This window comes from Crotalus tigris, unplaced genomic scaffold (assembly GCF_016545835.1).
Source record: "Crotalus tigris isolate CLP2741 ecotype Arizona unplaced genomic scaffold, ASM1654583v1 scf7180000024367.1024689, whole genome shotgun sequence".
In the NCBI taxonomy this organism is placed as follows: Eukaryota; Metazoa; Chordata; class Lepidosauria; order Squamata; family Viperidae; genus Crotalus; species Crotalus tigris.
The window spans coordinates 207,401-278,948 of record NW_024100536.1 but is presented as its reverse complement, the minus strand read 5'-3'; the positions used below and the strand labels follow the sequence as shown (position 1 = coordinate 278,948).

At 46.2% G+C, this 71,548-nt stretch overlaps 1 protein-coding gene across 1 annotated transcript; it reads left to right on the top strand.

Moving 5' to 3' along the window:
• The first annotated feature begins 27,241 nt into the window (after positions 1 to 27,241).
• On the top strand, positions 27,242 to 71,239 carry ARHGEF15 (Rho guanine nucleotide exchange factor 15). Its single transcript, XM_039327793.1, has 15 exons — positions 27,242 to 27,470; positions 28,980 to 29,825; positions 32,146 to 32,206; positions 37,151 to 37,206; positions 39,350 to 39,582; positions 48,038 to 48,198; positions 48,563 to 48,715; positions 50,437 to 50,566; positions 54,097 to 54,171; positions 59,590 to 59,682; positions 61,228 to 61,382; positions 63,517 to 63,681; positions 64,872 to 64,957; positions 66,879 to 66,980; positions 69,551 to 71,239. Exons 1-15 carry the CDS (start codon positions 27,383 to 27,385, stop codon positions 69,736 to 69,738), a joined length of 2,592 nt encoding a protein of 863 aa, XP_039183727.1. The 5' UTR covers positions 27,242 to 27,382; the 3' UTR covers positions 69,739 to 71,239.
• The last annotated feature ends 309 nt before the right edge of the window (positions 71,240 to 71,548 follow it).

The following is a 71,548-nucleotide window of genomic DNA, read 5'->3' as shown; positions in this document are numbered from 1 at the left end:
TCCTCCATTTTATGGCCCTGGCGTGTGTTTGAAGCAGGAGAACTGTGCAGTCATAAATCAGTCTCTCTCCAATCATCGGACAAAGAGCGAAGAAGGGAAATATAATATTGAAAAATATAAAAAGCTCTACAAAGCAAACATTTTGTTAAGGAAAAATAATAAAACGAGCCCTGTTTCTCACAGTTGGAAACTGTTGCATGGATGAGCTTCTAAACTAAAGAGATAGATACTGATTATTTTTTAAATTTAATTTTTAATTCCCCCCGCCCCCAAATATCTGGCATTAGGGAGAAGGGAACCTTCTCCTTTGAACATCCAGCATACCGCATTTTTCACGACACTTAGTTCTCGACTTACAACAGTTTGGTTAGTGACCATATGGAGTTACAACGTCACCAAATAAAATGACTTAGGAGTGTTTTTCACCATTAACGACCGTTGAGGCATCCCCAAAGTCACGTGATCCAAATTCAGACGCTTTGCAACTGACTCATATTTACGACGGTTGCAGTGCCCCGGGGTCATGTGATCCCCTTTTGGGGGCTTCTGACAAGCAAAGTCAATGGGGAAGTCAGATTCACTTAACGTCCATGCTACTAACTTACGAACTGCAGTGATTCACTTAAAAAACATGGCAAGAAAAATGGGGCAAAATTCGGTTAACAAACATTGCACTTAACCACAGAAATTTTGGGTTCAGTTATCATCGTTACGTTGAGGACTATCTGTAATATTCTGCATTTCTGGCAGAGTTCTTGAACTGGAAAGGAATTCAGGGAGAATTCAGTGTATTAATTCACTGATGCATTAATTTTTGAAGCCCTGTGTGGGTTTCCAGCCAGACTCGGGATACGTCACTGATAGGGCTCTGCACAATTCAGCTGTGAAACCTTTGGCACTGTAGATATACCTAGGTGTAATGTAACCTATAACCACAAAATACTAGGAGTCCTCAACTTACGACTGCAATTGGGATCAGATTTCTGGTTGTAAATTGTTAACGGTTGTAAGCCGAGGCCCCCACAAGACCAAACCTGATTTTACAACATTTTTCGTGGCAGCATTAAGTGAATCACCATACTTGTTAAGTGAGTCTGCTGTTGTTAAGTGAGCACCACGGTCGTAAGTGCAAACCCATTCTTCTGAATTGGTGGGGTTTTTTTTTGCCAGAAACCAGTTAAAATCGTCACCAATCCTGGTCATGTGACTTTAGGACAGTGGTTCTCAACCTGTGGGTCGGGACCCCATTTGGGGTCGAACGACCATTTCACGGGGGTCGCCAAACAAGGCTGTCCGCCATTTTTCCTTCCTTTTCTTTGGCCACGCCCCTGGCACCCGGTGATGTATAAGTGGTTGGGGGTCACCACAACATGGGGAACTATATTATGGGGTCGCGGCATTAGAAAGGTTGAGAACCACTGCTTTAGGATGCTGCAACAGGTTGCTGGACTGCAAGGCAATCAAACTGGTCAGTCCTAGAGGAGATCAACCCTGACTGCTCTTTAGAAGGCCAGATCCTGAAGTTGAAACTCAAGTACTTTGGCCACCTAATGAGAAGGAAGGACTCACTGGAGAAGAGCCTAATGCTGGGAAAGATGGAGGGCAATAGAAGAAGGGGACGACAGAGAATGAGGTGGCTGGATGGAGTCACTGAAGCAGCAGGCATGAGCTTAAATGGACTCCAGAGGATGGTAGAGGACAGGAAGACCTGGAGGAACGTTGTCCATGGGGTCACGATGGGTCGGACATGGCTTCACAATTAACAACACCTGTATGGATAACTAAAATAATTACATACTCTCTCCTTGTTTATCCCTGCCTCCATTCCCCACTCTTCAGTTTCACCTGTGCAGAGTTTTAGATTGTAAATTCTGTGTATGGCGACCTCTTTTCCAGTAGTCTGTAAATGGTATGTCTACTACTAATACAACACCAGGAGTAGTTAAAATAGAACACCAAAGAACAACAAATTGTAAAATCACCCTCGGTCTTCATTCAGCTCTATGGCTGCAGGGACGCATCTATTCCAGTTTCTTTCATGATATCCTCTGCCTCCTTCCAAGTTGAGTTTGGAATTTCTTCATTTAAACTAAGCCTTGGAACATCCTAATTACCTAGTGGTCTCTTTTCCTTAGGGCTCCCTTCCTGATTCCGCTCATTTATTTTTACTTCAGCCAAAGTTGGCTTGGTGCGTACAACGAACCAATAACGCAAGTAAGCCACACAAAGCCCACTCCCCTATAATGTGTGCTGTCTCCCCTTCCCAGGTTTGTGCGCAGGAAAATATTAAGCAACAGGAAATAAGGAAAATATTAAACATCTCTGAGTAAAGGGCAAAGTAATTATATTAGAGGAATGCAATTAAATTTAGCCACGTCACTGCTTCATTAGAATTATGGCTGTGGTGCCTTCAAAGGCACCACAGCCATAAGGAAGTGGTTTATCACAGGCACCTTTTGATATCCAAATAAAATCATTTATTATTTTGTATTTGTTGCTTTTTCCACCTTCCTGGTGTAGCCTGCAATTTGGGATTTTCTAAGGGGACCCTATCCAATAAGTCCTTGGCGTATGGCCACAAATGAGTCCAAAAGTTTTGTTGCTAAGTGAGACATTTGTTAAGTGAGTTTTTCCCCTGTTTTTTGACCTTTCTTGCCAAGGTTCTTAAGTGAATCACTGCAGTTGTTAAGTGAGTAACACGGTTGTTAAGTGAATCTGGCTTCCTCGTGCTCGTCAGAAGATCGGAAAAGGTGACTCCGGGACACTGCAACCGTCATAAATATGAGTCAGTTGCCAAGCGTCTGAATTTTGATCCTGTGACCTTGGGGATGCTGCAACGGTCGTAAGTCACTTTTTCAGTGCTGTTAGAGCTTTGAACGGTCACTAAACGGACAGTATTAACTTTGCCTTACCCTGCTTAGTTTCTAAATCCAACCCATCTACAGCAACGGTTCCCAACCTTTTCTATACTCCGCACCCCTAGAACGCTTCTGATATATTCTTGCACCCCTTACAAAAATAACAGCAATGAATTATGCATATGCACTATAATTTTAAAACTTCTAAACCAGTGGTACTCGACCTTTTTAATGCCGCGACCCCCAACTGGTCGTAAGTCAAGGACTACTCAACCGGTCGTAAGTCGAGGACTATTCAACTGGTGCAGCTCCGTTTGCAGAATGGGACTTTTGGCGGGCTCAGCAGGGCAGAGACAGCCTGGACAATTCCTATTGGCTTTTGAAAGCCAATAGAATTAGATTCTATTCAAGAGAGTCTATTCTATTGGCTTTCAAAAGCCAATAGAATAAAAGGGAGTAGCACAGCTAAGGAAAAGGGGGGGAAAATGGCGGACTGCGTTGTTTGGTGAACCCCATGAAATGGTCGTTCGACCCCAAATGGGGTCCCGACCCACAGGTTGAGAACCACTGTTCTAAACCCAAGTTTTCACACCCCCTGGAATATCATCTCGCACTCCTGGCTGGGAACCCCTGATCTACAGTTTTTAGACTGATGTAAAAAAAAACCCCAGAAGTCTCAGACAGAGACTGCTGACAATTAAATAATTATGAGTGCCTTACAACCCAATTTACAAGGATTAAGCAGATCACTCCTAGGCTAAGGAGAGAGTGCTTGAAATCCTAGACGGATTTGTTTCTGAGGAAAGAGACATTAACTATATTGATCTGAACATCTGTTGAGATGGTGATTCGTGTTCCGATTGCACAAATAGTGATGTCTTGATTTTTTTTTTTTAGAATTTTATTTTCTTTTTCACCATACACCATACACCAAAACAAATTTAAAATACATAAACATAAATCTTTTCTTTTAACAGAACAGTGCTACACATTTTAACCATTCTTTACATCTTATTTACATCAATAATTATATCTTTTTCTTTCTCTGTTCTAGCCAATTATAACATTTATTCCAAATTTCATAAAATTCTGTCGCCTCCTTGTCTTTTAATTCTAACGTAAGTTTGTTCATTTCTGCGCATTCCAAGATTTTGTACATAATCATGTCATTTGTGGGTATATTTTCATTCTTCCAACATTGAGCATTTTGCTATACGAGCTGCAGTCAATATGTGTATAATGATGTGTTGGAGTTGTTTTTCAGTCTTTAAATTTATTATGCCCAAAGAAATAATTCCAGTTTGAAGTCCATTTGTATCTCAGTTATCTCCTGTATTCAATCCAATGTCTTGATTTTTATAGCAAGACAAAACGGGTAAATTTTTGGTGCCCAAGGATTGCAATAGAGCAGTGTTTCTCAACCTTGACAATTTTAAGGCATGTGGACTTCAACTCCCAGAATTCCACAGCCAGCATTGCTGGCTGTGGAATTCTGGGAGTTGAAGTCCACATGCCTTAAAATTGTCAAGGTTGAGAAACACTGCAATAGAGAGATGAGGACATCAAATGAAGCCAGGACTTTTAAGTGGCTTTCCAGCTGGGTGGCTTTGAGTCAGTCACCAGAAGATAGTGAGTTCTAGTTCTGCCTTATGCATGAAAGCCAGCTGGGTGGCTTTGGGCCAATCATCAGGAGGTGGTGAGTTCTAGTTCTGCCTTATGCATGAAAGCCAGCTGGGTGGCTTTGGGCCAATCACCAGGAGACAGTGAGTTCTAGTTCTGCCTTATGCATGAAAGCCAGCTGGGTGACTTTGGGCCAATCATCAGGAGGTGGTGAGTTCTAGTTCCGCCTTATGCATGAAAGCCAGCTGGGTGACTTTGGGCCAGTCACTTTTTCTCAGCCCAACCCACCTCACAAGATTGTTGTGAGGAAAATGGTGGGAAGAAGTATTAGGTAGGTTCACCACTTTGAGTTACTTACAAAGTAATAAAGGCAAGATTAAAATACATACATACATATATAAATATGGTAAAAATGTTGGGTGGAAATGATTCATAGAAGAACACAAAGAGGGTGGGGGGTTTTAAACACCTAAAGCTGAAGTAAGTCTGTCTCTTTGTTTTTTTCTGACCACATCCTTGGGTAAACTGAATTTTTGGGTGAAAATTAAAAACGGAAGTTATCGAGACAAAAAAAATGGCTTAATGGGATGTTCGAAAGCAGCATTTCCCAGCAATTTCCAAAAATATAGATTGGGCTTCCCAGAATTCTCAGCAGTGGCCCGTGCTGGGTGGGGGATTCTGGGAGTTGATTCTAGGCACCCAGGTTGTTAATCATGGAGATGCTTGCAGGTGTGGGTCAAAATATTATTCAAGGAATGCTTTCCTTCAAACACCCTTTGTCTATTAGAGTCTGTCACATGCTGGGGAATTCTGGGAGTTGAAGTCCGCATAACTTTGTGAATTCCACAAAGTTCCTGAGAGAAACTCTGTATTAGAACATAATTTTTATCACTTCTGATTACTGGCCATGGTGGTTCGGGTTGACTTGAGATGTGTCTGATGAGATCTGCAAGTGATGAGTTGTGATTGTGAACCCCGCCCCCCCCTTTTCAATCTATTCAGTTGGATCAGCCATTACTCCTCAGCATAACCCACCTCACAGGGTTGTCGTGAAACCAAAGAGTCAGAAAAGTAGGAAAGTTTAGGCAGCGCTCTTTAGAGTTTTGGAAGAGAAAACTGCCATCAGTAACAAACCAACAGTCCCTTGGCAGGCAGGAAACCAATTAGACTTTGAGGAATTTTTTAGCCTTTTTCAGAGAGAGGATTTTTTTAAATTATTATTATTATTTTGCATAAGTGAGGTTCTGCCAGTCCCCTGACAATGATTCCTTTCTACAGACATGATTTGGCAGACTGCCTTTTGAATTTGGAAAAGAGCAGGACTTGACTGCGGGCAGCAGACTCTTTTAAAAAATGACGTGCGTGCTTGTTAACTTTAGCTCCGTCAATTCAAGTGCATGGGGTTTTTTATTTCTTGGGAAGGGGATGGGTTTTGGCATTCTTGCATTCCAACTCCTGGCCAGCTAGTAGATGACTCTTTCTGCTCACGCAGGGCATCCTCCTCTACACCCTGTGTGGTTCACTCACCTTCCCCAAAGTCAATCTTGTCTCTTACTGCATTCAGTTTTGGTCGCCAAGATGTAAAAACAGATGTTGAGACTCTAGAAAGAGTACAGAGAAGAGCAACAAAGATGAACAGGGCTAAAACATATCAAGAACGGTTGCTGGAATTGGGTATGTCTAGTGTAATGAAGAGAAGGCTAGGGGAGTGTTCCAATATTTAAGGGGCTGCCACAAAGAAGAGGGGCTCAACTATTTTCCCATTTTTTTAAAAAAAAATCAATTCTGTAGGTGGTGGATTAATCAAATCAACTATTGCGTATTGTTTTGAGAGCTACCTGAATAATATCATTATATCTGAGGATCCTTTCTCAGGTTTTTCTTCACCTGCCTGTGTTTGAAAAAAGGCGACAGAACAGTAGTATGAAAAAAGAAGCAGACGCGTTGCTGTTTTGTATTAAGCCAGTGGAATTGTATTTGTTGTGCATGTGTAGGTGTGTTTAAGTGTGTTTTGGTCCCCTCTGGAGTGTCTCATTCTCAGTTTTATTGTGGGAATGTGACAGATATTAATAGCAATTTTAACAAACCAGAATTCTAAGATGATGATGATGATGATGATGATAGACAAATTTGCCACTAGTCAATTGCAAAAGGTAGCCTTACTTCCATCCTGCAACGATATCTGTAATAACATCAAACATCCACATCTGCCCATCCCAGGTCATGGGAAAGGACTCGATAGGTAGACAAAAATGCCAAATCCAGTCTGAACATCTAGCTGACTGTGCAATGATCAATAGTAATAATTAACAATTGTTGATAAGATAGACAAAAAAGTCTGGATAGTGGACGTGGCAGTGCCTGGAGACAGCAGAATAGAAGAGAAAGAACGGGAGAAGATAACAAAATACAAAAACCTACATATAGAAATAGAAAGTCTGTAGCAAGCAAGGCTGTTACCAATAGTAATAGGTGCTTTGGGTACAATCCCAAAACAATTGGAGCACCACTTGGACACCCTTGGCATTGACAAATTCACCATCAGTCAATTGCAAAAGGCAGCCTTACTAGGAACTGCTTCCATCCTGCGACAATATCTGTAATACCATCAAACATCCACATCTGCCTATCCCAGGTCCTTGGTAAGGACTCGATAGATAGACAAAAATGCCAAATCCAGTCTGAACATCTAGCTGATTGTGTGATTATTAAATAATAATAATAATAATAATAATAATAGTAATAACAACAACAACAACAACAACAACTCCAGGCACTGCCACATCCACTATCCAGACTTTTTTGTCTTTCTTATCGACAATTGTTAAGTCTGGGGTGTTATGTTGCAGGTGCTTGTCTGTTTGAATTCTGAAGTCCCAGAGCAGTTTAATTTTATCATTTTCTATGACTTTCTCTATTTTATGATCCCACCAGTTTTTGCTTACAGGCAAATGATATTTTTTGCAGATCTTCCAATGCAATAATAATAATAATAATAATAATAATAATAATAATAATAATAATAATAATAATAATGTTGGAAGGTGTTGTGTCCTGGGATGTTGCAATGGTCCTGGGCTTTGCAGAAGCTGCCCGGGACCAGACTGAGTGGCGCCGGCTTTGCGTGCATGCGCAAGGCGCGAAAAGTGCCTCACTATGTTGCCATTATGTCCGGGGATCTGGGCGTATAAAAGGAGGCCTGCGTGCCTTTGCTCGTTGTTGGAGTTTTGACTAATAGCACAATAAAGAGTTGTTCTGAAGAAATGTGTCTTCATTCTTCGCCATCGCTTCGAGGACATAACAGAAGGGACGTTAGAGGTCTTCTAGTCCAACCCCTGCTCAGGCAGGAAACACTATATCATTTCAGACAAATGGTTGTCCAGTCTCTTCTTAAAAACTTCCAGTGTTACTTTAGGTTAGTCTAGTCTCCAATTGCCCGTCTCCGCAACCAGCCTGCGGATAATGAGAGTTGTAGTCCTGCACCTATCGCGCGTTTGGAGAAAGGTTTTTAGTCAGAGTGGAAAAGAGCGAAGCTGAGAAGACACAGAAATGTCCTCCCCCCCCTTCCCCACGCTTGTAGAATAGCCACGAAGCATCGGGGAAATCAAATCGGTCCAGAATAAAAATAAGCTTTGCCGTCTCAGCCTTCCCTCCTGTTTTTGATTTCAGTTCTTCTTGTGGTTTGTTCGTGCCTGCTTCATGTGGGATGACTCATCCGAGCCGCTGATTTTTCAAATTAGAGGGAGAAACCGTGTGGAAAAGGCACTGGGAAAGGGTGGAGCATCCTATACAAGCTGGGAACTGGGAAGAATTGTTCTGGCGATGAAGGATGGGGAAGTGTGGCGCGTGTGGCTGAAAGCATGTACAGCTGCATGATTTCCAGTGACATGAGAAGTGATCCTACTGCTTTATAATGCCTCGGTAAGACCACACTTGGAATACAGCATCCAGTTTTGGTCACCACAACATAAAAAAAGATGTTGAGACTCTGGAAAGAGTGCAGAAAAGAGCGACAAAGATAATCGGGGGCGGGGAGGTTTGAAGATTAAAACATGAAAAACGGTTGCAGGAATTGAGTGTGTCTGGTTTAATGACAAGAAGGACTAGGGGTGACATGATAGCAGTCTTCCAACATTTACGGGGCTGCCACAAAGAAGAGGGAGATCAACCTATTTTCCAAAGCACAAGGACACAGGACAAGAAGTAACGGATGGAAGCTAATCAAGGAGAGAAGCAACCTAGAACTAAGGAGAAATTTCCTAACAGTTAGAACAATTAACCAGTGGAACAACTTGCCTCCAGAAGTTGTGAATGCTCCAACACTGGAAGTTTTTAAGAAGAGACTGGACAGCCATTTGTCTGAAATGGTATAGGGCAGTGATGGCGAACCTTTTAGAGACTGAGTGCCCAAACTGCAACCCAAAACCCACTAATGCATTGTCGAGTGCCGGGTGGGTGTGGCCAATTGGGTGGGCGTGGCCCACTAGGTGGGTGTGGCTGCGGTGGTAACAGGAGACTGGGTGAGACTAAAAAGTTCAATTAATCAATTCCAACTTTGCAAGATCTTTTTTTTTCCCACGAGAAGTTGAAATTGACTGATTGAACTTTTTTTTTTTGCACACGGTGGCGGAAAGGTTTTATAAAACCCAGCTGAAGGCCTAGGACTGGGGTGACGGTGCGCGTGCCCACAGAGAGAGCTCTGAGTGCCGCCTCTGGCACCTGTGCCATAGGTTTGCCACCACTGGTATAGGGGTTTCGTGCCTGAGCAGGGGGTTGGACTAGAAGACCTCCAATGTCCCTTCCAACTTTGCTATGCTGTTATTTTGTTATATTTTGCAGAGCGTAAATCCAGGAACATTTTCTCTTTTAAGTTATAGGGCTGCTCTTTCAATTGTCTCTCAAGTTCAGCTGCACAAAACAAGTATAAATGAACTTCTCTGTTGAAGTCCCCCCCCCACTTTGGGTGAAGCAAGGGTCACCCTATTCCTCTGGTATGTTTCTTCTTCCTTCCTGTGGGGAAAACCTTGGGCATTTCCTCTGTAGATCAGCGCAAGCAAAAGGGGCCTTTTTCACTCAAATGTATAGGTCGTCCCCAACTTACAACCGTTCATTTAGAGACTATTCAAAATTACGACCGCACTGACCGTTTTTCACACTTATGACCGTTGTAGCCTCCTTGTGAGTCACGTGATCCAAATTCAGACGCTTGCCCACTGACTCATCTTTATGACGTTTGTTGTGTCACGTGATCCCTTTTTTGCGACCTTCTGACAAGCAAATTCAATGGGGGAAGCTAGATTTACTTCACAGCCTTAACAATTGCAGTGATTCCCTTAACAACTGTGGCAAGAAAGGTGGTTCAAAAAAATGGGGCAAAACTCACTTCGTAAATTGTCTTTCTCTGCAATGGAAACTTTGGGCTCAACTGAGGTCATAAGCCAAGGACTACCTGTTTTCATTTATTATTAATTATTTATTAATAATAATAATTTATTGTTTCTGCCACATGGTTACTTGTTGTAGGTAAATGTTTTGAGACCCCTTAGCGCAGTGGTTCTCAACCTTTTTAATGCCGCGACCCCCAACCGGTCGTAAGTCAAGGACTACCCAACCGGTCGTAAGTCGAGGACTACCCAATCAGTCGTAAGTCGAGGACTACCCAACCGGTCGTAAGTCGAGGACTACCCAACCGGTCGTAAGTCGAGGACTTTCTCTGCCCGGGAGCGCTGCGCATGCATGGTGCCGCCTCCTGCGCCAGCCGAGGCGTAGCTGGCAAGCGGCAGAGACGGAGCAGGCCGACCACCGGCTGGGCCACCCGCTGGCCCAGCCCAAGGGAGGTAAGGCACTCGCTTGGCCCCACGCGCGCCAGCAACCCTCCCTGTGCCCGCCAGCCTCCCACCTCCCACCCCTGGCCCTCTTTTACTTACATTTTTAGTAGTTGCTCAGCAGGGAGGGGTAGAAACTTCCAGACAGCTCGCCTTCGCTGCAGACAACTTGCAGCACCGTTTGCAGAATGGGACTTTTGGCGGGCTGAGCAGGGCAGAGACAGCCTGGACAATTCCTATTGGCTTTTGAAAGCCAATAGAATTAGACTCTATTCAAGAGAGTCTATTCTATTGGCTTTCAAAAGCCAATAGAATAAAAGGGAGTAGCACAGCTAAGGAAAAGGGGGGGAAAATGGCGAACTGCGTTGTTTGGCAACCCCCGTGAAATGGTCGTTCGACCCCAAATGGGGTCGCGACCCACAGGTTGAGAACCGCTGCCTTAGCATCATTAAAGCAAAAGAGAAATTGTAAACTGTGGAAATAAACCCAGTGTCAACATCCAGCTCGAGAATCCAAATAAGATTTGTTTAGTGACCGTTCAAAGTTACAAAAGCACTGAAAAAAAGTGACTTAGGACCATTTCTCACACTTACGACCATCCCCATGTTGTGAGCAAAATTCGGGCACTTGGTGACTCATATTTATGACGGTTGCAGTGTCCCAGGATCATGTAATCCCCTTTTGCGACCTTCAGAGAACCAAAGTCAATGGGGAAGCCAGATTCACTTAGCAAGCAAGTTATTAACTTAAGAACTGCAGTGTTTAACAACTGCGGCAAGAAAAGTTGTAAAACTCACTTAGCAACATGTCTCACTTAGCAATTTTTGGTTCAGTTGTGGTCGTGAGTCGAGGACTACGGGTACATAATGGTGAAGCCACTTCTGTTTTTTATCAATTTTTTATGGAAAGTTTTACAAAGAATACAGACGCTAACATTAACAAAGAGAGAAAAGGAAAAGGAAAAAAAATGCAGAAAGAAAAATTAAAAAGAAATAGAAAGACAGTTTGGATTTCCCTTGCAGCAAATGGCAGCACAACTACAAAATTATCTCTTAGCTCTGTGATTACAAAAGAAAGCTTACTCTTTTCTATTCTCCGGGGATTTTTTTTCTTCCCTAATCAAAACCACGAATCATTTTGAGATCAACCAAACTCACTCAGTTAAGCTATTCCCTTTCGAACCGTCTCCCCTGCAGCCATCATAGCCTCTCCTGGCTGCAAATCTAATTTAATACTTCATGACGCTGGATCCTTGTTTTTATCTGTTCTGAATTTCCCTGCTTCGTATAGCCCAGGGGGTAGGCAACTTTGGCCCTTTTGTGACTGGTAGACTTCAACTCCCAGAATTCCTGAGCCAGCATGGCTCTGCTTGGAAACTCTCCCTTTCCCCACAGCATGGCTGGCTCAGGAATTCTGGGAGTTGAAGTCCACGAGTCATAAGAGAGCCAAGGTTGCCTACCCCTGTTCTAAGCTCAGGGGTCTTCAAACTTGGCCCTTTTATGACTCGCGGACTTCAACTCCCAGAATTCCTGAGCCAGCATGGCTCTGCTTGGAAACTCTCCCTTTCCCCTCAGCATGGCTGGCTCAGGAATTCTGGGAGTTGAAGTCCACGAGTCATAAGAGAGCCAAGATTGCCTACCCCTGGATAGCCGATTCTAACCTCTAACACCATGATAAAGAGAGAAAAGCTACTTTCTGTGACACTTTGGTCCCTAGGTTGCATTAACAGAGGAATAACATCAAGATCACTTGAAGGGAAATAGCATCCCTTCACACTGCTTGGAATTATGAGGCCATGCTTGGAATATGGTGTCCAGTTCTAGTCACCATAATCCCCCCCCCCAAAAAATATTGAGACCCTAGAAAGAGAGCAGGGAACAGCAACAAAGATGATTAGGGGTCTAGAGCAGACATGTCAAACACAAGGCCTGGGGGCCAAATGCGGCCCGTGAAGTGGCCCATAAAGCCATCCTGGAAACAGTGAGGGAATGGCCCCCGCTGCCTTGGCCCTGGCCCAGGCCGGTCAGGAGCCAATGTACAATTTTGTGGTGGCCATCTATGCTGAAATGCATTCAGTCTTAGCTCCACAAGGCTGTCTGGAAACAGCGAGGAACCAGCCCCTGGGTGCATGCTGGAGAGGTGTCACCCTTTGTGAGGAATGAAGAAATGCACCATCGCCTGGAAGTGGCCAGCAAATGGCCCTCGCCTATTTCACATAACTGGCTTGATGGGCTCTGCCCTGGTCCCACCCCCTTCTGCCAGAGACCCTCAGATCTGACCCACTCCAGGCCCCCACAGGCACCGTTGACGCAAATGATGTAGACCTGGCCACGCCCACCCAGTAGGCTGCACCCACCCTGGCTGCACCCCTCCCGAGGGCAACCGCAATGCTGATGCGGCCCTTAGTGAAATTGAGTTTGACACCCCTGGTCTAGAGGCTAAACCATACACTGAACAATTTGGGGAGCTAGGTATGTTTAATCTAACAAAGAGGAGGACTAGGGATGATTTGATAGCATTCTTCCAATATTTGAGTGGCTTTTGCAGAGATGGGTAGGGGGAGGTCAACCTATTCTCCAAAGCACCTGAGGGTAGGACAAGAAATAATGGATAGAAACTTATCAAGGAGAGATCCAGCCTAGAACGAAGGAGAAATTTCCTGACAATGAAAACAATCAATCAGTGGAATGACTTCCTTCCAGAAGTTGAGGGGGCTCCATCATTGAAGGTTTTCAAGAAGAGACTGAACAGCCATTTGTCCTGAATGGTATAGGACAGTGGTGGTGAACCTATGGCACGCGTGCCAGAGGCGGCACTCAGAGCCTTCTCTGTGGGCACGCATGCCATGCTCCGGAGATGGCAACCGTCCCTCTTCAACCAGCCGCCCGTTAACTTGTCGAGGTCCCACATGGCTGGATGCATCTCAGCACAGCTGGTTTCCCTCCCCCTGTCCCATCCTTCCTGGCCTCGCATGCTCTCCGTTTCTTGGACACGACCCACTGCATCACCTCCTCAGCTGTCCGCCGGCAGTCCAGCTGAGAGGCAGCTTCTGTGAACTGCTGGTGGCGGGCTGCAGAGCCCCAGAGTGCGCCAGTTGAGGGGCTGCAGAGCCCCAGAGTGCGCCAGTCGAGGGGCCGGCAGGCTGTGGCTGCTGACGGACACGGTCGGCCCCCATGCACTCGCTGGCCTCTGTGTGCAGGGGCCGATGGTGTCAGGAAGCAGCTGTCCCAGCCCCTGCCTCACCTTGCCCTGCGACAATGGCGCCCCCGCCCTGCCTCACCTCATCCTGCAGGACGAGCCTCCTGCCCACTGTCCCACTTGCCAGAGACCCCCTGGATCTCCCCCAACCCTGCCCGGCCCCCACGAGTGTTCCTCCCCACGAGCAACATTGAGGTAACCACACCTACCTTGGACACACCACCCAGTCTGCTGTGACCAACGCAGCCACACCCATCCATGGGCCATGCCCACCTGGCACCCAGCGATACATAAGTGAGTTTTGGGTTGCAGTTTGGGCATTCGGTCTCTGAAAGGTTCACCGTCACTGGTATAGGATCTCCTGCTCAAGTAGGGGGTTGAACTAAAAGACCTCCAAGCTCTCTTCCAACCTTGTTATTCTGTGTTCTACTTTCCATACAGTGCCCAATTCTCTGGTCTTCTCTAGCCCTTTGCTCAAAGCTAAAATCTCCCCACACCCCATCATCCTCCCTTGTAGGAGAGGCACATAGTGTGTGCTCTGGAATTATAGTAATTGCAGCTTCTTCGTTCAGATTTTCCAATAAAATGGGTTATCAGAAACGAGTCTCACAGACATGTGTCCTTATAAACGCCGTTCAACACACCTATTTAAGAAACAGAAACAGAATAACCGTGTTGGAAGGAACCTTAGAGGTCTTCTAACCCAACCCTCTGCTCAAGCAGAAGACCCTATTACCATTCCAGACAAGTGACTGTCCACTCTGTTCTTGGAAGCCTCCAGTGATGGAGCACCCACAACTTCTGAAGTCGAGCTGTTCCACGGTTTAGTTGTTCTCACTGTTAGGACGTTTCTGCTTAGTTTCACATTGCTTTTCTCCTTAATTAATTTCCATCTGCAGTTTGTTATCTTGCCTTCTGGTCCTTTGGATAATAGGTTGACCTCCCTCTTCTTTGTGGCAGCCCCTCAAATATTGGAAGAATTCTATATTTCCCATATTATACTGCTATATAATCTGTCTGTCTGTCTGACAATCAATCTACGGTATCTATCTATCCTCTCCTCTCTGTCTTTCTCTGTCTGTCTGTCTATCTATCTGTCTGTCTGTCTGTCTGTCTATCTATCTATCTATCTATCTATCTATCTATCTATCTATCTATCTATCTATCTATCTATCTATCTCTATCATCATCATTTTAGCCATTGTCTATCCACTGCAGGATAAAGGCCTCTTCTGCATGTTTCCAACCTATATGGTCCTGAGCAGAGAGAGAGAGAGAGAGAGAGATGATAGATAGATAGATAGATAGATAGATAGATAGATAGATAGATAGATAGATATGATGGATATATATTTACTTATATATAAATATTTTATATATAAATATACTGGTATATTTGCTATTTCCTACCCCCTCCATTGCGTTATGGGTAAAGTCTTTATTTTATCCGTTTTTCATCCTGGTCCAGAATCATGCCTGTGGGCGTGCAGGCACCCATGCACAGACAGGAGCTAGGAAAAATTTCTTTGGACATACTGAGTTATGATTCCTGATGGTTTTTTTTTCTTTCCAGTCTCTTGATTTTTTTGATTTTTGATTTTTCCTTTTCTCTGGCTGTGAGAGAATTCTAAATTAAACATTGCTATTTCCTGGTTCAGGAAAGACGCATTTCCCGTCTTTATCAAAATAAAAAAGATTGAAGGCTGAGAATTCCTGAAGGGGCTGAAGCTTGCATGGAATTAGTCTCCCACTCCTGTTTGTTAGGGAGACAGAATCAGAATCAGAATCAACTCCATTATTGATGGAGTATTTGATTGAGAGGGAAAGAAATAAAAATCTCAAGAAAGAACCCCGATGACTTGCTTCAGGTAATTGCTACCTTTGTTTACCTTTGTTTTCGTCTCTGCAGCTTTGCTTGGATTACATGTAATCCTTGATTTACAACAGTTCGTTTAGTGACTGTTCGAAGTTACAGCGGCATTGAAAAAAATTAACATGATCATTTTTCATGCTTGTGACCATTGCAACAGCCCTATGGTCATGGGATCAAAATTCAGATGCTTGGCAACTGACTCATGACGGTTGCAGTGTCCTGACATCATGTGATCCCCTTTTGCGACCTGCTGACAAGCAAAGTCAATGGGGAATCCTGGTTCACTTTACAGCTTAACAATTGTGGTGCTTCACTTAACAACTATGGCAAGAAAGGTGGTAAAATGGGGCAAAACTCACTCAACAACTGCCTTGCTTAGCAGTGGAAATTTTGGACACAATTGTGGTTGTAAGGTGAGGACTGCCTTTAAAAAGAAAATAGTAATATCAATAATGCAATATAGTAAAAACTCAAGCCATTGAGCTAGGCTTGAAAAAGAGAAGAAAATAAGAGAAAACCAGTCAATTATGAGGAAGTAAACACACACACACACACACATACACAAAAACACACATACACTAAGTAAAGAAAAAAAAGGAAAAATAACTGCAACAATGAACACTAGACTTTTAGGCACACCAAACTAAATAAAAGGAAGAACATAAAATAATGCCCAGCCCAGGTCATACACTTTTGCCTCAGCTAAAGAATTTGGCAACAAATTATATCATATTTTTATGAACTTCATTTATTGAAAGTGAAATATCAGTCAGAGAAATTTCCAGAAAAGGAGCTTTAAAGGGGGGGGGGGAGAGAACATAATAAACCTTTATGGCTTTCCTCTATAGAAATTGTATAAGACTTTTATCTAGCTTTGCAATTTGATTGCTTCATTCCTTACAAAGTTATTAGAATATTCTTTAATTTGCTGGTATCTATTTTGGATTTTCCACCTGCTTAATGAAAAGGTCATTACAAATTGCATTTAATAAAACCTTAGCTGCTTTGCTGGGATGGTGTGGGTATAGGTTTAAAATAATAAATTAATTAAAAGTTCTTTCAGCCACTTATTATGGGATACTTCCAGGTTGCAGAATCTAGGACACTGTTTTTCAAGCTCAGCAACTTTCAACTCCCAGAATTCCCTCAGCCAGTATGCTATAAACCATATATTTGGAGGGGCTGTTAGTCTTTATTATTAGTAGTAGCTGATTGATTGGTTAGTCCAGGGGTAGGCAACCTTGGCTCTTTTATGACTTGTGGACTTCAACTCCCAGAATTCCTGAGCCAGCCATGCTGAGGGGAAAGGGAGAGGTTTTCAAGCTGAACCATGCTGGCTCAGGGATTCTGGGAGCTGAAGTCCACGAGTCACAAAAAAGGCCAAGGATGCCTACCCCTGGGTTAGTCTGACGATTATATCAAAGAATAAAATAAAAATAAAATACAGAATCTAATTCCAGGGTAAAATAGATAAATGAAAATGAAGAAATTGTTTTCATCCTGCATTTGGTAAAATACAAGAATCAGCTTTCAGATAAAGACATTACCTTTGAAGGATAATCTGATCTATTCAATATACATATATATTTAATGGATTCTTGGTTCTACTGCTTATAAACCTAGCAGTTTATAATGTGTACATTAAAGCCCAGGAAGAAATAGGACAACCTTTGATTCACATCCCAATGGAATGTTAAACATCTAAGCTTAAGAGGGGCAGAGAATTGACAGTCAAACAAAACATTTTTTGTATCCCATCTTTATTATTTTAGAAATAACTCAAGGCAGTGAGCATACTTAATACTCCTTTCTCTTCCTGTTTTCCCCATAACAACAAGGTGAGGTGGGTTGGACTGAGAGATAGAGAGAGACCCAAAACCACCAGCCGGCTTTCATGGCTAAGGCCGGACCTGAATTCATAGTCTCTTGCTTTGATAGCTTGGTGCCTTAACCACTACTGAACCAAATTAGGTCTATAATAAAGATAATAAATATCTTTATTGCTATTAACCACTGCTTTAAAAAAATGAATTTCTGGATACCTTTGAAACTATTGCTTCGCCAATAGTTCCTCTGAGCATAGCACAAACTCAGAAATCTGGGAATCTGATCTGTCTTTCGCTCTCGTTGGCTCCCTGCACAGCTTTGGCTTTGAATTCCGCAGCTTCCAAGGCTTTGGTGTAGTAGGCTGAGCAACTAGATGTAAAAGAAGCCTACAGAATAATTTTTTCTCTTTGTTTTACACACATTAGAAATGATAGGCAGAAATTCAACCAGACGGTCCCCGTTGCAGATATTTCAGATTGCAACGGGAAAGAGCTTTGCTTGGTTAAACCCCCCCCCCCCCAAACAGCTGTTAAGGGAAGTGATTCCTCATTTGGTAAACTCAAGGTACCACTTGGGTGGATGGGTAGATGGAGGTCACCATGGTAACCTCAATACTTTGCCGATGCCAGCCCTGTTACTCTTTGGAGCAGATCCAGAGAGTTAAATAAAGCTGATAACTCTCTGCATTATGCAGGGGATCATCCTGTCTTCTCTTTCTTGTTCCAGCCTGAACAGGGTCTTCCAGCCCACATTTAGTGTCCCCAAAACAGCCAGCCCTCTTTGCCTTCTTCCTGAATGCTTCATTCCATGCCTTGTCTGTTTGAATTCTAAAAATGCAGAGCGAATAGAATAGAATAGAATAGAATAGAATAGAATAGAATAGAATAGAATAGAATAGAATAGAATAGAATAATTTTCTAGTCCAACCCCCTGCTCAGGAAGGAAGCCCTATACCAGGGGTAGGTATCCTTGGCTTTTTTATGACTCGTGGACTTCAACTCCCAGAATTCCTGAGCCAGCTGTGCTTCCTCAGGAATTCTGGGAGTTGAAGTCCACGAGTCATAAAAGCCAAGGTTGCCTACCCCTGCCCTATACCCTTTCAGATAAATGGTTGTCCAATCTCTTCTTAAAAAATTCCAGCCTTGGGGGATTCACAACTTTTACAGGCAAGTTGTTCCACTGATTAATTGTTCTAACTGTCAGGAAATTTCTCCTTAGTTCTTTGCAGGTTTTTTTTTGTTGTTGTTATTGTTCCTCCTCCTGCAAAATGGAGCTGTGGTGGCAGATGGGGAGGAGAGTTCTCCACAGGTCGGAGGAAAAAAGCTTTTCCTTCAATCAACCTTGCATTCTCAGTTCCCCCCCAGCATGTCTGAATGGGGAGAAATGGTTGCTTGGAGCCAGGGAGGGGGAGGATAGGTGGAGGGGTGGCGTCTGGGCCAGGGGTAGGCAACCTTGGCTCTTTTATGTCTCGTGGACTCCCAGAATTCCTGAGCCAGTCCACGGTCATAAAAGAGCCAAGGTTGCCTACCCCTGGTCTAGGCCTTAAACTATGTTGTTGAAGGATGTAACCCAATGCACCAAATCTTAGTAGATAACAGATAGTCCTCAACTTACAACCATTCTTTTAGTGACCATTCAAAAGTTACAGCGACACTGAAAAAAAATGACTTATGATCGTTTTTCACACTTAACGACCGTTGCAGCAACTCTGTGGTCTTCTGATCAAAATTCAGATGCTTGGCCAGCTAGTTCATATTTCTGACCGTCGCAGTGTCCTGGGGTCATGTGATCACCTTTCGCGACCTTCTGACCAGCAAAGTAAAATGGGGTAGCCAGATTCACTGTGTTACTTAACATCTGCAGTGATTCACTTAACAACTGTGGCAGGAAAGGTCGTAAAATGGGGCAAAACATATTTAACAATTGTCTTGCTTACCACAGAAACTTATGGTCGTAAGTCAAGAATTACCTGCATGTATTTTTTTCCCAAAAGAAAGAGAAGGAACAGAAATGTAGTTCACTTTTTAAATTATTATGTATTTATACCCTGACTTTTATTATTTTTGCAAATAGCTCAACATATCCAACAGACCTTCCTCTTCCTATTTTCCACACAACATCCCTGTGAGGTGGGTTGGATCAGCAAGAATAACTGGCCCAGGGTTACTCCGCTAGATTTCCTGGCTAAGTCAGGACTTGAACTCACTGTCTCTTGCTTTTCAGCTGGTGCTTAGCTGTCATTCCCCCTTCCCTTCAGTGGGCCAGGGGTGTTTTGGAAATAAAGGATGAGAAGGGGAACCGGTGGTCTTCTGCAAGCCACCGGTTGTCATTCCTACCCTTTAAAAACATTGTTTATTTAGCGTATAGCATATCAGATTGACTTGAAATATATATTAACATTTTCCCTAGATTAAAAAAATACAGTTAAAACATGAATGTTAAAAAGATATCAATCCCCAGGGCAGGGGTAGACTCAGGAATTCTGGGAGTTGAAGTCCACGAGTCATAAAAGAGCCAAGGTTGCCTACCCCTGCCCTAGGGCCTAGGCCAGTGGTGGCGAATCTATGGCACGCGTGCCAAAGGCGGCACTCAGAGCCCCCTCTGTGGACACGCGCACCGCCACTGCCAGCAGCTTGCGCAGGTCCATTAGGCCTCCACCGCTGCCGGGAGCGGCAGTCCCACCCAGCACAAAGGAGGCGAAGCGGCCAGCTAGCAAGCTTGAGTAGAGGTGGTAGAGCATGTCCACACCCAGCAAGCCAAAGGCCACCCCGAGCACGGAAAGCCGGATCCCCATTGGCGTCATGGCTCCCCAGTCCCAGCTAGGATTGCGTGCCTCCCCCCATCTATGCTGGGCCTTCTGCCCATCGCCCCACCCGCCACAGACCCCCTGGATCTCCCCCAACCCTGCCCGGCCCCAAGCATCCCCCCCATTAGCAACATCGAGGTGGCCATGCCCACTGCAGCCATGCCCATCCAGTCTGCCATGACAACCGCAACCATGCCCACCCAGTGGGCCATGCCCACCCAGCAGGCCATGCCCCCATGCCCCCCCTGAGGGCACCACAATGCTGATGTGACCCTGACACTTTGCAATAAATAAGTGGGTTTTGGCTTGTGGTTTGGGCACTATTGGCTTAGGCCATCTAACCATTGAAATGCAGCTATTATTTATATGAAAAAAGTCAGATACTGGACCAGTATATGCCCTCAGCTCACAGCTACAGCAGGGGTCTCCAACCCCTGAGTCATGGCCTACTACTGGGCTGCGGCCTGTTTGAAACCAGGCCACGCAAGAGATTAGCGAGCACGTGCATGTGAAGTTCCAGTCACACAAGCGGCGGGCAAGCGGCACGAGCAAAGCTCCAGTCCCGTGAGCAGAGGGCCCTTGCGTTCACGTGTGAAGCTCCACTTGTGCAAGCACTCACGCGCAAAGCTCCATTTGTGCAAATGGAGCTTCGCGAGCGAGCGCCCTCTGCTCGTGCGAGTAGAGCTCAAGTGCCTGCTGTTTGTGCGAGTGGAGCTTCGCACACGAGCGCAAGCACCCTCCACTCGTGTGCGAGACTCCATTTGAGCGAATGGAGGGCACGTGCGGCCACAGAAAAGGAGCTGTGCGCACGCACCTCCGCCTGCCACTTACATGCTCCCCCCCACTGGGCCGCCAAGCTGGAAAGGTTGGGGACTGCTGATCTACATATAGTTTGAGGTGGGACCCCGCAGTCACACTGAGGGGAGGATACTATGCCCTATTTATACAGCGGACGCCATGTGGGGTGCAAATCCTATTTAGGATTGTCCATTGCTGGTGTGACAGTTCAAAGCCTGGCACCTTTTTTCTATTTTTTAAAGGGGGGGGGTGGAGATGCTCTGATTTAAGATGTTTTCCCATATCTTTCCAAAGTATTGCCCCTCTGATTTAATAATTAAACCAAAGTGAATTGTTCTATACTGTTTATACGTGGGCCAATTTTCATTCGAGGGACGCCAGTTGCCAAACAGTAACCTCAGCTTCCCTTCCCTGCGCCCTGCTTACTCTTTGCCTCCCTTGTTCTATTTCTTGACCCAGTCTTTACACACTAATCCTGAGTTTCTCCACCCCCATGCCAGGCCCAAAAATATCTCCCCAGGCAGCTGACATCCCCCAACTGTGGAGCAGCTGTTTGAGTTCATTCTTGTACCCTCCTCAACACCCCCCCTCCCCAAGCAGACACATTGCCTGCGCCCCCAGCAATCCTCTCAGCTTGCTTGCAACTGTGAGTCCTGTTTTAAGAAGCATCCGGTGAGTCGGTCGTGAAGAACGTTGGTTCTGTCTGCATTTCAGGGGCTGGAAAGGTGCCTGCTGGTGTTGAAATCCCCATCCCACATTTGGACAAACTAGACAGGTTGGGAATTAATCTGTTTGGGGTGGGAGGAAGAGGGTGGAAGCAGGGGGAGAGGAGAGCAAGCTGCATTTTTTTTCCAGCCCCACCCAGGGAGATTTTATTTAGTGCTTGTGAAGGCACACACGATGCCTGATGTCGTAAGTAATTGGAAACCAAGGCTGTAGATCAGAGATTTTTATTTTTTTAAAGCAATACAGCAAACATGTCAAACACAAGGCCCGGGGGCCGGATGTGGGCCGCAAAGTGGTTTCATGTGGCCCACGAAGCCATCCTGGAAACAGTGAGGGAACAGCCCCCACTGCCTTGGCCCTGGCCCAGTCGGCCAGGAGGGAGCCAATGTACAATTTTGTGGTGGCCCTCTATGCTGAAACGCATTCAGTCTTTGCTCCACAAGGCCATCTGGAAAGAACGAAGAACCAGCCCCTGCCGTGTCAGTCCCGCCCCCGGTGCATGCTGGGGAAGTGTCACCTTTTATGAGGAATGAAGAAATGCACCATCGCCTGGAAGTGGCCAGCAAATGGCCCTCGCCTATTTCACATATCCGGTTTGATGGGCTCTGCCCTGGTCCCACCCCCTTCTGCCAGAGACCCTCAGATCTGTCCCACTCCTGTCCAGGCCCCCACAGGCACCTTTGACACAAATGATGTAGAGCTGACCACGCCCACCCAGTAGGCCACACCCACCCTGGCCACATCCATTCACCCCCCCCCCCCCAAGGCAACCGCAATGCTGATGTGGCCCTCAATGAAATTGAGTTTGACACCCCTGCAATACAGCAACCACAATTCAGCCCAAAATTTCTGTTGCCTCTGTTTGTTACGTGAACTTTGCTCCATTTCTTGCTACCGTGGTGGCGGGAATTGCTGCAGTTGTTGAATTAGTAACACGGTTGTTAAGTGAATCTGGTTTTCCCATCGACTTTGCTTGTCAGAAGCTCACAAAAGGGGATCACATGACCCCGGGACACAACAATGGTTATAAATGTGAGTTAGTTGCCAAGTGTCCGAATTTTGATCACATGACTGTGGGGATGTTGCAACGGTCGTAAGCGTGAAAAACAGTCATGTCACTTTTTTCAGTGCTATTGTGACTTTGAACAGTCACTAAATGAAGTGTTGTAAGTCAAGGACTACCTGTACAGGGTTGTGTACAGATAGTCCTCGACGTATGACCGCAATGGAGGCCAAAATTTCCACTGCTAAGCAAGGCAGTGGTTAAGTGAGTTGCCCCCCCATTTTATGAACTTTTTTGCCATAGTTGTTAAGTAAATCATTGCAATGGTTAAGGGAATTATATTGTTGTTAAGAAAACCTGCTCTCCCCCCCCCCCTTGAGTTTGATTGTCGGAAGACAGCTGGGAAGGTTACAAATGGGGATCACATGGCCCCGGCATAGTGCAACAGCCATAAGTATATGCCAGTTGCCAAGTATCCGAATTTTGATCATGTGACCATGGGGATGCTGCAATGGTTGTAAGTGTGAAAACCGGTCATAAGTGACTTTTTTCAGTGACGTATTAACTTTGAAAAGTCACTAAGCGAACTATTGTAAGTCGAGGACTACATGTAGTTTCTTCTAGTGCAGGGGTAGGCTACCTTGGCTCTTTTATGACTCGTGGACTTCAACTCCCAGAATTCCTGAGCCAGCCAGGCTGAGGGGAAAGGGAGAGGTTTCCAAGCTGAGCCATGCTGGCTTAGGAATTCTGGGAGTTGAAGTCCACGAGTTATAAAAGAGCCAAGGTTGCCTACCTCTGTTCTAGTTTCTTGACTTACAGCCATTCAATTAGTGACCATTTGAAATGACATCAGCACTGAAAAAAGGGACTTACAATGTCCTTGCGCTTGTGACCATTGCAGTGTACCCACGGTCACATGATCAAAATTAAGAGGCTTGGCAACTGGCAGGACTTTTGCAATGTCCTGAGGTCACTTGATTGCCATTTGTGAGTTTCCTAGCCAGCTTCTGACAAAATCAATGGGGGAAGCCAGCTTCAATTAACAACTTTGCGCTTCACTTAATGGCTGTGGTGATTTCCTTAAGGAATGCAGCAAAAATTTCATAAAATTGGGCATAGCTCATTTAAGAACTACCTTGCTTAGCAACAGAAGTTCTGGACTCCATTGTGGTCATAAGTAGAGGACTACCTGTACTGTATTTCTTGAGGGAATCTCTTGAGTCCGTTGCATTGCTGTAGCATTGTTAGAATTATTATTAAAAATAGTAGGGTGCAATTACACTCTTGCTTTTTCTCCATTCGTTCCCGATTGTCGGGAGACAGGTTTGCCCAGCCTGTTCCTAAATCTTGAAACTTCCTACTAGGTTTTTAATTTTTTTCTGACAGGATTCCTTGAGGGCTAGAAACCTGAAGGTTATTTTCAAAAGATCCTCGGCAGCAGGTGACATTCATTCCAGTGCATGAAAGACGCTGCTGTTTGGATTTGCTTTTCATTTCGTTTCCCAGCTTCTCGCACAGGCCCTGATCAGGCTGAACGCTGTTTTTTCCCAGCTGGATGGGCGTGTGAGAACCACACCCTGGGAAAGTCTGATAGGAGATGGGAGAACCAGTTAACCAGAGAGCAGGATGTGCTGCCAGTAAGCAGGGCAGAAATGAATGAGATTGCAGAAATCCATTCCAAGTGATGAATCGGGAGGATCGTGCACGGGCGAACCCTGTCAGGGATTTGCAGATGAATTTATTATGCCTTCTTGAAATCCCGTTCCAGCTAGTCTTTACAAGACATTTTTGCTTGGCAGACTGTAGATCTAATCCCTCTGACTTGCATTGCAGCCAGCAGCTGAGATTTCTCTGCCTTGGCTTGCAAGAAGCCGATGAAAGATTGTAGATTGTACAACATAAAAAATGTAGGATTCTGTGTTTAGCTTCTCCAAGGAAAAAGGGCGGGAGAATTTGCCTGCAAGTCACAACGTGGGATGTGTAAGTCCAGCACCGAATGGAATGAAAAGTGTTGGGCCAAAACTAGAAACAGCTTAAGGTTCAAATCCACCCTAAAGTTTGCAAACTCCGACTTTGAGCCAATCTCTCCTTCCCCCTCCACCCTTCCCACCTCACAGGGTTAGTGTGCTGGGGAAAACAACAGTGGAGATACAGGTAGTCCTGGACTATTCACCATTCATTAAACAACTGATGTTACAACAGCACTGAAAAAAGTGACTTACGACCGGTCCTCACAGTTATGACCGTTGCAGCATCCCCAGGGCCATGAGATCAGATTTGGGCACTTGGCTACTGGCATGTATTTATGACCATGTGATCATGTGCTCGCCATTTGTGAACCTTCCCAGCCAGCTTCTGACAAGCAAGTCAGGTTTGCTTAATGATCACATGATTTCCTTAACAACTGCATTGATTTGCTTAACAACTATGGCAAAAAACGGTCGTAAAATGTGGCACAACTCACTTAACAGTTGCCTTGCTCAGCAATGGAAACTTTGGCTCCACTCTTAGTCATAAGTCAAGGACTCCCTGTATAGATGTAATATGAATATTACAAGGAATGTTGTTGTTGTTGTTGTTGTTAATTGCGAAGTCATGTCCGACCCATCACAACCCCATGGACAACGTTCCTCCAGGTCTTCCTGTCCTCTACCATCTTCTGGAGTCCATTTAAGTTCACAGCTACTGCTTCAGTGACTCCATCCAGCCATCTCATTCTCTGTCGTCCCCTTCTTCTATTGCCCTCAATCTTTCCCAGCATTAGGCCCTTCTCCAATGAGTCCTTCCTTCTCATTAGGTGGCCAAAGTATTTGAGTTTCAACTTCAGGATCTGGCCTTCTAAAGAGCAGTCGGGGTTGATCTCCTATAGGACTGACCGGTTTGAACGCCTTGCAGTCCAAGGGACTCGCAGGAGTCTTCTCCAGCACCACAGTTCAAAGGCCTCAATTCTTTTGCGCTCAGCCTTTCTTATGGTCCAACAAGGAATGTTACAGCTCTCAAATATCTATGGAGGTTCTCAGTCATCCAGCTCATGGTTGTTCCAAAGCTGTTTTTTCAGAAGGAAACTGGACTTTCTTGCTTTTTTTTGAAGACGTATCGCTTCTCATCCAAGAAGCTTCTTCGGCTCTGACTTGATGGTAGGGAATGGAAGGATTTATACTCCTTGCAGACAGCTGGTCAATTGTCTTCTTTTAGATCAGTGGTCCTTAACCTTTTTGAACGAATTGCCCCCTTGAGCCAAAGAGGAAGTTGTCATCGCCCCCCTCCCCCAACATAACCTCTCAATCACAACATAGGAAATAATTCTTCAATTTATGCAAACCCTTTTTTTGTTTTCTTTAAAATTGTCATCAGGACATATCGATGCAAATAATTTATTTCCAGTCTTTTTCCCATATCTCACATATTCTGGCCAATGGCGTGCCACTGTATGGGTAGAGGCTGCTGCGCAATGCGCATGAAGATAAGCGATGCGTATTCACATATGTACGGCGTTCTGTACTGAAGCTAGCTGGAGGAACATTTGAAAACACAATTCAATCCACTAATAGCGAGCGATCTGATGTTTTTGTATGACAGATATACAGCGATTCACTGTACGAAAAAGTCTCAAAAGTGTCCTCAAAACTTCTTGCTCCCTGGGGGGCAATATCGCCCAGGTTAAGAACCACTGTTTTAGATCAGAGGTCCCCAACCTTTTGGGCACCAGGGACCAGTTCTGCGGAGAGCGGTTTTTCTGTGAGTTGGAGGGTGCGTGGTTTTGTATGCTGCCTGCATCCCAAGGATGGGGCTTTGCTTGTTTGTGGCCCACTCGGGCGCAGCTACAGTGGGCTTGGCAGACTGGGTGGGCGTGGCCACAGGATGGGTGTGGCTGCAGTAGTCATGGCAGATTGGGTGGGCATGGCCACCTTGATGTTGCTTATGGGGAGGGACACCTGTGGGAGCTGGGCAGGATTGGGAGAGCTCCAGGGGGTCTCTGGCGGGTGGGATGGTGGGCTCCCCAATGGCGGCTCCAGGCTGGCTGTCCTTAGGCCAGTGATGGCGAACTTTTAGAGACCACGTGTGCTGGGGCGGTGGCGCGTGCCCACAGAGAGGGCTCTGCATGCCGCCTCTGGCACGCGTGCCATAGGTTTGCCACCCCTGGCATAGCTAGAGGTCTATGGAGATTCTCAGTCATCCAGGTTGTGGCTGTCCCAAAGGTGCTTTTTTCAGGACCCAACTGGACTTTCTTGTTTTTCCTGGAAGACGTTTCGCTTGTCATCCAAGAAGCTTCTTCAGCTCTGACCGGATGGTGGGGCAATGGAAGGATTCATATTCCTTGCTGACTTCTTTGAAGAAATGTTTTCAAGGAAAAACAAGAAAGTCCTGTTGCCTTTGGGCCTTTTTATGCTTTTGGGCTCAAGGCTCAAATGGCATAAAATACACCTCCCTCCCTCCCTCCCTCGTGGCGCAGCGCATAGATTCAATGAAGGCTATCTCCATTTTCTCTTCTTCTGCAGGAAATGAAGCCACAGGGGAACTGTTGCAGATGACCTCCCTGGAGTGAAGATGTCCTCCTTAGACCCCCTCCCTCCCGCCACGCCTCCCTCCCAGAAACCCACTCGCATCATCAAGCCTCGCCCACCCACCAGGCCACGCCCCTACCTGCCCCCCAGGCCAGACTCCACTAAGCTGCTCCGGGTCCCTACCCCGCCTTTGCCGCTGGAGAAGGATGAGTGCTCTCAGGTCACCGAAGTGCCAGGTGGCCCACCTCAGCCCTTGGACAAGCTGCAGAAATCTGGTGCCGTTCGCAAGATCGTGGTACACTTCGATCGAGCGGGACCTCCAGAGAAGGAAGAAGCCGAAAAAATGGTCCGATCGCCGCCTTCCAGCTGCCAGCAGGATGAGAACCAGGAAGAGAAGGCCATTAAAGAAAAAGAGGTCCAGGATGGGTTGGGTAAGTGGGCCAGCTTTGATTGGGGTGCCGAAAGTAGACTTTGCCATGATCCTTTGGATGGCTCCATGCAGGTTTCTGGACAGCATTTTGGCAACTAGATTCCCCTTAGATCTGGCCCAAAGCCACCCATCTGGCTTTCGAGGCAGGATTAGAACTCAGAACTCTCCCCACTCCTAGTCCAGCCCTTTTAAAGATGGTGTCAGACCTGCTTGCTGGGCAGATCCTGAGCATCTTTGAATCTGGAGTCCAGCCTGGAGCAATTAGATTTCAGTTCTAAAAAACGGTAAGTCAACTGTTGGAGAAAATCACTAGCTAAATTGGAAATAAATGCTGCAAATGAATGCGAGCCCGGAGATTTGCATAAAATCCATCTTCGTCGTCCTCAGCAGTTTGCAAGACAGCCGAGTTGTTCAGTTCTGCCCACTTTGGGTTTCCATCAGTGAAGTAGAAACACACAGCACATTTCTGAGTCTCATCTTGATTCCATCCAGGCTAGAAACAACATCGCAAATACAATTAAAATTTTGGGAGTTGCTTGAATCTGTAAACGGGGGGGGGGGGGATTTCATGAAATGCTTCCCCGTCCTGTGTTTTTACCTGCCATGAATCAGAAGTTTTCTTCCCCTTTTCTTCTCCTTCATTCAGTAGACAGTGTGGTCTAATGGTTAAGGCACCAGGCTAGAAAGCAAGAGATTGTGAGTTCAAGTCCTACCTTAACCATGTAAGCCAGCTGGGTGACGTTAAGCTGGTCACCAGGAGATTGTGAGTTCTAGTCCTGCCCTGTGCACAAAAGCTGCTGGGTGACTTTGGATCAATCGCCAGTAGGCTGGGAGTTCTTGTCCCGCCTTAGGCATGAAAGCCGTCTGAGTGACCTTGGGCCATTCACTAGGCAACTGTGAGTTCTAGTTTGGCCCTATGCACAAAAGCTGGCTGGGTGACTTTGGACCAATCATCAGGAGGCTGTGAGTTTTAGTCTCGCTTTAGGTATGAAAGCCAGCTGGGTGACCTTAGGCCATTCACTAGGTGACTGTGAGTTCTAGTTTGGCCCTATGCACAAAAACCAGCTGGGTGACTTTGGACCAATTACCAGAAGGCTGGGAGTTCTCGTCCCGCCTTAGACATGAAAGCCGGCTGGGTGACCTTAGGCCAATCACCAGAAGGCTGCGAATTCTAGTCCTGCCTTGTACACAAAAGCTAGCTGGGTGACTTTGGACCAATCACCAGGAGGCTGGGAGTTCTCGTCCCGCCTTAGGCATGAAATCTGGCTGGATGACCTTAGGCCAATCAGCAGGAGTTTGTGAATTCTAATCCCGTTCTAGGCACAAAAGGCAGCTGGTTAATTTTGGGCTAGTCAGTCTTTGTCTCAGCCCAACCCACCTCTCAGGGTTGTTGTTGTGGGGAAAATAGGAGGAGGAAGGTGTGCTGCCTTATTTGTAAAAGCAGGAAAAGTGGGATATAAAGAAAGAAAGAAATCAGATAAAAATTATCTCTCTTCCTCTGCTTCCTCAGATCCCTGCAAGGATACCCAGCCATCCGTATTGTCGATGGTGGAGCAGAACGGGCTGGATTTGCCCACTTCCTGCCTGTCCGGCTGCCCCTGTGTTTGCCATCAACAAAACCCAGGGATGGTCTTGGTTTGGGTCCCTGCAACGTCCCGGCTGCAGGAGGGGGATATGGAGAACGGGCTGGCCTCAGACGTATCATCCTCTGCCGATGAAGGGGGGGGCTCCTTCCAAAAATTCCTGGGACTCGGTGCACCGCCTACCCAGCCTTCCTCCATTGCAGCGGGCAGGGTCCCGAAATCTCGCCGCTTGTCCCGAAGCAAAAAGCCTGTTGACTCCCCGCCGTCCACCAACGGGCATCCCGAAGGGGGTGTCGTCCTGACAAGTTACCGTTCCACAGCTGAGCCCCTTCCCCTACGCTGCCCGCCGTTGATGCCCAAGCCGCCCCGTCGCAACAAGGGAGGTGGCTCTCTCTCTCTGGATGGCGAGCTCCTACCTCCGGCCATCCCACCGAAAGCCCCCGTGAAACCGCCTCGCAGCTCCTTGGGACCCTCGGCTCGTCGGAGTTCCCTCCAATACCCGCTTGAGATGAACCACCTTCCTGGCCGAGTCTCCCCTTTTGCTGTTGGGGAAGGCTTTCTCATGTTGCCTCCCCCCACCCAGCCACCCCCACCTCCCCCCAATTCTCAGACCCCTCCGCCCCTCCCCATTTCTCAGACTCGCTCCCAGATGTGCTCAGCCCCCCCTCTGCCCTCCCAGCCCCCTCCCCTGCTGCCCCAAGGTCTCCCTCCTCCGCCAACTCAGCCACCGCCACCTCTGGAAAGTTCACCTCTGGATGACAGCCCTTTTCAAGGTACTTTTTTGACCCCTTTGGGGTACAACTGTATCTCCCAACCTCAATTATTTTAATATGTGTGGACTTCAATTCCCAGAATTCGCCCAGCCAGTTTTGCTGGCTGTGGAATTCTGGGAGTTGAAGTCCACACATCTTAACATAATTGAAACTGAGGAACTTTGTGGTAGCTGGCTTGGAATTCTGGGAGTTGAAGTCCACACATCTTAATGTAGTTGAAAATGAGAAACTTTGTGCTAACTGATTGTGGAATTCTGGGAGTTGAAGTTCACACATCTTAATGTAGTTGAAAATGATAAACTTTGTGGTAAATGGCTTGGAATTCTGAGAGCTGAAATCCATACATATTAATGTGGTTGAAACTGAAAAACTTTGTGCTTCCTAGTTGTGGGATTCTGAAAATTGAAGTCCACACATCTTAACATAGTTGAAAGTGAATAATTTTGTGGTCTAAAGACGGGGAAAAGGGATATTATGTTGTCACCCACTATCAAGTTTTTCTTAGCTAAGGGCTGCCTGGAGAGGCAAGATCCCAAAACTGGAGGGGGTATTTTTGCTTGGGGAGGGCAAGGAACACAAGAGACCTTTCAGTTCAGAAAGTACAAAGTTTGAATTTTTTTTCCACATGCAGCAGCTCAATTTTTCTGCTCGAAACCCTTTGGGGTCTTCCCAACGTCTCATTTCTCTCTCAGTAGCTGCTGTGCACTAGAAGCTGTGCACTGAAAATAAAACAGTGTTTTGACTCAAAACATTTGACGTATTGTTACAGTGCAAAGGTTTTATTTACTTAGACCTTCAGGAAAGATACTATCTCTGATCCGATTGGAGAGGGTCACTCTCTGTTACTTCTCCTGCTGAGAATGTGGCTTGGCTCATTTATTTCGAGTTGCACGTAGACCTCGACTTATGAGGGTCACTCTCTGTTCCCTCTCCTGCTGAGAATGTGGCTTGGCTCATTTATTTCGAGTTGCACGTAGACCTCGACTTATGACCGTAATGGAGCCTGCCTCTTACGGTCGCAAGTAAATACCGGTTTTCAGCGAAAACATTGTAAAGTGGTCATATGACCATGAGACTCTTCAAATGGCTGTCAGTGCAAGCCAGTTGCTGAACACCCAAACTACATTTACATGCTGGGGAGACAGGCAGCCATTGGAATTTTAGAAATGGGTCGTAAGTAGACAAGATAAGAGATAAGATAACCTTTATTGTCATTTTTTTACTGTGGGCCCAACGGCACACATCAAAAATGAAATTTAGTTGCCCGCTCTCAAAGTGAAACACATACATGACGCACACCTAAGCATACTATGTACAACATACCGTATATGCTGGCATACAAGGCGACCCGGCGTATAAGACGACCCCCGTCTTTGTCGCCGAGTCGCATTCCTAGAACGTTGTCTTATATGCCGGAAACTACCAGTATTTCCGGCGTACAAGACGACTCGGCGTATAAGACGACCCCCGTCTTTGGCGCCGATTTTAACGCTTGCGGAAGTCGCCTTATACGCCGGCATTTACGGGTATGTATAGACCCAAACCCCTACATATACCTAGCACATAAATATTAAATACTGTCCATCTTGAATATATAACGGAAGGAGGAAGCTTGAGAGTTCACAAGGTTAATGCTGTATGGAATGAAACTATGGCTGAATCTGGATGTTCTGCTTCGGATACCACGAAGCCCCCTCCCAGAAGGTAACAAGGAAAACAAGGTGAAAAGGATGAGTAGTGTCCCAGATAATCTTGTGGACCCTGATCAAGCAGCGCTTCTGTGCTATGTTCTGGATGGGTGGAAGGGAGCTGCCAATGATCTTTTCGGCTATCCTCACCACTCTCTGCACCGCCTTCCTGTCTGAAGCAGTGATGCTTCCAAACCAGACTGTGATCGTCCCCCTGTAGAAAGTGGTCAGGACAGAGGAAGGAAGATGTTCTTTTCTCTGTGGAAGTATCCCTGTGGAAATGCATGGTAAATTCCAGTGTTGCTACACAATCGGTTGTACGTCGAGGACGGCCTGTGTTTGATTCAGACTTCCTTAACCTGATGCATTCCGGAAGTGTCACACTGCAACTTCCATCCTCCTCAATCCATACTAGGAGAAATGCTTGATGTGTTAGCAGGGGTTCTCAACCTTGGCAACTTTAAGACTTGTGGACTTCAACTCCCAGAATTCCTCAGCCAGCGAGAACCCCTGCGTTACAGCAATGCTTAGGTCTTCTCTAACGTCCATAATCTGTGCTTGTCTGTGTTACAAACTTAAATGTCCTTTTCTGCTACCCCACTCACTGACTCTGCAAACTGTTTCTTCTATAGGTGGCTGTGAAAATGAAGAGAGCAGTTTCAGCGACTCGGAGACGGACAAGTCAGACAACAGGTGTGTGTTGTTTCCCTGCTTTCTTGAAATTCCAAAGGGAGAGATTTACCTGGGTGTGCAAGCAGGGTGGCAGTTTACACTTTGAAGAGTCTCATACAGGCAGTCCCAAAGGTGCTTTTTTCAGGAGGCAACTGGACTTTCTTGTTTTTCTTTGAAGACATTTCGCTTCTCATCCAGGAAGGTTCTTCAGCTCTGACTGGATGGTGGGGCAATGGAAGGATTTATACTCCTTGCAGACAGCTGGTCGTTTGCATTCTTTTAGAGAGTCGTTGAGACCACTTGGAGGTTTACCTGGGTCCTCAGGGTCACCTGAGTGGTGCAAATGTGTGTGTAGAGCCTTCTTGGCTGCAGAATGTTTTCTGCCCTGTGTCCCTTTGCTGTTGAAGATGGGCACAGGCTGTTGGGGATGAGTCTATGTTGTCTGCATCTGTGTTGTCTGTAGTCTGCAATGTTTTCTGGAAATCCATTCATCTTCCTGCACCATTCGAAAGGTGTTCATCCCAAACTGCATCACTAAATGTCCATGGAAAGAAAGAAAGAAAGAAAGAAAGAAAGAAAGAAAGAAAGAAAGAAAGAAAGAAAGAAAGAAAGAAAGAAAGAATAAAGTTGAAAGGGGCCTTGGAAGTCATCTAGTCCAACCCCCTGCTCAGGCAGGAAACCCTATACCATTTCAGACCAAAGGCTGTCCAGCTAGTCCTCAACTTACAACAGTTCGCTTAGTGACTGTTTGAAGTTACAACGGCACTGAAGAAAGTGACTTAAGATGTTTTTTCACATTTACGACTGTCACAGCCTCCCCATGGTCACGTGATCAAAATTCAGATGCTTGGAACCTGACTCATATTTACGACAATTGCTGTGTCCCACAACCACGGGATCACCTATTGCGAGCTTCGGTCAAGAAAAGTCCACGGGGAAGCCAGATTCACTTAACAACCGTGTTACTAATGTAACACCTGCAGTGATTCACTTAACAACTGTGGCGAGAAAGGTCGTACAATGGGGGGGAAACTCACTTAAGAAATATTTCCTTAGCAACTGAAATGTTGGGCTCAGTTGTAGTCGTACGTCGAGGATTACCTGTGTCTTGATAATATCAATTGATCATTATCTCTGGAGGATTTATAACTTCTGAACAAGGAGAAAATAGAATAAAAGCTATGGAAGCTGATATTAGCTTGTGCTCCTATGCCATTTGTTCCACAGAAATTTTGCTTTTTGCAGTTGTAAGCAGTTGCTCTACCATCTAGAAATATGGTTATATATTACCAAAGCTCTCATGTCTGAATGTTTGTATCCTTCAATTGGTTGAAATGGGCCTCTCTAGTAGGACAAATGGGCTAGTAGGTTTGGTGTACCTAGTCCAACAAGTTAAGAATTTTGCTAAAAGTAGGCAATCCATTCGGTCATTTCAGAGATATTTGCTTACTAAAACAGAGAAACAGATTAACCAAAGCAGTCAAAACAGCAGTGGAACTAACTTCTGACTTCCTGCTGCCTTCCCCATGGACTTTCCTTGCAGAAAGCTAGGAGGGAAAGGTGAAAATAGGGCAATAATTTTTGAATCAATATACTTCAAATGGGTTAACTTACAAAATGCAACTGCAGTCTGAGACCCATGACTCCCCTGTGATTGAAATGTGGCAAAATTGTGGCCGCTTCAGTCCTGCCTCAGTCAGCCATGATGAAGTGATCATCACTTCCAACGCTCCCTCCCGGTTTCCTACAAGGAAACTCAGTGGGGAAACCAGTGGGAAATTGGAAGTCACTCCTCCTGCCACTGGTTTTTTCCCCATCCATGGTCATTCTGTCATTCTGACCCAGGACTCCTGTGGGACCGAAATTTGGCAAAGAAATGGCTGCTTCAGTGCTGCCACGCCAACACACTGCTGCGTCAGCCACAGTCACTTGATCGTTAATTTCCACCTTTCCTTGCTAGCTTCCTGCAAGGAAAGTCCATGGGGAAGCCAGCAGGAAGTCAGAAGTTGGTTACACTGCTGTTTTGGCTGCTTGTGTTTATTCTGTTTCTCTGTTTCAATAAAGAAATATCTCTGAAATGGCCCTATGTGGCACAGGTTGCTTACTTTTAGCAAAATTCTTAGCTTGTTGGACTAGATATGCCAAACCTATCAGCCCATTCTCCCACTGGAGGTGCCAGTGATGGCCATGTTGTTCAGCTCTTTGATGCCCTGGAATATAATCTGTCAGTTATTCACTGTATTCTTCTTAAATAACAGATTTATACAGAGAAAGATATATATAAAAAAGAGAGCTTTCAAATGTTCTTCAAGACTATGAATTTTGATTATTGCTTGTCTGGCACAAGAATAGGGGAACAGATATTTTCTCTAATTATTTGAAAAGGATTTTCATGAGGGAAAGAGTATATATTAATCATTGCTGTCAAACAAGCGTTACAAATTAAGTAATTATTAAGAAAGTAATTTGATGAGGAAGGAAGGTCCAGAGAAGGAATAGAGCATTTGTGGTTTTGAACATCTCTGTTTCTGATTTCTTGAATTCATGGGATTTTCTAAAGCATTAGCAGCAAAAACAAAAACAAAAAATCTTCCCAGTGACATCAAAATTAAAAATTTGGGGGAAAACCAAGAGGGTTTATCCTATATTCAAGGTTCTCTGTTTGATGCTGGATGAAGATTTAAGCACCAGTTTAAAATATGGGTTGGCCTCAGTTTCCCACCATTTATTTAGGAACCTTTCAAAGCTACAATGACGCTGAAAAAAGTGATTTACAACCAGTCCCACGCTTATGACCATCACAGCATCCCCAGTCACGTGATCAAAATTTGGCTGCTTGTATTTACAATGGTTGCACCATGCTGGGATCATGTGATCGCCATTTGCAACCCTCTCAGCTGGTTTCCAACAAGCTCAGTCAACAGGGGAAGCTTTAACCACTGCATAATCCACTTAACAACTGCAGGGAGACACTTCACCACCACGGCAAAAAAAAAAAAAAATCTCGAACTTCGTAAATGTCTTGAACAGTTTGTAAAACTGCACGACTCACTTCACAAACGCCTTCCTTAGCAATGGACATTCGGATCCCGTAGTGCAGTGTTTCCCAAACTTGACAATTTTAAGGCATGAGGACTTCAACTCCCAGAATTCCACAGCCAGCAACGCTGGCTGTGGAATTCTGGGAGTTGAAGTCCACATGCCTTAAAATTGTCAAGTTTGGGAAACACTGCCGTAGTGGTAAATCAAGGACTATATTTAATTACTTGCTCAGTTTGAGTCAGACTCCTGATGATTTTGTGGACACATCTGTACAGGTAGTCCTCAACCCTACGACCACAATTGAGGCCCAAATTTCTGTTGCTAAGCGAGATACTTGTTAAGTGTTAGGTTTTGCCCCATTTTACGACTTTTCCTGCCACAGTGGTTAAGTGAAACGCTGCAGTTCTTAAGTTAACATGGTTGCTAAGTGAATCTGGCTTCCCCATTGACTGCTTGTTAGAAGGTCGGAAAAGGGGATCCCGTGATCCCTGGACTCTGCAATCATATGAATCTGTTGCCAAGCATCTGAATTTTGATCTCATGATCGGAGATGGTGCAAAGGTCATAACTGTGAAAAACGGTCATAAATTCCTTTTTTCAGTACGGTTGTAACTTCGAACGGTCACTAAGCAAATTATTGTAAGTTGAGGACTATCTGTCTACAGTACTTTTCTAAATAGTAGTATGGAAATGGTTTGCAAATACCTTCTTCCCAGTATAATCTCCAATGCTAGGACTTCTTAGTGGTATCCCATCCAAGTAGCTATCTGCCTCAACCCTGCTCAGCTTGCTTGAGTTACCTAATGTTTTTTAGGTGCTTATCTACTATGTTAAGACATAAGATCAGGGCTTTTCAACCAGTGGTACGGGTACCACCTGTGGTACATTGGCACCTGGCAGGTGGTACGCGACCATCCTAGAAAAATGGCAGCGGGGGAGGGGAATGAGCTGAACTGGTAGCAGCACTGCACAAGCCTGAGTGAGAGATGGCTGGAGCTGCAGGGCTGTCAGGGCTCAGTGGAAGCGCCAGGATCAGTACCGCTTTCCAGCTGATCGGCGCTTCTTCGGGGCTGTCAGGGCTCAGTGGAAGCACCAGGATCAGTGCCAGGCTCCAGCTGTAGCTTAGCGCTGATCCTGGTGCTTCTGCTGAGCCCTGAAGAAGCACCAATCAGCTGGAAAGCAGCACTGATCCTGGCGCTTCTGCTGAGCCCAGAAGAAGCACCGATCAGCTGGAATGTTGCAGCATCTCCAGGGTCTTGTGATTTACATTCAGATGCTTGGCAACTGATTCATATTTATGACGGTCACAGTGTCCCAGGGTCATGTGAAGTGACCAAAACCTGCTGCAACCACCCAGCAGATGGAGGGGGAATAAAAACCAAATACCCCCCACCCCACCCCTGCTGCCAATTCTCAACAGAAATGCTCACAGCAATGAAAACCTTGGACAGGAGGAAGAGCGTGGGCAGGCAGATATCTTGCTCGGCCGTGGCTTGGGGGGCACTTTTTTCAGTGCCATTGTAACTTCGAACAGTCACTAAGCGAACTGTTGTAAATCGAGGACTACCTGTACTTTATCACTTTTTCCTTTTTTTTTTTTTGGTCATCAAGTTTTTGACACCTTGCTAGGTGACTGGTGGTTCTCGGATGTTGCCATATCCTAAAAGTGGTACAATAGGTGAAAAGGTTGAAAAGCCCTCCATAAGATGACTTTGGATATAAAGTGCGAATTGAATTTAAAATCCACAAACCAAGAATGCCATTTGTGCAAAAGGTGTGCAGTTTCTTACTTCTATTTTTTTTCCTCCAGCTTTGCTCCAAATGTGGACTTACAAGCTTCTTAGCCAAATCAACAACTGCAGAATTGATCTGCTCTTAGGATTGCTTATCGTTGGCTTTTTCTGTTTTACCCCTATATCACAGGCACTCTTCGGTGCTACCGTCTAAGAGTCCAGACTGGGGGCTTTGCTTGCAGGATGGTAAGTGGACCGCACATTTATTTAAAAAAAAAAAAAATTGAGAGCAAAGAGAAACCCAGGAAAATTGACGCAGTTACAGACACCGAACAGCCTCTGACTCAATTTCTTTTCCTTCTTCTGAAATCCCTTGTGAAATTCTCTCCCATTTCCTAAAGGGGTGTTTCTCAACTTTAAGATGTGTGGATGCTGGCTGGGAAAGACTGGGCGTTGAAGTCCACAAATATGAAAAGTTGAGAAATGCTAGCCTGAAGGCATAGTTCACTGCTGAGATGGTTTAAAAGCCCTGTTTAGGGTGCTGCCTCATTGCTAAATGCTTGTGCTACCATTCCCTAATACAGTGTTTCCCAAACTTGACAATTTTAAGGCATGAGGACTTCAACTCCCAGAATTCCACAGCCAGCGTTGCTGGCTGTGGAATTCTGGGAGTTGAAGTCCACATGCCTTAAAATTGTCAAGTTTGGGAAACACTGCCCTAATAGTTACTCATTTGAATTTCCTTCTTTAGGTTTTTAAAGTTCACTTACAGGGGCTAGATGTGAAGACCATGTGCTGGGGACATTCCTAAGAACTCACTATGCCAGTGTTTTTCAACCTCAGCCATTTTAAAATATGTGGACTCCCAGAATTCCCCAGCCAGGAATTAAAGGATTGTCTCCTTTGGCATACTCTAATCCAGTGTTTTGCAATCTTGGCGATTCTAAGATGTATGGACTTTAACTCCCAGCTATGCTGGTTGGGGAATTCTTGAAGTCCAGAAGAATAACTGCCTTAGATTAATTAGGGAAAAAAGCACTTTATTCATACAAATAGTACCCAGATCAGAAAATAGCAACAATGAAAACCAGGTTTTCTTAAACTCTTTGCAATCTGAAGGTGATAATTAGAAAATAAAATTATTATACCTCCAGAATATATTCTGCAGAAGAGTAAGAAATGACTTGATGGCAGATAATCAATCAATCAAACAAACAATCAATATCAAACAATGCAATTCTGTTTCAACTATGTGTGGATTTCAATTCCCAGAAGTCCACCGTCAGTCCCAAACATGATAATTGGAAAATAAAATTATAGCCCCAGAATATATTTTGCAGAAGAGTAAGAAATGACTTGATGGCAAATAATCAATCAATCAAACAAACGATCAATATCAAACAATGCAATTCTGTTTCAACTATGTGTGGCCTTCAATTCCCAGAAGTCCACCGTCAATCCCAAACATGATAATTGGAAAATAAAATTATAGCCCCAGAATATATTTTGCAGAAGAGTAAGAAATGACTTGATGGCAAATAATCAATCAATCAGACAATCAATGAATGAATCAATATCAATCAATACAATCTTTAGTTTCAACTATGTGTGGACTTCAGTTCCCAGAATTCCACAGCCAGCTACCACAAAGTTTCTCAATTTCAGCTATGTTCAGCTGTGGGGACGTCAGCTCCCAGAATTCCACAGCCAGCAATGCTGGCTAGAGAATTCTGGGAGTTGAAGTCCACACATTTTTAAATGGCTGAGGTTGAGAAACACTGCACTGTACCCTTTACTTTACACAAGTCAAAATGGTTTTTCAGATACACTTACAATGTCAACAAGAAACTGACAGCTTTCTCAGAACCCTAGGCCAAAACTGGATGATTGCAATCTTGATGGGGTTGTTTTTTTTTATGAAGGATAGGTTTTCTTCGACTTACAACCTTTAATTAGTGACCATTCGAAGTTACGACAACACTGAAAAAAGTGACTTATGACCATTTTTCACACAACCGTTTGCCGCATCCCCGTGGTCACGTGATCACAAATTTGGATGCTTGACAACTGGCGGATAGTTATGACACAATTGCAGTGTCCCAGGATCATGCAATCCCCTTTTGAGACCTTCTGACAAGCAAAGCCAATGGGGAAGCCAGATTCACTTAGCCGCTGCGTTGCTAACTTACCAACGGCAGTGATTCACTTAGCAACTGTGTCAAGAAAGGTCGTAGAATGGGCCGAAACTCACTGCACAACTCTCTCGCTTAGCAAAAGACATTTTGGGCTCAATTCTGGCCGTCAGTCGAGGTGTGTGGGTGTGGCATGTTATTCCCCAACCAAGGTTCATTGTGTTGTGTCTTTCTCTGCCTTCTGATGTCTTGCACAGAGCCTTTGTATCAAACGTATCGCCAGGCTGTCATCTCCAAAGAGATCAAGAGGCAAACGGTTCCCCGCAACAGTAGTTTCAGCAGCTCGGACTACAGAGCCCCTTCTCCTGGCGAAGGGTCGATGGGGCCCCAGGGCTCCATCCCTCATAGCACCCTTTGGCAGGAGCTGCCCGCTGTACGAGAAAGTGGCGTTTTGGAAAACATCAGCCCAGAAGAAAGGAAAATGCAGGAGGTAACTCTGACAGGACTTTAGGTAGAGAGGCGTTCTCCAGCAGGATGACTGTAGAGTCCAAATGGATGGGTTCTATGACGGCCTTCCTGCCTGGCAGACTGGGTAAAACTTCGGCCACACCCCTTCCTTTGGGCGTGACCCCAGTTTTGACTCAGTCTCGAAGCCTGGTAGAAGTGCGAGAAGCAGCTCTCAGAACAAACTAACTTAACTTAAAAAAAAAAAAAAAAAAAAAAAAAAAGGGAATCCCCTCTTCCTCCAGTTGAACGAAAATTTGTCTGGCAGCGGATAGGACTCGAGAGAGGCAGCCGGGATCGGCGGATTCGTGAGTGGGGCGTCAGGGACTAACGGGAGGCTTGGAGCCGGACCGGATCGCTCGCCCGCCGATAACCGGCCCACCGAGCAGCTGTTGGGGCGGGGGTTTCACTACCGGATTGCTCGCCGCTCTCCGGGGCCGCCAAACAGCTGAGCGGTTCGGGCGATAGAACGAGGCGCCGCTCAGCGCCAAACAGCTGAGCCGCGCGGAAAGCGTGATTGGGGCCGATAGAACGAGGCGCCGCTCAGCGCGAAACAGCTGAGCCGCGCGGAAAGCGGCTAAACCGCGGCGCCGCTCGGCATAGACCAGCGGAGCGGCGCGAGAGCCTCAGAGTCAAAGATCCGCCATTGTTTGAACCTCGTGGATTCCCGGGCTAACATTAGGAGGCGTGGTTTCTTCCCCATTCGCCATTTTGAGCGAACGGACCTTCCCGCCGTTTTCCCTTGGGGGCGGGGCCATCCGGACTCCATTCCTTTGCAGACAAAGGGGCAGCCCTTAAGCTAAAATCCGGGATTATCGCAAGAAACTGAGACAGGAGGAAGGAAGAGGGAAAAGGAAGAGAACCCTTTCTGATCGTGGTCTGCTGCCACAGCCACAGACAGGGGGAGAGAGAGGTATAAACTGCACTTTCTCTGGACTAAGTGAGGAGGTGAGGAGGAGTATTTTTCTCTGACTGTTCCTATAGTGACCTTTAGTCACTGCCTTGCAGGATCTTCTGTCCAAAGACTCCTGTCTGTCCGGCCATTGTTTGTATAGGCAGAGGAGGGCTCAGCCCCAAACATCTGCATCTGATCTGCGTATCCTGTCCCCCACTCCAGGCACTACCTACTCGGGGTGTCTGGCACAATGGCAGACAATGTCTCGTATTCAGTCACACAGGTCCCTCAATTGTCCCCCCCACAGCAACAACAAAAACGCAGATCTTCTGAATCTGAGGTGGGGGGGAAGAAGAAAGCTAAAACAAAACACCTTTCTCAGAAGGGACAGTCTAAAACGGCTGAGCGAGAGGCTTTGAGGAGACATTTGGCTTTAGAAAGACAAATTAGCAGGGCACAGAGAACCAATGCCAATGGGACAAATTCGGTTTCCCCTGTCCCAGCGGTGGCACCCAGCACAGACCCTACTGCCGAGGAAGTGCTTAAGACTTGGTCTCCTCCTGGGGAAACTGAACAGTTAGACTCCTCCAACCCCTCCTCACCAGCTTCTTCACCCGACCGCACCCCAGCGCCTCACTCTAACGACAAAGCGCAGGAGGGCATTTGGTCGGCACAATTCCATGCATTCATGCAGGATGCATTCTCCCAGTTCATGGCTTCTAAGGGACAAGTGGCCTTTCACACACCCCGTAAGGGTCGGGCTAGGCCACCCCCTACCAGCACCTCTGAAACTTCCTCTCAACTGGGAGAGGGTGACTCAGTGGACCTCGACATGTCAGACATGCCCCTCTCGGAGGACGAGGAGACGGCACCTGAGCAGGCAACGAGCTCTGGACTCTTTAACCCAGCGCTCCTAAAATCACTCCTGGTAAAGGCTGTTTCCACAGTCAACCTAACATCAGTACAGGATGAGAAGCCCTCAACAAGCAAGGAGGCCAATCCTCTGTTTGCCAAAAAGGTTCCACAAGATAAGTACATCCCATGTGCGGAGGTCTTCATGACCACGCTGGAGGAACAATGGTCCTCACTTGCAAGCCCACCGGCACCAAACAGCGCGGAAAGAAAGCTTTTCAATCTATCTCCCTCCTTCTCTAACATGTTAGAGGTTCCCACTGTCGATAACCCATTAATCTCATTATTTTCTACCTCCGCGATTCCAGGAGACATGGCGGAGGTCTTGAGGCCTGAGGAGAAGAAATTTGAACACTCACTCCGGCGTTCCCATATGGCTGCAGCCTGGGCGGCCAGAGCAGCCACTTCCTCATCTTTCTTCGCGAGGGCCAGCATCATGTGGCTGAGGGAACTGCAAGGCACGGTGCCTCCAGACCAGGTCAGAATACACCAAACATTGGCCAAGCTCCTCGCGGCCTCGCAATTTGTCTCAGACGCTTCACTGTACGCAACAAAGTATGCGGCTAGATCCATTGCGGCCACAGTGGCCTCACGTAGGCTACTATGGCTCAAAAATTGGAAGACAGACCTGAGGTCCAAATGGCGTCTTTCGACGTCCAAATACAGTGGAGTAGACCTATTTGGTTCCATTCTGGACCCACATGTCAGCGAAGGCAGAGACAAGAAAAAAATCCTAGTACACCCATCAAAGAAGTTAGACAGGAGAGGCAGTCAGGACTTCCGGAGACAGGGTTCCCGCCCAGGAAGCCCCTGGGAATGGAGGCAGCCCTTTCGATCAGGGCAATCCTGGGACTGGCCCAGAGGCTCACGATCCTTCTACCCCAGACAGGATCGAACCCAGGATCGCCAGAGCCCGGGAGCCAGGGGCCAGTTCCAGTCCAGACGCCCATATAGGGGAGCGGGAGGCAGATCCTTTAAACGCACCAAGTGACGCCAAACAGGATACTCCCATTGGGGGTCGGTTAGGAAATTTCATCAGGGTCTGGGAGCAGACCACGACCGACTCCTGGGTCCTGGAAACGATCAGACATGGCCTGACCTTAGACTTCTGCTCTCCCCCACCAAACCGGTTCATCAGATGTCCCATCTCCAGAAGAGCACACAAGACGAGGCTGATAACTTCGGCTATAGTCCACCTCCTGTCAATTCAGGCCATAGAGAAGGTACCAAAGGAGGAGGAGGGAAGAGGATTTTACTCTATCCTCTTCGTCATCCCAAAGACATCAGGAGGGTGGAGAGCAATCTTGGACCTGAAGGGCCTGAACTATTTCATAAAGTACAGGAGGTTCAAGATGCACTCCTTAAAGTCCATACTAGCCAGCGTCAGGGAAGACGATCTACTATCCTCAATAGATCTCACAGAGGCGTACCTACACATCCCCATCCACCCCAGCTACCGGAAATTCCTCAGATTTACCTACGCGGGGCGACATTACCAATACAGGGCATTACCCTTCGGACTGTCGTCAGCACCAAGGGTATTCACAAAGATCTTAGCTGTACTAGCGGCCCATCTCAGGTTGATTCCGGTTCGCGTCCAGTTTTATCTGGACGACATCTTGATTCAGTCCAGATCTCGGGAACAAGCAAGGACAGATCTCAAGACCACAATCCGAACCCTACAGGGGCACGGATTTTCGGTCAATCTAAACAAGAGCCACCTCATTCCCTCAAGGAGACTGCAACACCTGGGCGCGGTGATAGACACGTCACAGTGCAGGGTATTCCTTTCCCAGGAGCGACTGATCAGCATATCCAAGCTAATCCACCAAATTCAAAAGATCAGGAGAGTGCCCTTGCTACAACTCTCGAAGCTCCTGGGAAAGATGATATCTTGCATGGGCATCATCCCATGGGCAAGGCTCCACTCGAGGGAGTTGCAGTGGTTCCTCCTACCCTACCAGAGGAGGAACCTCAGCACCTCCAACAGGAGTGTGCTGGTACCAGCACAGGTGATGAAATCACTAAAATGGTGGCTATCCCCCATGACACTCAAGGGGAGCATATTCAGGGAACCGAACAGGGTCACGCTCACGACAGATGCGAGCCTGTTCGGATGGGGAGCCCATCTGGGGACCCAGATAGCACAGGGCCAGTGGGGTCAAAAGGACCTGTCACACAGCATCAACTGGCTAGAGCTCCGGGCCATACACCTGGCCCTCCGTCATTTCTCACACCTAGTAACGAGGAGACACGTCCTCGTGCTTACAGACAATGTAGCAGCCAAGGCACATGTAAACAAGGAGGGAGGAACGAGATCAGTGGAACTAATGAAAGAAGCATTGGTTCTGGCTCGGTGGGCAGAAGCCAATGTGAGTTCCATCAGAGCGGAACACATCTCAGGGGAAACAAACACCCAGGCGGACTCCCTGAGCAGAGCCAAGGTGGACCAGTCGGAATGGCGTCTGGACCCGGCTCTCTTCGAGGAGATCTCCCGGAGGTTCGGACAACCGCACCTAGATCTATTTGCCAACCACAAGAATACACAACTCCCCAGGTTCTTCTCCAGATTCCCGTCCCCGGGATCGGAGGGAACGGATGCTCTCAGGTGCCGGTGGCCGGCGCAACTCCTGTACGCCTTCCCACCGCTGCCACTAATACCGGCAACCATACGCAAGATGATCCTGGAGGGCGCAGAAATGGTCTGCATTGCCCCTCACTGGCCACGGCGCCCGTGGTTTGCCGACCTCGTGGACCTTTCGATATCACCTCCGTGGAGGATTCCCCCGGACAGGGTAAAACTCAGTCAGGGCAAGCTTGTACACCCAGATCCCCAGTGGCTACAACTAGCCGCTTGGCATTTGAGCGGCAAAGCTTAACTAAACAATCTTATTCTGCAGGGGTGATATCGATCATACAGGCATCACGAAGGGCGTCCACCAATAGGATTTACGACGCTACATGGAAGGGATTCTGCAGGTGGTGCGCTTCGCTTCACCTAGACCCGACCGCAGTATCTATCCCCAATATCCTAGACTACCTATTGGAGGGTCTTAATAGGGGCCTGTCAGTCAATACCATCCGCAGACAGATTTCGGCCCTCTCAACCGTACTCTCCTGCGACAACTTAACTTCCCTAGCACAACATCCAGCGATTAATGCCTTCTTAAAAGGGGCGTCTAACACAAAGCCCCCAGTCATACACAGGTACCCGTCCTGGAACCTGCCTAGGGTCCTTCTAGCCTTGACATCTGCACCCTTCGAACCTCTTGAAACATGCTCACTCCATCACCTATCACTGAAGGTAGCTTTCCTTGTGGCAATTACTTCGGCAAGGAGAATTTCAGAACTAGCAGCTCTGTCAGTAAGGAAGGATCTGTGTACCTTTTTCAAAGACAGGGTCGTTCTTAGACCAGACCCGACCTTCATCCCGAAGGTAAATAGCACCTTTCACAGACCTCAGGAACTTACGCTTCCTGATTTCTGTCCAAGACCCAAACATAAGCTAGAACACAGATGGCACAAGCTAGACGTACGGAGAGCACTGTGTTTCTACGTGAAACGCACCTCGGCTTTCCGAAAGACTGAAGCATTATTTGTGTCCTTTCAACCATCAACTATGGGAAAGAAGGTATCTTCTTCCACCATAGGCAGGTGGATCAGAGCCTGCATAGCGCAGGCCTACGTCTCACAGGATTTGCCAGCACCCACTCAGGTGACTGCCCACTCAACTCGGAGCGCAGCCACATCTGCGGCGTGGCTAACGCAAGCTCCGGTGGAAGAGATTTGCAGGGCCGCAACCTGGTCCTCACCTTCGGTTTTCATTCGACACTACCGTTTAGACTCCCTAGCAGCAGCAGACGCGGCTTTTGGCAGAAGAGTTCTTCAACAGGTCGTATCTGCTCAGAGTTCGGTAGCCTAGACATTCCCTCCCAGGGGGACATGAGGGCTTTGGTATGTCCCATCCATTTGGACTCTACAGTCATCCTGCTGGAGAAGGGGCGTTGTCTTACCTGAACGCCTTTTCTCAGCAGGATGATGTAGAGTCCAAGCCCACCCAGAGGATAGGTCTAGGCAGGGATATAATAAAGATATAATAAAGAGCTGCAAGGTTAATTCCAACAAAGTTTCTCGCCTAAGTCAAAACTGGGGTCACGCCCAAAGGAAGGGGTGTGGCCGAAGTTTTACCCAGTCTGCCAGGCAGGAAGGCCGTCATAGAACCCATCCATTTGGACTCTACATCATCCTGCTGAGAAAAGGCGTTCAGGTAAGACAACGCCCCTTTTCCCCATCAGACTGAATTTGAGGTGTCTGAAATGCTTCAGAAATTTCCTGAGCAATTAAATCAGTGGAATGACTTGCTTCCAGAAGTTGTGGGTGCTCCAACCACTGGAGTTTTTTTTTAAGGAGATTGGACAGCCATTTGTCCGAAATGATATAGGGTTTCCTGCCTGAGCAGGGGGGTTGGACTAAATGACCTCCACGGTCCTTTCTGGTATTCTGCTTTGAGAACGATCAAAACATGCAGCGAATACACGGAGGAGTTGTACATTGTGTTGGTAGGGTTCTTTTCCCTCAGAAAATGAGATCATTTTAAGTTCAGAGTCATCCTTATTGGCAGTTTGGGACTGGGTGTTTCACCAATGAATTACGACTCGAGCTATTTCAGCAGATTAATATTATTTTTCCAACTAACGTGGCAGTAGGGAGACTGTGTATCTGAATGGTGGAGATGAATTTTGTGCTGGAGTCCAAACTTTCTGATTTTCCCCTCCCCCCATAATGAGACACTTGTAATTGTAAATTGTGTTAGTGATGGAATAAAGCAAAATAAGAGCCACTCCCAAGCACAGATATGTCCTGGTGACTTGTTTTTTTCCTGCTGTATCCTCAGGATACAGGATATATCTTGTTCCATCTCTTGCTGGTATTGTGTTATCTCCTTTAAACAGCCAACAATCTGTTGCAATTTTCCCATGGGTAAAATCTGACTCATCTACTACAGGTAGTTCTCAGCTTACAATGGCCTCAGAAAGGGTTTTGAATGCCCCGTAAAATACTTCCGACTGTCATAAAAGTTTTGCCAGTTTTCTGCAAAAAAAAAAAAAAAACACCCATTCGGGAGAGTGAATTCACTTAATGATCACAGGATTCGCTTAATGACTGCTGTAAAAATATAAAAAAAAAAATCATGTGGGCGCCTCAACTTATGACCATAACAACTTATGACTGCAATTCCGGTTCCAGTTGTGATTGTAAGTTGAGGCCTGCTTGTATTATATTGCAAGTAGGTGATCCTTCTTAAGGGGCAGACTCTGAGCCTTGCTCTGTCCACTTATCTGGTGAAGATTCCTGAGGACTATTCTTTAAAAAAAAGGGTCTTGCTCTTTACCATCGAATTTATCAGCTGATCCCCAAATTGGAGACTTGAATCAGTCTGAACGTTGGCTGACCGTTTGGTGAGAGGGGAAATAGATGATTTGTCAATTCTTCTGGTGTGTCTATTCAGTGTTGTTTAGACCAGCGGTCCCCAATCTTTTTGGCTTGAGAAACCGGATGGGGGGAGGGGAGGGTTCTGTGCGAGCAGCAGTTGTGCACGCGTGCGCACACACAGCTCCATTTGTGCAGGTGGTTGGCCCGTGGGCCTGCCAGGTGCACAAATGGAGCTGTGTGCGAAAGCACGTCTGTGTGCTGGTCACGGAAGTGCAGCTGCGTGTGTGTACTCACCTGCCACTAGCATGGCCCGGTGTCAGAGCAAGAACATCCAATGTTAGAGGAGGGAATTGAGTTTAATATTATGTACTAAGGCAGTGGTTCTCAACCTTTTTAATGCCGTGACCCCCAACCAGTTGTAAGTCGAGGACTACTCAACCGGTCGTAAGTCGAGGACTACTCAACTGGTGCAGCACCGTTTGCAGAATGGGACTTTTGGCGGGCTCAGCAGGGCAGAGACAGCCTGGACAATTCCTATTGGCTTTTGAAAGCCAATAGAATTAGACTCTATTCAAGAGAGTCTATTCTATTGGCTTTCAAAAGCCAATAGAATAAAAGGGAGTAGCACAGCTAAGGAAAAGGGGAAAAAAATGGCGGACTGCGTTGTTTGGCGACCCCCGGGAAATGGTCGTTCGACCCCAAGTGGAGTCCCGACCCACAGGTTGAGAACCACTGTGCTAAGGGGAGGGGAATCCAGATTTTGGCTTCGGTTATGTATGTGCCGATGCTATGCTGCTCGAATAAAGATTCTTTAAGGTAAACAATGCCTCAAAGTTCTTTGAAGAGTTTCATCTGTCGGAACCATGACACCCAGTTCTGAACAGCCCAGCATCGGGTTGCAGCCCGGAGTTTGGGGATTCCTGGTTTAGACTGCCCTTGAACGTGGATTTAGGGCTCTTTTGGATTACCGCTAAACCTGTGTCCAGAAAGAGCTCAGCTACTTCCTGGCGGTCTTCAAACACACCTCCAGGGTGCAGAACCAGAATGAGATTTGATAAGGGGCAAGTCAAGACCTCATAAATTTAGAGAAGCTGCCCAGAACGTAATGCTCACCGTGCTTTATTTCATTCATGTCTATCGGGTTCTTTCTGCCTTTGTCACTCATTCTGCCTTCTTTGTGGTTCTTGGCATCTGTGGTCAGAGTCTCTTTGAGGTGGTGACCTCTGAAGCCTCTTACCTACGCTCGCTCACCCTTCTGATCGAGCACTTCATGGAGTCTCGGGAGCTGGCTGGCACCATCCTTCTGCGCGAGCACCGCATTCTTTTCTCCAACATACGCAAAGTCCAAGAAGTCAGCGAAAGGTCAGTTCCCTTCTCTTCCCATCTTTCTTCCACTCTGCATTGCCCTGGAATGCATTCTCAAGATTGAAGGTAGCCAATCACAGAATTCCCAATTCGCTGTCAGCCTTCCTAAAGGACTTGATCACCACGTTCAGAAGGAATCACACTCTCCCAAGTGGGTTCTTCTGATCGCGGGGGATCATCTGTGATGAACAGGAGGCTAATCAATTATCCAACTGTACGACCATCGGTTTAATCGCTACCCCTCCCAACTTCAAAAGGTGGAAGTGGATCCCCGTCTAGAGAAAAACAAGCTTGCTCTTTTTTTGCTCATGCTTCTGTGAACGCTCCACATATCTCTGATGCCAGTTCTTCCACTTGACAGGTTCTTACAGGATCTGGAATGGCGGTTGGCTGAAAGCCTGCAGATCTCAGACGTTTGTGATATTGTAGAGGATCACGCTCAACAGAGCTTCTCAGTCTACATTGATTACGTCCGTAACCAGCTCTACCAGGAGAAGACCTATAGTAGCCTCATGTGAGTAAGTGAGGAGGGAAGGAAAACCAGTCCGCCCACCCGTCCTTGGGGAGAGTGAAGAATTCCAATGAGTGGAGGAATTATTTGGAGAAACCCCTTTGCCTGTTTTCCCCAGCTAATGTTGACCTTGCTGAGAATTCTGGGAGTTGTAGTTTCCCCTCATTTGGCAGTCTGGTCACCATTTTGGGTTCTGTACAAAGGGCTGGCTCAGATTGCAAAAGATATTAGTTCAGCCTGTCTGAAGAGCTTGCGGGAGTTGATCACGGCCATCCTTGTAGTCTCCCACCTTTGAAGTGGGAATAGCATTAGTAATAGCAGTAGAGGCAAAGGAAGTCCAGGCAGAAGAAGAACATCGTGGCTTCAAAATCTAAGGGACTGGTTTGGACAAAACTCAGCAGAAATTTTTTGTGCGGCTGCTGATAAAAACAGGATCGCCAACAGGATCGCCAACGTCCGATATGGCACAAGAAGAAGAATAGCAATAGCCTTTAGACTTATTTACCGCTTCATAGTGCTTTCCAGCCCTCTCTAATTGGTTTACAGAATCAGCGTATTGCCCCCAACAATCTGGGTCCTCATTTTATCAACCTCAGAAGGATGAGTCAATCTTGAGCTGGTCAGAATCGAACTTCTAGAGCAGTGGTTCTCAACCTTTCTAATGCCGCGACCCCATAATACAGTTCCCCATGTTGTGGTGACCCTCAACCACTTATACATCACCGGGTGCCAGGGGCGTGGCCAAAGAAAAGAGGGAAAAATGGTGGACAGCCTTGTTTGGCGACCCCCGTGAAATGGTCATTCGACCCCAAATGGGGTCCCGACCCACAGGTTGAGAACCACTGTTCTAGAGTAAGCAGTGAGTTAGCCTGCAGTACTGCATTCTAACCACTGTGTCACCACGGCTCTTACTGTTCTTCCTGTCATGGATGGTGGATAGGGATGTACCTGTGCATGGAAAAAGTCTTTGTTAAGTGTTTCTGTGTAGTCCAGCATCTACTTCTCAGATGCTTCGAGGAAGCCCTCAGATTAAACCAGGGATCACCAACCTTGCAACTTTAAGACCTGTGGACTTCAACTCCCAGAATTCCCCAGCCAGCATTCCCAATGAGGAATGAGTATTAGCGATGGCCTAGAACAGTGTTTCTCAACCTTGACAATTTTAAGGCATGTGGACTTCAATTCCCAGAATTCCACAGCCAGCAATGCTGGCTGTGGAATTCTAGGAGTTGAAGTACACATGCCTTAAAATTATCAAGGTTGAGAAACACTGGCCTAGAACATGGGTAGGCAACCTTGGCTCTTTTATGACTCGTGGACTTCAACTCCCAGAATTCCTGAGCCAGCATGGCTCAGCTTGGAAACCTCTCCCTTTCCCCTCAGTGTGGCTGGCTCAGGAATTCTGGGAGTTGAAGTCCACGAGTCATAAAAGAGCTGAGGTTGCCTACCTCTGGCCTAGGCCTAGGCCGCTTTATGACTCGTGGACTTCAACTCCCAGAATTCCTGAGCCAGCATGGCTCAGCTTGGAAACCTCTCCCTTTCCCCTCAGCGTGGCTGGCTCAGGAATTCTGGGAGTTGAAGTCCACAAGTCATAAAAGAGCCAAGGTTGCCTAGCCCTGGCCTAGAACCACTGCAGGGGAACAGCAAAGGGTGAGCAGATACTCTACCCCACCAGTACAGGCCTGTTGCTCTTGGGTGCAGCTTCCCTTTCTCTTCCCTCTTAGGGAGAAGAACCCCCAGTTTGCCATCGTTGTCACCCGACTCCAGGAGCAGCCCCAGTGCCAACGCCTCCCCTTCATGTCTTTCTTGCTGCTTCCTTTCCAGAGGATCACTCGTATCAAGATGCTCTTGGAGGTGAGGACCAGGGGTGGTCTTGGAGCCAAGGATTTGGGATGCTAAAAAGCTAGAGTAGGGGGCTTCTGGGTGGAGGGAAGGCATTTCCTGGGGAGAGCAGATCAGCAGATTGGGAAAGGAAGTTCTAAGCCAAGGTTAGAACTTCCTTCCTTCCTTCCTTCCTTCCTTCCTTCCTTCCTTCCTTCCTTCCTTCCTTCCTTCCTTCCTTCCTTCCTTCCTTTCTTTCTTCTCCCTTCCTCTTTCCTTCCTTCCTTCCTTCCTTCCTTCCTTCCTTCCTTCCTTCTTTCCTTCCTCTCTTCCTTCCCCCCTCCCTTCCTCCTTCCTTCTTTCCTTTCTTCCTCACTGTTTCTCTCTGTGTGTTTGTCTCTGTCTCTCTCTCTATAGATACATGTGTGTGTGTGTGTGTGTGTGTGTGTATTTCTCTCTCTCCTTCTTCCTCCTCCTCCTGCTTCTTCTTCCTCCCCTTTTCTCTCCCTTTTTCTCTTTCTTTCTTTTTCTTCCTTCCTTCCTTCCTTTCTTCCTTCCTTCCTTCCTTCCTTCCTTTCTTTCTTTCTTTCTTTCTTTCTTTCGTCTCCCATTCTCCTTCCTTCCTTCCTTCCTTCCTTCCTTCCTTCCTTCCTTCCTTCCTTTCTTTCTTTCTTTCTTTCTTTCCTCTCCCTTCCTCCTTCTTTCCTTCCTTCCTTCCTTTCTTTCTCACTGTTTCTCTCTGTGTGTGTCTTTGTCTCTCTCTGTCTGTCTGTCTGTCTGTCTCTCTCTCTCTCTCTCTCTATATATATATATATATTGCTATTTATCTCTTTCCTTCTTCCTGCTCCTCCTGCTTCTTCTTCCTCCCCTTTTCTCTCCCTCCCTCCCTCCCTCCCTCCCTCCCTCCCTCCCTCCCTCCCTCTCTTTCTTTCTTTCTTTCTTTCTTTCTTTCTTTCTTTCTTTCTTTCTTTCTTTCTTTCTTTCTTTCTTTCCCTCTCTCACTGTCTCTCTCTGTCTTTGTCTCTCTCTGTCTGTCTCTCTGTCTCTCTATATACATATAAATATATGTTTTCTGAGGTTTTCGCGGGTGTTTGTATGTAGGTCTTTGGTTGTTCGGGTTTTCTCCCGCGTAAAATTGGAAGTGTCTTGGCGACGTTTCGACGAAGTCCCATTCGTCATCTTCAGGCTGGTGCTTTCAGCTTCGTGCTTCGAGGAGCAATGTGAGGTCTTAGCTGTTTCTTCCTTTTAACTGCCAGTGGGGGTATGAACTGATTGGGTGGGAGCTTGGTTGTGTTCTGATTGGGTGGAGGTGTGTTCTGATTGGCTGGGGGGTTGGCTGTGCTCTGATTGGCTGGGGGAGTGTTCTGTTTGGTTGTGCTCAGGTTAGTCTGAGTTGCAGGGGGGTTTAAGATTTTGGGCTGCCTTGCTATTTTTTGGCTTCGCGTTCGTGGTCGTGCCTCATCTTCATTGAGGGTGTCAGTTTGCTTCATGTATGGATTGGAGGGGTTTAAAGTGGCTAATGACCAGAAGCCAGAGCACAGCTGCATCATTAGCCACTTTAAACCCCTCCAATCCATACATGAAGCAAACTGACACCCTCCATGAAGATGAGGCACAACCACGAACGAAGCCAAAAAATAGCAAGGCAGCCCAAAATCTTAAACCCCCCTGCAACTCAGACTAACCTGAGCACAACCAAACAGAACACTCCCCCAGCCAATCAGAGCACAGCCAACCCACCAGCCAATCAGAGCACAGCCAACCCACCAGCCAATCAGAGCACAGCCACGCCCCTAACCAATCAGAACACACCTCCACCCAATCAGAACACAGCCAAGCTCCCACCCAATCAGTTCATACCCCCACTGGCAGTTAAAAGGAAGAAACAGCTAAGACCACACATTGCTCCTCGAAGCACGAAGCTGAAAGCACCAGCCTGAAGATGACGAATGGGACTTCGTCGAAACGTTGCCAAGACACTTCCAATTTTACGCGGGAGAAAACCCGAACAACCAAAGACCTATATAAATATATATTGCTATTTCTCTCTTCCCCTCCTCCTGTTTCTTTTTCCTCCCCCCTTTTCTCCCTTTTTCTTTTTTCCTTCCTTCCTTCCTTCCTTCCTTCCTTTCTTCCTTCCTTCCTTCCTTCCTTCCTTCCTTCCTTCCTTCCTTCCTTCCTTCCTTCCTTCCTTCCTTCCTTCCTTCCTTCCTTCCTCTTCTTTTGGCCATCTCTTGATCCCTTCCATTTTATCCCTCCCTTTTCCTCGGCCTCTTCTGCCTTTTCTCCCACTTTCAGCATCTCTGTCCCTCCTCCCCCTTTCTCTTCTCCACATGGTTGGGAAGAGGAGAGGAACTATTGAAACCTTTTGCAAATTAATTGAAATTAAGCCACTGAAATACTCCTGGGTTTAATTTATCCTCCATGTAAGGGGCAGCAGTCAGGTTTAAATGGAGCAGCAGTGCTGTCTCTGCCTCTGGGTGCAAATGAAGATCCAGCTGCCAGGAATTTGAAGTGTGTGTGTTGGGGGGGGGGAACTAATCCAATTGTTTTCATTATTTTTCATTTTCCTGGGGAGATGATTTCTGGCCCCCAATCAGAGAGTCCTTCTTGGGCAGAGAAGCCCATTCATAAAAGTTTTATAAAAATTAGTATACACCCCAAAACCCACCCACCCTAAACCCCCCCCTCTCCCTCCCCCACTTCCCAGAGCTGAGTACAGAGTTACAATATTTTCTTGCTTTAACTCGTGTTTCTCAACCTTGACAATGCTGGCTGTGGAATTCTGGGAATTGAAGTCCACATGCCTTAAAATTGTCAAGGTTGAGAAACACTGCCTTAACTCAACTAACGATTTTAATTGCCAATCATTCCCTACCAATCTAAGTAGTTCCTTATAAGAAATACTATCCAAATTCATACCCATAGATACCCCCTCTATCACGTGTCCAGGAATCCCCCAGATTGGTATTTTATAATTTAACTTATAATAATACTTCTTCCAGACACGCAATAAAGCACTTCTTAAAATATGAGATTTAAAAGCTTGGTCAACTTTTTTGTTATAAATTAAGTATGCATGCCACCCATATAATAAATCCCATCCCTCAAGATGAAGTATACTTTTATTTGTTAAATTAAGCCAATCACTAACCAATGTTAAAACCACCGCGTCATAGTATAATTTCAAATTAGGCGCCTTAAGTCCTCCTCTTTCCCGTGTGAAGCACAGATTTCTGAGCCGGTCAGAAACCCAGTTGGAGGAGGGTTTTTTAGATTGTGAGAATGGGATGCTACCAGAAGTGTACAAAAGGTTTCACATTTGACTCTGCCCCTATAATTTAAACCCCAAACAGGTTGGTCCAACATTTCCAGTAATGGTCCAGCACCAGCTTGTCCTCTCTGGATTTATTTGAACTTCAACAAATTCCTCTTTTCAGCTTGGAATGTTTTTAATGATTGGGATGACCCGGGTTTTCTGGCTGAAGACCAGAGCAATTCAAACTCTTCTGGATTCAGGGCCTTTGCTCAGTGCTAACTTATTTTATTTCCTCTGTGTCTAGAATATTCTGCGCCGGACGGAGGAAGCTTCTTTGCGAGAACAAAATGCCATGAAAGCTCTAGCTTCTGTTTCCAAGGTAAAGGTATTCATTAACAGAGGCAAACACTGATGATGTTACCTAGTTTGGTAATGAGATGTCTGCAAGAAAAAAAAAAACTATCTCGGAGAGCACCAGGGACCCCTCATTTCAACCGTGAGCTACAAACATTCGCCTTCAGAGACAGCAGGAAGCAAGTTGGCCATTCCCCAACCTGGCACCCTCTAACTCAGTGGTTCTCAACCTGTGGGTTGGGACCCCATTTGGGGTCAAACGACCATTTCACGGGGGTCGCCAAACAACGCAGTCCGCCATTTCCCCCCCCCCCTTTTCCTTAGATGTGCTACTCCCTTTTATTCTATTGGCTTTTGAAAGCCAATGGAATAGACTCTCTTGAATAAAGTCTAATTCTATTGGCTTTCAAAAGCCAATAGGAATTGTCCAGGCTGTCTCTGCCCTGCTGAGCCCGCCAAAAGTCCCATTCTGCAAACAGTGCTGCACCAGTTGAGTAGTCCTCGACTTACGACCAGTTGGGGGTCGCGGCATTAAAAAGGTTGAGAACCACTGCTCTAACTATCATCATGGTCAGCTCTCATCAGTACTAGCTTGGCTAGACAAAGGCAAAGCATTGTGGGAACTGAAGTCCAAATAATTGGAGTTCTTTTTTTTTTTTGTCCTTTGGAGCATAGCTAGACTCTTAGTAACCTCATGGACATCCGTGCCATTTAAAGAACAAATTGGAATGACTATCCATGAGGTTTATACAGGTTGTCCTCAACTTACAACCGTTCATTTAGCGACCGTACAGAGTTACAGTGGCATTCAAAAATTGGACTCAGGGCCATTTTCCACACCTACGACCTTTGCAGCATCCCCATGATTGTGGAATCAAAATTCAGATGCTAGGCAATTGGTTCATACTTATGACCGTTGCTGGGTTATTATTTTGAATATATCCCAGTAAGAAGAATGTTACGTATTGATTAATTAATACTGTTTATGATTACTGTTTATTATACTTATTACAGTTATCTATTACTATATTAACTATTGTTAGCTAAATATATGTACCCGGACAATAGTCTGTTTTTGCTAAGTATTGAAAATATTACTGGAGGATAATCCCAATGTTGACCCCAGTCCTGTCCCAATCCCAATCCTAATCTCAACCCCACCCTAAACCCCAACCCCTATCCTGACCCTATTTTACCCCTAACCCTATAAAACTCAATAAAACTTTTTTTTAAAAAAAAATTCAGATGCTAGGCAATTGGTTCATACTTATGACCGTTGCTGTGTCTCAAGGTCCTATGATCCCCTTTTGCGAACCTTCTGACAAGCAAAATCAGTGGGGAAGCCAGATTCACTTAACGACCGGGTTCTCTAACTTATCAACCGCAGTGGTAGCAAGGAAGAGTCGTAAAATGGGGCAAAACTCACTTAACCAATGTTTCTCTTAACAGCAGAAATTTTGGGCTCAATTGTAGTCATGCGTCAAGGACTACCTTTACCATTGCCTTCTTCCTGAATACAGATAGTCCTCTACTTATGACTAACCACTTAGCGGCCGTTCAAACTTACAATGGATCTTCCTAGAGTTATTTATGATTCTGTTTCCAAGTTCTGACGGTCACTACTCCCCTTCACCCCACCCCTTCCGGGATCACATGATCCTATTTGGGCAACTTGACAATCGGCCCATCTTTATAGCGGGTTTCCCCAAAAAGAAGACCCCAGCGGAAAATAAGCCCCAGCAATATTTTTTCAGGACGCTCGTAATATAAGCCCCACCCCCAAAATAAACCCCAGTTAAGATCGATGGGTGCATTTAGTACCGTGTTTCCGCGAATATACGCTCTAACCGAAAAATAAGCCCTAATGCGTCTTTTGGAGCAAAAATTAATAGAAGACCTACTGTTATTTTCAGGGAAACACAGGTAGTTGTTTGCAACAACCTGTAGTCACATAACTGCGATTTGGGTTCATTTTGCCGGAAACAAACTTTTTAAACTTCTGGCAAAAAAAAAGACCCATTGGCTAAAATGGTGGATTCAGTGACTGTGACATTGACTGCTGTAAACAAGATCACAAAATTGGGTGCAGTCTACTCAGGCTCAAAATTTACGAGAAAATTTTTATAAAATGTTTTATAAGTGGCATTTGGATCCACAAAAATTGTCTCATCTGTATCCTAATTTACAGCCTAAGTGTTGGAGAGGTGGTTGCTTGGATGCAACCTATTATCATATTTGGTGGACGTGTAGAAATATAAAAGATGGAGAAGATGGATAAATTTTGTACAGAATAAATATGGGATTAGAAAGTATCATTTAGTTTTTGATTAACTTATAGTTTAAATTGGGAGTTGTTTGTATTTGAGTTAAAGTATTTTAGGGATTTGGTTATTGGTATAGTTGGATAAGCTTAGTTAGAATTTGTTTGCTTATTTTTAACCCTGTAATCAGCTCTGGGAAGTGAGGGGGGGAGGGTTGGGGAGGGAGGGAGGGTTATTGTATTGTAATAATAAATTTGTATAAAACTTTTCAAATTGGGTGCAGTCATGTAGTGAGCCCTTAACAACCATCTTGTAATTCCAGGGCTCAAATATGGGTCATAAGTCAAAGACCACCTCTATGTTTTGTTTTGTTTTAACCGTCTAGTCTAGCTTACAATCCTTGTTGTCTCCCGTTGAAATGCTGGCCAAGCTTGACCCTGATTAGCTTCTCTAAGGTCAACCAAAGTTGGTTTGCTGCTGGCATCTGTAAGGGCATTCTCGATAGCTCTAATACAGACTGAAGTCTGGTGGGCCAGAAATGTCTCCTTTTTGGATAAATGCGGCATTGATTTAAAATAATAATAATAATAGTAAAGTTGGAAGGGACCTTGGAGGTCATCTAGTCCAACCCCCTGCTCGGGCAGGAAACCCTACACCATTTCGGACAAATGGCTGTCTGGTCTCTTCTTAAAAACTTCCAGTGTTGGAGCATTTACTGCTTCTGGAGGCAGGCTGTTCCACTGATTAATTGTTCTCACTGTCAGGAAGTTTCTCCGTAGTTCTAGGTTGCTTCTCTCTTTGGTTAGTTTCCATCCATTGCTTCTTGTCCTGCCTTCAGGTGCTTTGGAAAATAGCTTGATTCCCTCTTCTTTATGGCAGCCCCTGAGATATTGGAATACTGCTATCATGTCCCCCCTTGTCCTTCTCTTCCTTAAACTAGACATACCCATTTCTAGCAACCGTTCCTCATATGTTTTAGCCTCCAGTCCCCTAATCATCTTTGTTGTTCTTCTCTGTACTCTTTCTAGAGTCTCAACATCTTTTTTACATCGTGGTGACCAAAACTGGATGCAGTATTCCAAGTGTGGCCTTACCAAGGCATTGAAGAGTGGTATTAATACTTCATGTGATCTTGATTCTATCCCTATTCTATCCCAGCCTAGCACTGCATTAACAGAGGGATAGAATCAAGATCACATGAAGTATTAATGCTGGACTTTTTGGCAGCTGCAGCACACTGCTGGCTCATATTTAGGTGATTGTCTACTAGGACTCCGAGGTCCCTCTCACAGTTACTACTATTGAGCATGGTGCCACCTATGCTGTACTTGTGCATTTGGTTTTTCTTGCCTAATGTTCGGTGGGGGTGATTTTCCTCCCCTTCCCATCGATCAAGGCCTTGAAAGACAGGTAGTCCTCAATGTACGACAATGGAGCCCAACATTTCTGTTGCTGAGTGAAGCATTTATTAAGTGAGTTTTCTCCCGTGCTACGACTTTTTTTGCCACAGTTGTTAAGTGAATCGCTGCAATTGTTAAGTTAGTAACATGGCTGTTAAGCGAATTTGGCTTCCCCATTGACTTTGCCTGTCAGAAGGTCGCAAAAGTGGGACACTGCAGCCGTCATAAATATGAGTCAGTTGCCAAGCCTCTGAATGTGGATCTTGTGACCAAGAGGATGCTGCAATGGTTGTAAGGGTGAAAAACAGTCATAAGTCCCAAAGGTGCTTTTTCACGAGGCAACTGGACTTTCTTGGGGGGTTTTTTTGGAAGACGTTTCGCTTCTCATCCAGGAAGCTTCTTCGGCTCTGACTGGATAGTGGTAGAGCTGGAGAAGCTTCTTGTATGAGAAGGGAAATGTCTTCAAAGAAAAGCAAGACAGTCCAGTTGCCTCCTGAAAAAGCACCTTTGGGACCTGGAGGACTGGAGAATCTCCATAGACATTCAGTCATAAGTCACTTTTTTCAGGGATGTTGAACGGTCACTAAGTGAACTGTTGTAAGTTGAGGACTACCTGTGCAGGGTTTCCGAATGCTGGAGGAGAAAAAAATGAATGAAAAAAAAAAAGAAAAACACGTCTTGTTGGCACCTTACCATATTTTGGAGAATGCTTTTGCTTGCTTCATTGAGCCAAGTTTTGGTAGTTTTCCTTGGGGTGGGACGGTCAGTAACTTTAGAAAGCCTGAAAAAAGGATGGGACTTCTATTTCTTCAAAGGCCATTCCAAGCAACAGAAATAGACTCACTGACTGAAAGAAAAGCGTGTTTATGGAAACCTGCTTGCTCCAGGAAAAAAACTAGAATTAGACTTAAAAGAGAAATCTAAAACTGTGTAATGGATTAAAAGGCAATACTGGATTTATGGATTGTTTTAAGGATTAAGATTTAGAGTTAGAAGCAAATATATATATATATATATATACACAGGAGCATGATTATTAAAATAGATACTTTAAACAGGGTAAGAAAGTATTGGATTGTACTTATGTAGCGTTTGGGAAATATATGAAAATTATTGTGTACTGGAATTGAAAAAATAATTGTTTAGATTGGGATGCTTTTAATAATTTATGGAATGTTTTAAATTGCTAGGATGGATTTCTTGTATGACAACAAAGACATGATAAGGCATGATAAGTAATTGGAGAAAATTTGAATTTTGTTTAATGAATTTGAATGAATTTAATATTATCTCGTTATTTTAAAGAGATGGATTGACTTTGGGATTACATATATATAGGGCTGATCAATATTTTAATGCTATTAGGATATCTATTGTGTAGTGGAAGAAGAAATAAATGAGTTTGGTGATCAAATGAGGGATGTGAGAGATTAAGAATTAGAATTGATAATTTCTTGTTTTAAATTTAAACTATTGTAATTGTAAACCGATAAAGTTATAATATAGGTTTAATAGTGATAGAAATTTAAAATAGAAATGGAATATTTAAATGTATCATGTTAATTGAGGGGAATAGAGAGGGGATAGTGAAATTTATTGAGTTGTGTTGTTTATATATGTTTTTACTTTTGGATGTTTGACCACCCAACCACCACGGTGGGTCCTGAGTACTTTTTCTTAAGAATTTTTTAAAAACCAATAAAATGTGTTAAAAAAAAAAGAAAGCCTCAAAAAAAAAATGGACTTTCTCTTCTATCCCACGTCTCCAAATCTCTTCTTTAGATCATCGAGGAATGTAACTCCGAGGTCGGCCGGATGCGTCATATGGAAGAGCTGATCCACACGGCCAGCAAGATTGAGTTTGATAAGCTGAAGGTCTGAAAGGGTTTGGCTTGGGTCCTTCCGTGGGGGCTTGTCCTGGCCTCCCACTGCTTGTCCCCACGGCCCTCCAAGTGGGCTCTCATGAATTGGGGAATTTGAGAGAAGCTATGGCTGCCTGGGGTTGTGCATTTAGGAGGTGGCATGGTGATATTTTTTCCTGCAAGGGATCCTCAAATACGCAATTCAAGGGATATGAGAAACTAGGTTTTAAAGACTGCCCTTTTGGCAAGCTCACTCTTAAAGGATTGTCTGCCTTGGCAAACCCTGATCCAGTGTTTTGCAACCTTAGCGATTCTAAGAGGTATGGACCAGCTGGGGAATTCTGAAAGTCCACAGGAAAAACTGCTTTAGATTAACTTCTTCTTCTTCTTGTGCCATATCCGTTATCAGACGTTGGCAATCATGTTGGCGATCCTGTTTTTATCAGCAGCCGCACGAAAAAGTGCTGCTGAGTTTTGTCCAAACCGGTCCCTTAGATTTTGAAGCCATGATGTTGTTCTTCTGCCTGGACCTCATTTGCCTTCAGTCTTTCCCTGGAGGATTAAATGGAGTATGCCGTATTTTTTCTGGATGTCGCATCACATGTCCAAAATATTCTAATTTTCGTTTTTTAATTGTTTTGATGATTTCCCTGGGCTTTCCCAGGCGGCTTATCCCCTCCTCATTTCTCATCTTGTCAACCCAGCTTATACGTAACAGCCGCCTTAAATCCACATTTCAAATGCTTCTAGTCTCTTCAGGTGGCCTTCTGTCAGAGACCAACTCTCTACTCCATAAGCAGGATAGAAAAAATATAGCATCTGACAAGCCTGATTTTCAGTCTTAAGCTTATGTTGTGATTATATTAACTAGGGAAAAAATGTCCTTTATTCATACAGATAATACCCAAATCAGAAAATAACCATGATGAAAACCAGCCTTTCTTAAACTATCTGCAATCACAAATGTGATAATTAGAAAATAAAATTATATCTCCAGAATATATTCTGCAGAAGAGTAAGAAATGACTTGATGGCAAAAAATCAATCAATCAAACAATCAATCACTTAATATCAAACAATACAATTCTGTTTCAACTATGTGTGGACTTCAATTCCCAGAATCCCAAACGTGACAATTGGAAAATAAAATTATACCCCCAGAATATATTTTGCAGAAGAGTAAGAAATGACTCGAATAATAATAATGACTCAAATAATCAGTCAGACAATCAAGCAATCAATCAGTCTTAATCAATACAATTCTCAGTTTCAACTATGTGTGGACTTCAGTTTCTAGAATTCCACAGCCAGCTACCACAAAGTTTCTCAATTTCAGCTATGTTCAGATGTGTGTGGACTTCAGCTCCCAGAATTCCACAGCCAGCAAAACTGGCTGAGGAATTCTGGGAGTTGTAGTGCACACATCTTAAAGTGGCCACGTTTGAGAAATTCACTGCCTTAATCTGTGAGTTTGTTCAGGGAATCTTTGTTCTCCTACCTTGCAAAAAATCCAGACGGCTTCCAGGCCCTTTTTCTAACGATTCTCTTTCCGATTTAGGCCATTCCAATCATATCTCAGAGCCGACAGCTGCTAAAGCAGGGAGAGCTCCTGGAAGTTGTGCATCGGGGCACCATCTTTGGCAACAAGCCCAAACTGGTCCCCATCTACCTGTTCCTCTTCAATGACCTGCTGCTGGTCACTCAGCGCAAGAGGTGAGCCCTTAAGGCCTAGGCCAGGGATGGCGAACCACTTATTTATCGCCGGGTGCCAGGTGGGCGTGGCCCACTGGGTTGGAGTGGCTGTGGTGGTCATGGCAGATTGGGTGGGTGTGGCCAAGGTGGGCGTGGTCACCTCGATGTTGCTCGTGGGGAGGGATGCCTGTGGTGGCCGGGCAGGGTTGGGGGAGATCCAGAGGGTCTCTGGCACGTGGGGCTCGTCCTACGGGGAGAGGGTGCCATTGTCATGGGGCAGGGCAAGGGCCAGGGTGGCTGCTGCCTGACACCATCGGCCCCCCACACAGAGGCCAGCGAGCGCATGGGGGCCAACGGTGTCCGTCAGCAGCCACAGCTTGCCGGCCCCTTGACTGGCACACTCTGGGGCTCCACAGCCCGCTGCTAGCAGTTCAAAGAAGCCACCTCTGAACTGAATGGCCGGCCGACAGCTGAGGAGGCGATGCAGTGGGTTGTGCCTGGGAAAAGGAGAGCATGCAAGGCCAGGAGGGATGGGACGGGGGGGGGGAGGGAAACCAGCCGTGCCAGTATGCATCCGGCCACGTGAGACCTCAGCGAGTTAGCAGGAGGGCGGTTGAAGAGAGACGGTTGCCATCTCCCGGGCATGGCGCGCGTGCCTACAGAGAGGGCTCTGAGTGCCGCCTCTGGCACGCGTGCCATAGGTTCGCCACCACTGGCCTAGGCCTAGGCCAAAAATTCTGGCAACAGGACTATTCGTTTGCACATGGCTGCATTAAAAAGGGTGTATCTATAGAAGAGGTGCTGGAGAAGACTCCTGCGAGTCCCCTGGACTGCAAGGCGTTCAAACCGGTCAGTCCTAGAGGAGATCAACCCCGACTGCTCTTTAGAAGGCCAGATCCTGAAGTTGAAACTCAAATACTTTGGCCACCTAATGAGAAGGAAGGACTCACTGGAGAAGGGCCTAATGCTGGGAAAGATTGAGGGCAATAGAAGAAGGGACGACAGAGAATGAGATGGCTGGATGGAGTCACTGAAGCAGTAGGTGTGAACTTAAATGGACTCCAGAAGATGGTAGAGGACAGGAAGGCCTGGAGGAACGTTGTCCATGGGGTCGCGATGGGTCGGACACGACTTCGCAATTAACAACAACAACAATCTATAGAAGAGGGAGGAAGACGAGGAGGAGGAAGGCAAAACTTCACCTCTGCCCCAAGGTCAAATTTTGAGGGGATGGAGAATTGGAGAGGCAGTGAAGTTTGGGCTATGGTTCTGCTTCGGGAAATTTTGCAAGTCTGAGAGTGGAGCGTGATCTGCTTTCCAAGCCTCCTGCTTCAAATCTTGAGGCCTAGAAACTTGTCATTTAAAAAAAAAAAAAAAACCAGAGACTTCTGCCTCTGGTGCAAAGTGTCATTCCACCAGGCAAGGTGAAATGATTAAAGGAGCTGTGGTGGTGCAGTGGTTAGAATGCAGTATTGCGGCATAATTCAGCTCTCTACCGGGAGTTTGATCCTGACCGGCTCAAGGTTGAACTCAGCTTTCCATCCTTCCGAGGCTGGTTAAAATGAAGACCCAGATTGTTGGAGGCAAGAGGTTGACACTGCAAACTCTGCTTAAAGAGGGCTAGAAAGCATTGTGAAGCAGTATATAAGTCTTAAGTGCTATTGCTCTCATCTCTACTTCTAGGTGAGAACTGTAGATCGATCTAAACCAGATTCCTGTGGTTAGGGAACTACTAGGTCAGGGGTAGGCAACCTTGGCTCTTTTATGACTCGTGGACTTCAACTCCCAGAATTCCTGAGCCAGCCATGCTGAGGGGAAAGGGAGAGGTTTCCAAGCTGAGCCATGCTGGCTCAGGAATTCTGGGAGTTGAAGTCCACCAGTCATGAAGGGACCAAAGTTTCCCTCATGCTGGCTCAGGAATTCTGGGAGTTGAAGTCCACCAGTCATAAAAGAGCCAAGGTTGCCTACCCCTGTACTACTGTAGGTCTATTCATCTGCAGGTCCTAGATCTCCATATGCAGGCCCATTCATCTGGGAAACAGCCATTGGGGGAGCAACTGCTGTGAATCACAATTTTTGAAAAGAAACCGAGTTTGGATTCACTGATCAATTTTCTTTGCTTCTGTTCCGGATCTGTTCCTACCTTTTGCTGCAGCTCAGAACGCTTTGTGGTGCTGGATTATGCCCATCGCTCGCTAGTCCAGGCCCAGAGCTGCGAGGACGCCTCCACCGGCCAAAATGCAGAGAACAGCTTCTATCTGACATTGATGGAGAACCACCAAGGGCGGAGTAGTGAACGCCTCTGTCGCGCCCCGACGCAGTAAGTAACCACATACGGGGGGGAAGATAGTTAGGAAAGGGGGTAGTAACTGTACCTCATTTATAAATAGAAGGGAGAGGTGATCAGCGTAGCCCATTTTGTTGGTTTTTCAGAGGGCTAGAACGTTAAATCTAGATCAAGAATGTGTACAGGTAGTCCTTGACTTATTATTATGGAGCGCAGAATTTCCATCATAGTCATGACATAAATTGAGGCAGTCACCTAACCGGACCCAATTTTATGAACCTTTTCGCCGTGGTTGTTAAGCAAATGCAGGGGTCGTTAAATGGATCAATGTATTCCTATGGGAGATTGTATTTTTTTTTTTTTTTACCAGAAACCAATGGAAAACTGGAGATATTCCTCCAGTTGTGCTGGCGCAGTGGTTAGAATGCAGTATTGCAGGCAAACTCTGCTCACTTGCCAGGAGTTCAATCCTGACCAGCTCAAGATTGACTCTGCCTTTCATCCTTTTGGTAAAATGCGGACCCAGATCGTTCAGGCTGATTCTGTACACCGCTTAGAGAGGACTGTCAAGCAATATGAAGTGGTATATAAGTCTAAATCAGTGATGGCGAACCTTTTAGAGACCGAGTGCCCAAAAACTGCCCCTCCCCCGCTCCGCCCCACCCTGCCTGCCCACAGGGCCACTGATCGCCTCCAGGGCCCGCTGCAGATCGCCCAGGCAGCCAGCAGCGTCATGGTGGCCACGCCCTCTGCCCACGGCCCACAGCATCAACTGTGCAGGATGGGGCATGAGACCAGAGTCTTATCTACGCTGCCTGGCTGCCATGTCCTTGGCTGCGCTGCTCCACATGAGCCATGCTCAGGGGCCACTCTCCTCCTGGGAGGCTACTGGTGAGGAGAGTGTCGCGGGCAGAGGCAAGGCTGGGGCAATGGCATGTGTGCCCACAGAGAGGGCTCCGAGTGCCGCCTCTGGCACCCGTGCCATAGGTTCGCCACCACTGGTCTAAGTGTTGTTGCTATTGTTACTGATCAGCAGATATTCTGGGTTTTGCTTTCCGATGATCGTTGTGTTTTTTAACAATGCTTTATTGATCATTATTCTTTGCATTGTTTACAATGCATTGTTAGTCCTCCAGTCGCATCTGGTAGATGAGAAGCCATATTGAATGAATGAATGAATGAATGAAACCCAAACAGTGTATCTCCAAAACTGTCTTTTCCAGATCCGATATGCACCGCTGGATGGGTGCTTTCCCATGCCATGAATCCCAGGCTAATAACAAGCAGGAAACCATCTATGAAGATTGGGGTGAGACCTTTGGGCTGTGTTCCTTTTAACCCACCCACCCCCCTTCTGCTGCTTCTTGTTCAAAGGCTAGGAACATCAAACTTGAGGAACATCATACTGCTGTTCCACGGCTTCTGGATCTGCCAGCGGTTTGTCCGCTTCGTGCTGGGGAGACTAAAAGAGCCAAGGTGGAAAGGCACACACCACCATTTCTCGTATTTTGAGCTTTCAAACAGATTTCAGCATTGCCTTTCAGGCTAAATTTGGTTTTCTGTGGCCGGGTTGATTTTTTTTCCTTTCCCAATTTCCAATTTATCTAAGACCAGTTTGCTTTAGTGGTTAAGGCTGCAGGCTAGAGGAAGCAGAAGAGCAAAAAAGATGATTAAGGGAGAGGAAGATAAAACATACAGAGAATGGTTGCAGGAATTGGGTATGTCTAGTTCAGTGGTTCTCAACCTTTTTAATGCCGCGATCCCCAACCGGTCGTAAGTCGAGGACTACTCAACCGGTCGTAAGTCGAGGACTACTCAACTGGTGCAGCACCGTTTGCAGAATGGGACTTTTGGCGGGCTCAGCAGGGCAGAGACAGCCTGGACAATTCCTATGGCTTTTGAAAGCCAATAGAATTAGACTCTATTCAAGAGAGTCTATTCTATTGGCTTTCAAAAGCCAATAGAATAAAAGGGAGTAGCACAGCTAAGGAAAAGGGGGGAAAAAATGGCAGACTGCATTGTTTGGTAACCCCCGTGAAATGGTCGTTCGACTCCAAATGGAGTCCCGACCCACAGGTTGAGAACCCCTGGTCTAGTTCAATGATGGCGAACCTTTTACAGACTGAGTGCCCAAACCACAAGCCAAAACCCACTTATTTATTGCAAAGTGTCAGGGTCACATCAGCATTGTGGTACCCTCAGGGGGGGCATGGGGGCATGGCTTACTGGGTGGGCGTGGCCCACTGAGTGGGCATGGTTGCGGTTGTCACGGCAGACTGGGTGGGCGTGGCTACAGTGGGCATGGCCACCTCGATGTTGCTAATGGGGGGATACTTGGGCCTGGGCAGGGTTGGGGGAGATCCAGGGGGTCTGTGGCGGCTGGGGCCATGGGCAGAAGGCCCAGCATAGATGGGGGGAGGCACGCAATCCTAGCTGGGACTGGGGAGCCATGGCGCCAATGGGGATCCGGCTTTCTGTGCTCGGGGTGGCCTTTGGCTTGTGGGTGTGGACGTGCTCTACCACCTCTACTCGAGCTTGCTAGCTGGCCGCTTCGCCTCCTTTGTGCTGGGTGGGACTGCCGCTCCAGGTGGCGGTGGAGGCCTAATGGACCTGCGCAAGCTGCTGGCAGTGGCGGTGCGCGTGCCGCCTCTGGCATGCGTGCCATAGGTTCGCCACCACTGGCCTAGTTTAATGAAAAGAAAGACTAGGGGTGACACGGTAGCCGTGTTCCAATCTCTCAGGGGCTGCCCCAAAGAAGAGGGGGCCAAGCTATTCTCCAAAGCACCTGAAGGCAGGACAAGAAGCAACGGGTGGAAACTTAACCAAAGAGAGAACCAACCTAAAACTAAGGAGAAATTTCCTGGCAGTGAGAACAATTAACCAGTGGAGTGACTTGCCACCAGAAGTTGTGAATGCTCCAACACTGGAAGCGTTTAAGAAGAAATTGAAATTGCTCTGAGGGTATAGGGCTTCCTGCTTCAGTAGGGGGTTGGACTAGAAGACCTCCAAGGTCCCTGCCAACTCTGCTATTCTGAGTGCTATGCATGATGCATGTTACAGAAAAAAACGGGGTATAAATTTAATAAATACATAAGGGGCCAGGAAGTTTATTCCCTACCACCACGTAGACACTTGATACCTTTCCTTCTTTTTCCTTTTTCCCTCTTCCTCTAATTTTCTTTAACAAAAAATTTATTACGTTGTTATTTTTTTCTCTTCCCTTTCCGCAGATTGTCCCCAGGTTCAGTGCACAGAGACCTACAGCGCAACTCAGGCAGACGAGCTGAATCTCGAACCAACAGACATAATCAACGTGTTACGCAAAACCGAGGGTGAGCCTTGGGGATGTGACCTTCCCTAACCGCTGCAGTTTCTTTCTCTTCTTTCTCTGAAACGACTTAGAAATTGGAGCCTCGACTGTGGGGCTTCTTAACCGAAAAGATGGCGTTTTCTGAGCAGAATCCTCTGCTAAAGGATTCTCTTTGATCCTTCAAGGTCCTTTCGGAGTCTGCAGCACCTTTCCCCAATTCTCAGCCACCTGCAAGTTGCAGTCCCCAACACGGAGAGGGTGTTATGGAAGAAAATGGCCCTCCACCATTTAGAACATTGGCCATCCTGACTGTGTAACGCTGTGGTGCTTCAGTGGCCCTTGAAAGGGAGATCATCAGGTGATCCCAGGCTAGGCTGTAAGCATCTGAGAAAAAGCGATAGCAAAATTGGCTAGGGGTGTGTTTGTATTGCCTCCTTGAGCAAACTCAACTTTATCTTCACGTACTGTGCAATATTGGGTAATAATTGGTCTAGAATAGGGTAGAGCTGGAAGGGACCTTGAAGGTCTACTAGTCCAGCCCCCTGCTCAAGCAAGAGAATCTATACCATTTCAGATAAGTGACTGTCTAGTCCAGTGGTGGCGAACCTATGGCACGGGTGCCAGAGGCGGCACTCAGAGCCCTCTCTGTGGGCATGCGCACCATCGCCCCAGTCCTAGGCCTTCAGCTGGATTTTATAAAACCTTTTCGCTTTAGGCCTCTGCTGCCATGTGCAAAAAAAAAAAAAAAGATTAAATTAATCAGTCAATTTCAACTTCTCGCGGGAAAAAAAAGATCTCACAAAGTTGGGATTGATTGAATTTTTTAGCCCCACCCAGTCTGCCGTTACTACTGCAGCCATGCCCACCCAATGGGCCACACCCCCCAATGGGCCACACCCAACGAATGGGCCACACCCACCCGGCACCCGACGATGCATAAGTGGGTTTTGGGTTGCAGTTTGGGCACTCGGTCTCTAAAAGGTTCGCCATCACTGGTCTAGTCTCTTCTTAAAAACCTCCAGTGATGGAGCGCCCACGATTTCTGAAGGCCAGCTGTTCCACTGGTTAATTGTCCTCACTGTTAGGAAGTTTCTCTTTAATTCCAGGTTGCTTCTCTCTTTGGTCAGTTTCCAACCATTGTTTCTTGTCTTGACCTCTGGTGTTTTGGAAAATAGTTTGACCCCCTTCTTAGTGGCAGCCCCTCAAATACTGAAATACTGCTATCATGTTGCCCCTGTTTCTTCTTTTCTTTAGATTAGCCAAACCCAAGTTCTGCAGCCGTTCTTCATATGTTTTAGTCTCCAGGCCTCTAGAGCTTTATAGCCAACCCCCAGCCCCTAGGTGTAAGGTATCCACCTCAGCACAGAATGTATGGATTATATTCAATCTCATCCTTCCTTGCATAGCAAAAAAACAAAAAAAAAAACAAAATCAAAACAGGAGTCTGTTTGCATCTTTTCGGACTCAATTTTTTTTTTTTAAAGGCAGAAAGCCTTATGAGTTCTGGCGTGAGCTTCTGCCTTTTAATAACATTTGTTATTGTGGGGTTTTTTGGGGCGCCTCCCTAGACTTGGCAACTTTTAAAGATGCCTGGACTTTAATTCCCAGAATTCCTCCCAGCCAAAGGTGAGAAACATTGCCATAGATGTTGGTCACATGAACATGGGAATGCTGCAACAGTCGTGTGAAAAATGGTTGTACAGTAAGTCACTTTTTTCAGTGCAATTGATGACTAGATGAATGGTTGTAAGTTGAGGACTACCTGTATTAGAACAGGGCTGATTCAGCAGGAATGTGCTTGTTGGGGCTTCACACAGCAACAGGACAGTCTCCCAAGAAATTTTGAAGTGAAGAAAAGGATGCAGAGGTCTTGATTGTTGCCTTTTTTTTTTGTCTCCTCTCCCTTCCTCTCATCTGCTCTGGTCTTGTCTTGTCTCATCTCGTCTCCTCTATCTTCCTCTCCTCTCTCTCCACTCCCCTTCTCTCCTGTCTCTTCCTCTCGTCTGCTCTGGTCTTGTCTCATCTCGTCTCCTCTATCTTCCTTTCCTCTCCTCTCCTCTCCACTCCTCTTCCCTTCTCTCCTCTCTCTTCTCCCTTCCTCTCATCTGCTCTGGTCTTGTCTCATCTTGTCTCCTCTATCTTCCTCTCCTCTCCATTCCTCTCCCTTGCTCTCGTCTGCTCTGGTCTTATCTCGTCTCCTCTATCTTCCTCTCCACTCCTCCTCTCTCCTCTCCCTTCCTCTCCTCTGCTCTGGTCTTGTCTCATCTTATCTCCTCTATCTTCCTCTCCTCTCCACTCCTCTTTCCTTCTCTCCACTCTCCTCTCCCTTCCTCTTGTCTGCTCTGGGTTTTGTCTCCTCTCCTCTGTCTTCCTCTCCTCTGTCTTCCTCTTCTCTCCTCTCGTTTTCCCCTCCTCTTGTATGCTCTGGTCTTGTCCCATCTCCTTTATCTTCACCTCGTCTTCCTCTCCTCTTCTCTCCTCTGTCCTCTCCTTTCCCTTATTCTCCTGTTTTCCTCTCCTCTGTTTTCCTTTCTCTTCTCTCCCTTCCTCTCCTCTCCTTTGTCCTCTCCTCTCCCCCCCCCCATGCTACAGGCTGGTACGAGGGCATACGCCTAGCCGATGGCAAGAAGGGCTGGTTCCCCTCTTCCTACGTGCAGGAGATCACAAACGAACACGTACGCCGCCGCAACCTCCGTGAACGTTACCGTGTCCTCCAGGTGGCTCGCCAGCTGCAGCTGATGCGCACCAATTGCGTCAAAAGCAAGTACAGCTCAGCCTGAGACTGAAACCGCACAGTCAACAAAGCAAGTGACAGGGACACCCGGCTTGCAATCAATCTCATGGCTGGACTCAAGGCTCGACTTCCATTTCGCTGGGCGTGGAGCAGCATTTGCCTCAAGAGGGCGCTGAAGACGGGGAGGATGGTAGAGAGCAGTGGTGTTTCGGCTGAAAGGGCGGCCGAAGGGTGAGAGAGCGGAAGAGAGAGATGCAAGCATGCCCAGTTGACTGTCCGAAGTTTATGGCAGCTGCAATGCCATACGCTAGCCAGTAGAGGCAGCAAAGGCATTACTTCAAACACATCCCTTCTGCCAGAAGGGGGCGACAACTGCATTTTCAGTTGCATTGCAGAGTTTACAGACTTGGCAACAACGACCTGTTGCGATTGTTCCCAAGTTGTGTCCTAACTCCTCCGACTCTGCTTGGCATCTCAGTATTCCTGAGGGATGACCGTGAACCTTCTCAGAGGATTGGCGTAAAGAGGTGACACTCATCTTCGCACGCTCATCTTGTACCTTGAGATAGCAACGGTGCCATATTTTAGGAGGTTCCCGGATCCGAGATAACGATCAAATGGATTATTGCCTTGTTGTTTAACCAGAAGGGTCTGTTCGACCTGAGCAGGTGTTCTACTTGCCCCACCGTTTTTTTGCAATGACTTATCCACCTGTTCAGATACATGTAACGATTCAGGCCTACCACCCGTAGCCTTGTTTTGGAGCTAGTTGCAGGCTGGTTTGCATTTCACCTACGTCGACACATGTATGTGCCTTGCCCTTCGCTGGTAGAACTCTGGTAGGCAGAACAGACTTCACCCCCCGCCCCCGTAAAAGGCGTCTTGCAAACGGGATCCACACTGGTATTACCAATACCCTTATCCTGAACCTGGTGCTGCCACGGCCAATACTTCAAACCTTCCCAGTGGTCCTTAACCTGGACTCAGGTGAGCACCGTCCTCTACCTCAGTTCCTGTCCCTTCTGAGGCCAGGAATCCAGGACTCTGTGGACCCAGCTGATTCTAGCTCTTCTTCCCACCCTCGAGAGCTCAACAAACTTTTCTCCTTCATGCTAACCCAGTGTTTCCCAAACTTGACAATTTTAAGGCATGAGGACTTCAACTCCCAGAATTCCACAGCCAGCAACGCTGGCTGTGGAATTCTGGGAGTTGAAGTCCACATGCCTTAAAATTGTCAAGTTTGGGAAACACTGTGCTAACCTGCCTTGACTACCCTGGATTTTTCTCCTTTGCAAAAGCAAGGAATTGCTCTTCTCTCACCTCCCCGTCTGGGAAGCTCACCACGGATCGGCTCGTATTTATTAAATGTGTTGCCCTCTTTCACTCTCGACCTGGAGGAATTGCGGCTTTGGGGGGGGGGGGAAGGAAAGCGGAGGAGATTGTATTTTAATTTATTCTGCGCCATATTTGCTTGCGGTGTGTGACCTTTCTTGTGTTTTTTTTTTAAAAATCCCAAACGGCCTTTTTTTTTTTTAAAAAAAAAAAAATACAGATGAACAAAATGCGCCAGTGTTTGCCTTCAGTTTTTGCTTCTCCCTACTAAATAAAAGAGCCTCTTATTGCTGAGATTGGAATTTGACCAAAATAGCAAATCCACTAAACAAAAAATGGTTCCCTTTAAATGAAGCCTGAAGGGATCAAATCACCAGTTGGTTGTACGAACTATGGGGTCTTCCAGGTTCAAAACTCAGCTGGAGGACAGCAGCCTGACATAGAAGAATTCCTAATATTTCAGTTCAGGATTGCAGGTTTCCAGTTTGCAACTGGAGATCAAGAATAGAGGCCTCTGTGTAAAA

Coding starts and splice junctions, on each gene's coding strand:
- ARHGEF15 (XM_039327793.1), top strand. CDS start 27,383: ATGGTCCGATCGCCGCCTTCCAGCTGCCAGCAGGATGAGAACCAGGAA. Junction 50,567..54,096: donor GTATCAAGATGCTCTTGGAG/GTGAGGACCAGG, acceptor CTCTGTGTCTAG/AATATTCTGCGCCGGACGGA. Junction 61,383..63,516: donor CTGGTCACTCAGCGCAAGAG/GTGAGCCCTTAA, acceptor CTTTTGCTGCAG/CTCAGAACGCTTTGTGGTGC.